The sequence below is a fragment of the Hyla sarda genome, chromosome 8 (assembly GCF_029499605.1).
Source record: "Hyla sarda isolate aHylSar1 chromosome 8, aHylSar1.hap1, whole genome shotgun sequence".
NCBI lineage: Eukaryota > Metazoa > Chordata > Amphibia > Anura > Hylidae > Hyla > Hyla sarda.
In genome coordinates, this window is record NC_079196.1 from 170,421,566 (window position 1) to 170,493,654 (window position 72,089).

The 72,089-nt window shown below is 47.8% G+C and overlaps 1 protein-coding gene across 1 annotated transcript; it reads right to left on the reverse strand.

The window, feature by feature from the left end:
• Nucleotides 1-8,891: 8,891 nt before the first annotated feature.
• LOC130284283 (pejvakin-like) lies at nt 8,892-57,483 on the reverse strand. Its single transcript, XM_056534500.1, has 5 exons — nt 57,294-57,483; nt 16,548-16,689; nt 14,734-14,851; nt 11,662-11,772; nt 8,892-10,536 (listed from the first exon to the last, which is right to left on the reverse strand). Coding segments are annotated over exons 1-5 (675 nt in total). The 5' UTR covers nt 57,296-57,483; the 3' UTR covers nt 8,892-10,234.
• Between the last annotated feature and the right edge of the window lie 14,606 nt (nt 57,484-72,089).

Genomic DNA, 72,089 nt, shown 5'->3' on the forward strand with positions numbered 1-72,089 from the left:
TATGGGGTGAGGAGGAGACTGAGGATGGAGTGAATGGGGTGATGAGGAGACTGAGGATGGAGTGCATGGGGTGATGAGGAGACTGAGGATGGAGTGCATGGGGTGAGGAGGAGACTGAGGATGGAGTGCATGGGGTGATGAGGAGACTGAGGATGGAGTGCATGGGGTGATGAGGAGACTGAGGATGGAGTGCATGGGGTGATGAGGAGACTGAGGATGGAGTGCATGGGGTGATGAGGAGACTGAGGATGGAGTGCATGGGGTGATGAGGAGACTGAGGATGGGGTGCATGGGGTGATGAGGAGACTGAGGATGGAGTGCATGGAATGATGAGGAGACTGAGGATGGAGTGCATGGGGTGATGAGGAGACTGAGGATGGAGTGCATGGGGTGATGAGAAGACTGAGGATGAGGTGCATGGGGTGATGAGGAGACTGAGGATGGGGTGCGTGAGGTGTATGGGGTGATGAGGAGACTGAGGATGGGGTGTATGGGGTGATGAGGAGACCGAGGATGGGTTGTGCGGGGTGTATGGGGTGATGAGACTGAAGATGGGGTGAGTGGGGTGTATGGGGGTGATGAGACTGAGGATGGGGTGCGTGGGGTGTATGGGGTGATGAGGAGACTGAGGATGGGGTATATGGGGGTGATGAGGAGACCGAGGATGGAGTGTGTGGGGTGTATGGGGTGATGAGAAGACCGAGGATGGGGTGTATGAGGTGATGAGGAGACTGAGGATGGAGTGCATGGGGTGTATGGGGTGATGAGGATGGAGTGCATAGGGTGATGAGACTGAGGATGGAGTGCATAGGGTGATGAGACTGAGGATGGAGTGCATAGGGTGATGAGGAGACTGAAGATGGAGTGCATGGGGTGATGAGACTGAGGATGGAGTGCATAGGGTGATGAGGAGACTGAAGATGGAGTGCATGGGGTGATGAGGAGACTGAGGATGGAGTGCATGGGTTGTATGGGGTGATGAGGAGACTGAGGATGGAGTGCATGGGGTGTATGCAGTGATGAGGAGACTGAGGATGGAGTGCATGGGGTGTATGGGGGTGATGAGGAGACTGAAGATGGAATGCATGCGGTGATGAGGAGACTGAGGATGGAGTGCACGGGGTGTATGTGGTGATGAGGAGACTGAGGATGGAGTGCATGGGGTGTATGGGTTGATGAGGAGACTGAGGATGGAGTGCATGGGGTGATGAGGAGACTGAGGATGGAGTGCATGGGGTGTATGCGGTGATGAGGAGACTGAGGATGGAGTGCATGGGGTGTATAGGGGTGATGAGGAGACTGAGGATGGAGTGCATGGGGTGATGAGGAGACTGAGGATGGAGTGCATGGGGTGATGAGGAGACTGAGGATGGAGTGCATGGGGTGATGAGGAGACTGAGGATGGAGTGCATGGGGTGATGAGGAGACTGAGGATGGAGTGCATGGGGTGATGAGGAGACTGAGGATGGAGTGCATGGGGTGATGAGGAGACTGAGGATGGAGTGCATGGGGTGATGAGGAGACTGAGGATGAAGTGCATGGGGTGATGAGGAAACTGAGGATGGAGTGCATGGGGTGATGAGGAGACTGAGGATGAAGTGCATGGGGTGATGAGGAAACTGAGGATGGAGTGCATGGGGTGATGAGGAGACTGAGGATGGAGTGCATGGGGTGATGAGAAGACTGAGGATGAGGTGCATGGGGTGATGAGGAGACTGAGGATGGGGTGCGTGAGGTGTATGGGGTGATGATGAGACTGAGGATGGAGTGCATAGGGTGATGAGACTGAGGATGGAGTGCATAGGGTGATGAGACTGAGGATGGAGTGCATGGGGTGATGAGACTGAGGATGGAGTGCATGGGGTGTATGCGGTGATGAGGAGACTGAGGATGGAGTGCATGGGGTGATGAGGAGACTGAGGATGGAGTGCATGGGGTGTATGCGGTGATGAGGAGACTGAGGATGGAGTGCATGGGGTGTATAGGGGTGATGAGGAGACTGAGGATGGAGTGCATGGGGTGATGAGGAGACTGAGGATGGAGTGCGTGGGGTGTATGGGGTGATGAGGAGACTGAGGATGGGGTGCGTGGGGTGTATGGGGTGAGGAGGAGACTGAGGATGGAGTGAATGGGGTGATGAGGAGACTGAGGATGGAGTGTATGGGGTGATGAGGAGACTGAGGATGGAGTGCATGGGGTGAGGAGGAGACTGAGGATGGAGTGCATGGGGTGATGAGGAGACTGAGGATGGAGTGCATGGGGTGATGAGGAGACTGAGGATAGAGTGCATGGGGTGATGAGGAGACTGAGGATGGAGTGCATGGGGTGATGAGGAGACTGAGGATGGAGTGCATGGGGTGATGAGGAGACTGAGGATGGAGTGCATGGGGTGATGAGGAGACTGAGGATGGAGTGCATGGGGTGATGAGGAGACTGAGGATGGAGTGCATAGGGTGATGAGGAGACTGAGGATGGAGTGCATGGGGTGATGAGAAGACTGAGGATGAGGTGCATGGGGTGATGAGGAGACTGAGGATGGGGTGCGTGAGGTGTATGGGGTGATGAGGAGACTGAGGATGGGGTGTATGGGGTGATGAGGAGACGGAGGATGGGTTGTGCGGGGTGTATGGGGTGATGAGACTGAAGATGGGGTGAGTGGGGTGTATGGGGGTGATGAGACTGAGGATGGGGTGCGTGGGGTGTATGGGGTGATGAGGAGACTGAGGATGGGGTATATGGGGGTGATGAGGAGACCGAGGATGGAGTGTGTGGGGTGTATGGGGTGATGAGAAGACCGAGGATGGGGTGTATGGGGTGATGAGACTGAGGATGGGGTACGTGGGGTGTATGGGGGTGATGATTAGACTGAGGATGGGTTGTGTGGGGTGTATGGGGGGATGAGACAGGATGGGGTGCGTGGGGTGTATGGGGGAGATAAGGAGACTGAGGATGGGTTGTGCGGGGTGTATGGGGTGATGAGGAGACTGAAGATGGAGTGCGTGGGGTGATGAGGAGACTGAGGATGGAGTGCATGGGGTGATGAGGAGACTGAGGATGGAGTGCATGGGGTGATGAGGAGACTGAGGATGGATTGCATGGGGTGATGAGGAGACTGAGGATGGAGTGCATGGGGTGATGAGGAGACTGAGGATGGGTTGTGCGGGGTGTATGGGGTGATGAGACTGAAGATGGGGTGAGTGGGGTGTATGGGGGTGATGAGGAGACTGAGGATGGGGTATATGGGGGTGATGAGGAGACCGAGGATGGAGTGTGTGGGGTGTATGGGGTGATGAGAAGACCGAGGATGGGTTGTGTGGGGTGTATGGGGTGATGAGACTGAGGATGGGGTGCGTGGGGTGTATGGGGGTGATGATTAGACTGAGGATGGGTTGTGTGGGGTGTATGGGGGGATGAGACAGGATGGGGTGCGTGGGATGTATGGGGGAGATAAGGAGACTGAGGATGGGTTGCATGAGTACAGTGGTTGGCAGTATTATATTCAGGGTACAGTGGTTGGCAGTATTATATTCATGGAGTACAGTGGTTGGCAGTATTATATTCAGGGTACAGTGGTTGGCAGTATTATATTCAGGGGTACAGTATTTGGCAGTATTATATTCATGGAGTACAGTGGTTGGCAGTATTATATTCAGGGGTACAGTATTTGGCAGTATTATATTCAGGGGTACAGTGGTTGGCAGTATTCAGGGGGTACAGTGGTTGGCAGTATTATATTCAGGGGTACAGTGGTTGGCAGTATTATATTCAGGGGTACAGTGGTTGGCAGTATTCAGGGGGTACAGTGGTTGGCAGTATTATATTCAGGGGGTACAGTATTTGGCAAGGTTATAATGATTATTGTCATCATACAGAGGATGAGGATCTACTGACAAATTAAGGAACCAATGATGTCCAGGTGTCAGACTCTGCAGAGAAGATGGAAGAAATCCTGGTGTCTGGACCAGATGAAGAAGAAAAGTAAAGACAACAGAGAAGAAGTCACTCAGGTCAGTGATATCATTGTGTATTTTCCTAACTGTCCCATCAGAGCTGTAGTCACTGATATCATTGTGTAGTCTCCTGACTATTCCATCAGCTGTAGTCACTTCAGACATGATGGGAGTTGCAGCTTTCCAACATCTCAGGAGCCACTTGAACCAAGGTGATTGGTGGGGGTCCCATGAGTCAGACCCCCACCATAAAAATGGGCTGTTTATTTTAAAATGTCTGGGCCTATTTTTGGTACCAGTCTGGCCCTGCCTGTAAGTCACTTCTATCACTAAGGATAAGAAGCCAAGGAACCAGGGGGTGCCAAGGGGTGTCGTGCTATGTCCAGGGGTGCGAATGTAAAGGGGAGCACTGCCCTCTGCCTCCCAGCTAGATACGGGTCAGGCTGACCCGAGGGAGTACTCACTGGGCCGCACACTGAGAGGGACAGGGGCCAGCCGGAGCCCACCTCAGGAGCCGTTCCATCCACCTGTGGTGGACAAGGCAAGTGGCGACACTACACGCGCGGGGTAAGTGGAGGCCCTCCGGTGGGGTCTAGGTACATGAGGGGGCACAATGCTGGGGGGGGGGAAGCACGGCATTAAATACACAATTTTGCAGAGAGGTCTCAGGAATGGGGTGGGCAATTATTTATCCCATGGGGCCACATGAGAAACTAAAAATATTGTGGAGGGCCGGGTAGTTTTTCCCCAGATTAGGCAGCATAGTTGTCCCCCAGATTAGGAGCACAGTTGTCCCCCAGATTAGGAGCACAGTTGTCCCCCAGATTAGGCAGCATAGATGTTCCCCAGATTAGGCAGCATAGTTGTCCCCCAGATTAGGCAGCATAGATGTCCCCCAGATTAGGCAGCATAGATGTCCCCCAGATTAGGCAGCATAGTTGTCTCCCAGATCAGTATAGTTGTCCCCCAGATCAGTATAGTTGTCCCCCAGATCAGCATAGTTGTCCCCCAGATTACGAGCATAGTTGTCCCCCAGATCAGTATAGTTGTCCCCCAGATCAGTATAGTTGTCCCCCAGATCAGTATAGTTGTCCCCCAGATCAGTATAGTTGTCCCCCAGATCAGTATAGTTGTCCCCCTGATCAGCATAGTTGTCCCCCAGATCAGCATAGTTGTCCCCCAGATCAGTATAGTTGTCCCCCAGATCTGTATAGTTGTCCCCCAGATCGGTATAGTTGTCTCCCAGATCAGTATAGTTGTCCCCCAGATCAGTATAGTTGTCCCCCAGATCAGTATAGTTGTCCCCCAGATCAGTATAGTTGTCCCCCAGATCAGCATAGTTGTCCCCCAGATCGGCATAGTTGTCCCCCAGATCGGCATAGTTGTCCCCCAGATCGGTATAGTTGTCCCCCAGATCGGTATAGTTGTCCCCCAGATCGGTATAGTTGTCCCCCAGATCGGTATAGTTGTCCCCCAGATCAGTATAGTTGTCCCCCAGATCGGTATAGTTGTCCCCGGCCCCAGATCCAGTGGCGTTGCGCCCGGGGTGCGGGGGGTGCGGACCGCACCGGGTGACACCAACACCAGGCTGATGGGGCGACACTACTCTGCCAGCACCCCTCCCCGGTCCTCAGCCGCTGACAGCAATCCCCCCTCCCCCGGTCCTCAGCCGCTGACAGCAATCCCCCCCCCCCCGGTCCTCAGCCGTTGACAGCACCCCCCCCCCCCCCGGTCCTCAGCCGCTGACAGCACCCCCGCATGACAGGACCAAACTCCACCCCCACCCTAGCTCCGGCACACGTCGGAGCTAGAGCTAGATGGACGGCGCTAACATGACGCGCCGCCGCCCACACTAGTGAGCCCGGGGACAGCTGGAGCAGCCGAGCCAGCAACCAGTCTGCCCCAGTCAGCCAGGTAGAGAGAAAAAGGGGTGCTGTGGGAGTTCTGGGGGGTTGTTGCTAGTGGATTATGAGGCTGCACCCCATCATACACCAGCACCCCCTCCAGCAGTAGCACCACCATCAACCAGAAAGGGGGGGGGGGTGCTGGTGGATGATGGGCGTGCTATTTCTGGGGGGGGGGGAGTGTTGCTGGTGGATGATGAGGCTGCACCCCATCATACACCAGCACCCCCCCCCCCCCAGCAGTAGCACCACCATCAACCAGAAGGGGGGGGTGCTGGTGGATGATGGGGGTGCTATTTCTGGGGGGGGGAGGTGTTGCTGGTGGATGATGAGGCTGCACCCCATCATCCACCAGCACCCCCCAGCAGTAGCACCACCATCATCCAGCAGGGGGGGTGCTGGTGGATGATGGGGGTGCTATTTCTGGGGGGAGGTGTTGCTGGTCACGGTGGATGATGGGGGTGCTATTTCTGGGGGAGGAGGTGTTGCTGGTGGATAATGAGGCTGCACCCCATCATCCACCAGCACCCCCCCCATCAGTAGCACCACCATCATGCACCAGCACCCGCCCCCCCAGCAGTAACACCCCCATCATCCACCAGCACCCTCCCCCAGCAGTAGCACCCCCATAATCCAGCAGCTGATTCTATTACCATAGGGGGAATGGGGGGGGTGGATGATGGGGTGCTACTGCTGGGGGGTGTTGCCAGGGCACCCCCCGCCCCCCATTCCCCCTACCCCCCTGTTCTGTGGTAATAGCATCAGCTGGTGGATGATGGGGGTGCTACTGCTGGGGGCACGGTGTGTGAGGTTTATATTCATAGAGTGTAGTGTATACCAGGGCTGCACGATATGGGAAAAATGTGCGATTGCGATTTTGGGCCTAAATATTGTGATTTCGATATGTGATGCAATGTAATAAATAAATAGTGAAATCCACTTATGTCATGTCCAATCTCCTCAATTTTACAACTATTCACCCATTTTATGCCCACCGCCCATTTCACATCTCCCCCCCCTTGTCACATTCTGCTCCCCCTTGTTACATATTCCCCCTCCCCCCTTGTCACATATTCCCCCTCCCCCCCTATCGCATATTCTCCCCCCTTATCGCATATTCCCCCTCCCCCCCCTTGTCACATATTCCCCCCCTTGTCACATTCTGCCCCCCATTGTTACATATTCCCCCCCCTTGTCACATTCTGCCCCCCCCCATCACAATCTGCCCCCCTGACACATTCCCCCTTTCCCCTCCTTTAACATTCTGCCCCCTCCACCCCTTGTCACATATTCCCGTCACATTCCTCCTCCCCGGCAGCACACACGCTAGGTTTGTGTGTGTTTGCAGACCTTTGAGGACTTTTACCTTTCAGCCAATCACTGGCTTGACATGTGACACCACTGCGGCCAGTGATTGGCTGAAGGTAAAGGTCCTACAGCTTGTATAGAGACACCGGGACCGCACGGAGGTGTACAGATGCAGGGACCGGGAAGAGGTGAGCATAATGTTTTTAATGTTTTTAATATTTTTTATCCCTGCGCCCTTTACTTAGATCAGTGTTTCTCTACCAGGGTGCCTCCAGCTGTTGTGAAACTACAACTCCCAGCATGCCCGGACAGCTTTTGGCTGTCCGGGCATGCTGGGAGTTGTAGTTTCATAACAGCTGGAGGCACCCTGGTTGGGAAACACAGACTTTTAATATTTAAATTTGTTTTTATCTGCCCTGGCCGGCCCGCGCTGCAGCCGCACATGGGATCCGCCCGGGCAGATAATCGCAAATTTTCCCGGGGGCCATAACGATATATGGCAAAAAAGCAAAAATCGTGATTCGATTGTTTTTGCGATATATCGTGCAGCCCTAGTGTATACTAGATTATTATATTTAGAGGATACAGTGTCTAGCAGGTTTATAATAATAATTATTATTTTCATATAGAGGATGAGAATGCACTGACATAGTGAGGAGCCGTCTGGGCGTCACGTTCTGCAGAGAGAACATTTAGCTGGACCTGGTGGTATGTTACATCTGAATTAGATAAGGAAAGACTATAGAGAAGACGTCACCTGTAATCACTGATATCATTGTGTATTCTCCTCACTATAGAGAAGACGTCACCTGTAGTCACTGATATCATTGTGTATTCTCCTCACTATAGAGAAGACGTCACCTGTAATCACTGATATCATTGTGTATTCTCCTCACTATAGAGAAGACGTCACCTGTAGTCACTGATATCATTGTGTATTCTCCTCACTATAGAGAAGACATCACCTGTAGTCACTGATATCATTGTGTATTCTCCTCACTATAGAGAAGACGTCCCCTGTAGTCACTGATATCATTGTGTATTCTCCTCACTATAGAGAAGACGTCCCCTGTAGTCATTGATATCATTGTGTATTCTCCTCACTATAGAGAAGACGTCACCTGTAGTCACTGATATCATTGTGTATTCTCCTCACTATAGAGAAGACGTCACCTGTAGTCACTGATATCATTGTGTATTCTCCTCACTATAGAGAGGATTCAGATTTTAACTTCCTGGCACCAGTTGATTCAAAAGAAAATAATTTCCAGTGGAGTACCCATTTAAGTAATTCTGGGAGTTGTAGTTTTAAATGGTGAAAACCTCTTTAGCGCTTTTCCATTCTGTGGCAATTGGTATATTTAATTATTATACTGGAATTTTTCACAATGCGCTACACCAGTGGTATCCGTCACAACAGGCTAAAAACTTTATTATGTGGAGGGGGGGGGGGTAGGTATGGGGTGACACCATTTTCTACCGCACCGGGTGACACCAACCCTAGCAACGCCACTGCCCAGATCAGTATAGTTGTCCCCCAGATCAGTATAGTTGTCCCCCAGATTACGAGCATAGTTGTCCCCCAGATCAGTATAGTTGTCCCCCAGATCAGTATAGTTGTCCCCCAGATCAGTATAGTTGTCCCCCAGATCACGAGCATAGTTGTCCCCCAGATTAGGCAGCTCCCCCCCCCCCCACACACACATATATACACACACACACACCTATATATACACACACACATATATACACAGACACACATACACATATACATAGACACATGTAAACACAGACACATATATACACAGACACTCACCCGCCCTGCGCTGCAGAGGGAGACAGGATACACGGCCTCTCCTCCTCTCCCCTCCCTGCTCTGCCTATGGAGGGTTGTAAGACTGCACGGCAGAGGGAAGGAGGGGGAGGGGGAGAGAGGAGACAGGAGGTGCACGCCCCCTCCCCAGCACTGTACAATCTCTTCCTGTCATCGCACAGAGCTCTCCCTGTCACAGGCTGGTGGTGTCAGACCTGGGCATTGTTCGGCCCGACAGTCAGTGGGCTTTGTGTCGGGGGCTGAAACTGTAGTGCGGCAGCCTGCAGGTCACAGGCAAAATGTAGTTGCCGGTCATGAAAGAAGTGCTCTTCTGGGGATGCTGCTCAGTCCGCCCCTGTCAGTGAATGAAAAATACCGGCCATTGCATGGCCGGTATTTTTCATCCAAACTTACCGGCACAGCCCAGAATGTAGATGAAAATACCGGCTGTGCCAGTAAAATACCGGCAGGGTGGCAACCCTACCCCCAAGCAAGTTACTTACTTTAAAAGGGCAGCATCAGCAGTGGGCACTGGTGTCCGGGCCTGTATACACACAGCGGGCCTGCTCCACAAGGTCCAGCATACAGGGCAGTGAGAGAGGGAGGAGCTTCCTGTCTGCTCTTCCCAGTCTGCATAGCGCGGCCTCTGCGTGGTGACTGCTGGCTGAAGATTTATTTTAAAAAAAGGATGCCGGAGTAGATGGCTCCGGGGGGTGAGGGGTGCAGCGGGGGCTCGGACCCCTTACTGGTGAACTAGCTGTACCCCCCTGATGGCCATGAAAGCTGCTAGTGACCTACTGCTGCTAGGGGGGGCACAAGGGGGGGCCAATCATGATGTAGGGGGGGCCATGGTCCCCTCTGGCCCCCCCCTAGAGACGCCACTGTATATTACTGGTCTCTAATGGGACAGATGTGCTTTGGGGCCCCCTGAGGAACCAGGGCCCCGGTGCGACCGCTACCTCTGCTACCTCCATAACTATGCCCTCGATAGGAGGTTCCTTTTACCATTTAGGATTTTGTTCTGCATCGAAACGCTGGCATTGTCTACTTCTTATTTTTTGTGATTAGTAGTTTATAAGTCCATTTGACACTGTGTGCTTATTGGCCGTCTGAATCATTGACAATTAAACAGTATAGTCACAGAGCACCTTGCATGGTTCAGTAGTCGAAGGAGTACTTTTTGCATATATGTGACGGGAGCTGTGGCACAGGTTCACCTGAGAATCGACATAGGGGCACAAACGTGTCACGTACAATGATCACTTCAGTCTTTTGTGCCACAGGTCAAAGCAAGGTACAGCATGCAGCCTGACGTACTTCTGGCCATTGAACGAGCACTCGAAGCAGCCATATACAGTCTCTCTTTTGGAGTTTCCCATCCCACACAGAGCGCAGGGTCCCTTGGAAATGTTATTGGTCAGGAGGTTAACACGAGTGTGAGCGCCTTCTCGCATGTATGTAGTAGAAATGCCAGTCATGATAGCAGCCTTGTCATAGTAATCGGAAAAGATGTCATCCATGTAAGAATCTGCGTTAGCAATGATATCCATTGTTCTTTTTCCTGTACAAGAAAACAATAATTCATTTTAGGGTTACACACAGTACAAAGCAGCCATACCAGTAAATATTTGTGTAACCTTACAGGAAATTATGTAGTGGGGGCTAGCCCATCCTAAATCTCAAACCCTATTACTCCCTTCTTGATCAGTGGGCAGACCCCATACAGGAACCTGTCCTTGTATCTCCTATAATGCCCTATACTCCCTACATGTTTCCTTTAGCAGTTAAGCTGAATTCATCAGGGGAGAATATATAGGTATCAAAGGTCTGTCCACCAGAATGTTACAGTCAATATATAATAAAACACTTCAGATGTTATAGGCAGAATGGGAGAACTACAAATACAAAAATGCACAACTATAGGTGTACAACATTAACAGATGTAATAACACTTGAAATACGACAACACTTTGTAAGGTGCAATCTCGGGAAGCACAAATATATAGATAAACAGATATATGTATGCAGGTGTATTACCACTTTAAATGACTACAGTGCGCTGTACACTGGATATACAACCTCAAACTGCAAGAGTTTAAATGTGTAATATATGCAAAAAGTTAGATATGGAAATAATTTGCAATATATATGCTGTAGGATAAATGTGCAATAGATGTGCAATTACGACATTCCATTAAAGGGGTACTCCCCCCCCCCTAGACATCTTATCCCCTATGCAAAGGATAGGGGATAAGATGTTTGATTGTGGGGGTCCTGCTGCTGGGAACCCCCGTGTTCTCTTTTTCAGCACCCCCTGTCATCTGCTGCAAGGAGCGAAGGAACAGGGGCCGGAGAATTGTGATGTCATGGCCGCACCCCCTCATCATGTCACGGCCAGCCCCCTCAATACCTTTGGATAGGGGATAAGATGTCTAGGGGTGGAGTACCCCTTTAAACGTCCTTCCAGCAATCCCCAATAAATGCATAAGAGGATACATCCAGAGTATGTACAATGTTCAATGCATACAACTGTCCGGGCATGCTAAGAGTTGCAGTTTTGCAACAGCTGGAGGCACACTGGTTGGGAAACAATGATCTACATCCATCTGACTACAGGCTCTCAAGATGGAGTAAAAAACATAGTCACTGACAGTGTCACGGCAAACTCCTGTGATTCTCATCTTACCGGTGAATAAGATGCCTGTTCGGTACAGGGTGTTCCGTATAGCGTTTAATGAAAACGATCTACTGGGCTCCTTCTCAAATCCTCCTTTTGAAGCAGATGAGACACAAAGCTCTAAAAAAAATTAGAAAACATGAGAATGATAAGTTTATTTTCCCTATCTGGACACCATACAATCACCGACATTCAAATTTACATCAGAAAGAAGAAAAGATAGCTGCTTTTTTAGTGCTCCCCTGGCAGACAAAGTATTTTAAACAGTAACTAATGTCCGGACAAAGATTTTAAATAAATAAATAAATAAATTGTTTATTAAAGTCATGGACTTTATTCTCCAGTGACTTTAAATGGGCACTGTCAGATACAAAAACTTTTCATATGTTGTAAATCATGCAAAAACAATAGGTTTTGCAATTGCTTTCATTAGAAAATTTTCAGTATTTCATAATGAAAAAGGCAGTCAAACAACTGCCCCTCCGCCTGCTTGGACACATACTAGTGCTGCTGTGTCCATGCATCATCACCTATGTCATGGACACACTTCCTTGATTGACAGCTGTGAGTGCAGGGCTCAGAGCTGGAAGAACAATCCTCCCACTGTCAGCTTGTGTCCCGCTACTGTCAGTGAGGACAAGCTGGGAGTTGTAGTTTTGCTAATGCTAGGGGAGGTGTGAGCAGAGAGCATACTGAAGGAGGGGGCGGAGACCTGCACAGTGAGACCACGCCCCCTCCCTTTGAGAGGAATTCAGACTAGTGATCTAAATTAAAAGTGTGATAAAATAAATAAATAAAGGTGCTAGACACATAAAAATTAGATGTACATGGTCAGGATTAGGTACTGAGTGATATATTTAAAAAAAAAATTTTTTTTGTTGGATCTGACGGGTACGCTTTAACCCAATAGGCCTGCCGCAATTTTACATTTTTATGTTTTTGTTTTTTTCCTTCTCACCTTCTCATAGCCACAAATCAATTTGTAGGTCAATAAGATTACAATGATACCCAATACAGTTTTTATTTTATTTTACTACCGTATATACTCGAGTATAAGCCGACCCAAATATAAGCCGAGGCCCCTAATTTCACCCCAAAAACCCAGGAAAAGTTATTGACTCGACTATGAGCCTAGGGGGGGGGGGAATACATCATCTCCCCCATGTCCTCATCCAGACCCCCGTCATCATCCAGACCCCCGTTATCATCCCCCCCCCCCCATCATCATCACCGCCTGTCAATCCCGTCAGCCGTCGGCTGTCTGGGCATGCTGGGAGTTGTAGTTTTGAAATCTCGGGAGGTTCGCAGGTTGAAGACCACTGCAGCCTTTGTCATCATCCAGACCCCCCCCCCCCCCCCCTTTAGTTTTCTACTCACCTACCCTCGGTGGGAAGGAAGGGTGAGCTGGTCCGGGCCATCTATGCTGCAGGAACCATCCGGTGGGGAGGGTTAGTCGTTCCGGGCTGTCCATTTTCACCGGGGGGGCCCTCTTCTCCGTGCTGCGGGCCTGCCCTGGACTAGTGACATTGCCTTGACGACGCACAGGGACGTTCATGCGCAGGGAGGCTGCGCATGAATGTCCCTGTGCGCCATCGTCAAGGCAACGTCACTAGTCCGGGGCATGCAACGTCATTCCAGAGGTTTCAAAACTACAACTCCCAGCATGCAATGTCACTAGTCCGGGGCAGGCCCGGAGCACGGAGAAGAGGGCCCCCCGGGTAAAAATGGACAGCCCAGAACAACTAACCCTCCCAACCGGACGGTCCCTGCAGCATAGATGGCCCGGACCAGCTCACCCTTCCTTCCCACCGAGGGGAGGTGAGTAGAAAACTAAAGGGGGGGTCTGGATGATGACGAAGGCCGCAGTGGTCTTCAACCTGCGGACCTCCAGAGGTTTCAAAACTACAGTTCCCAGCATGCGCGGACAGCCGATGGTTCACTCGAGTATAAGCCGAGGGGGGGGGGGGGGGGGGGGGCGTTTTCAGCATGAAAAACCGTGCTGAAAAACTCTGCTTATACTCGAGTATATACAATACTTTAAAAAATGTATACCTTAATTTTTGGTTAGAAAATGAGTATGCTTAAACTTGTCCTCTTCTGACCTCTATAACACTTTTAGTTTTCCGTATACGGGGCGATATGAGGGCTCATTTTTAGCTTAGGGATCTGTAGTATTTATTGGTAGTATTTTTATAGTATATTGGTAGTATTTGATCACTAATTATAAAAAAAATTCTGGTATATGAAGTGACCAAAACTCAGCAATTCTAGACTTTGTTTACATTTTTTTGGCAGACTAGATGGGCCAAATGGTTCTTATCTGCCGACACATTCTATGTTTCTATATTATGTGATGTCAACTTTTATTAGGGAATAGCAGCCATTTCTTACCGTCTTTTAGTAAGCCCTTTGAGGCGCTGGGCTTGCATGTACACCCTGTGTCCTCTAGGGGTTAATATGGCATTTATTTATTTATTATAAATCTTTGTCCTGAAATTTGGTTACTGTTTAAAATACTTTGTCTGCAGGTGAGTGCCAAAAGAATCATCTATCTTTTTCTCATTGGACTTGCTCCACATCTGACTGCTACTTCCGTTCCTTGACCAGACATATGGTTTGATGCAGTGGTATAGATGGTTTGTCGGCACTTCATCGTAGAGGTGGTGCTCGTGGATAAGATAGTCAATAGGATAAGAAATGGATCCCGGCACTCACCAGATGATGCAATAAGTTCAGTTTTATTTGTAGGAATACATCTTTAAGTACAGGACGCGTTTCAGCAATGTATGTCTTCCTCTGCTGTCTGAGACAGCAGAGGAAGGCATACATTGCCGAAACACGTCCTGTACTTAAAGATGTATTCCTACAAATAAAACTGAACTTATTGCATCATCTGGTGAGTGCCGGGATCCATTTCTTATCATATGGTTTGATGCAGGCGGTTGCCGGCTATACTGTATACAAGACGGATACTGATGTTGACAGCACAACACCCTGAGGTGAGTGTACTACATCCTTTGTACCCTCTTTGTAGTCTTCTTTTTCACATACACATAAGACATCAGAAAAGATGACACTTACCAAAGTGACCATCCAGATGAATGTACAGATCAAAGCTACTAAACGCTATGGTTGTGTGCGCGGGAAATACAATAGCTTTGTCGCGCCCTTTGTGGTTTTTCTCATCAATTATGTAAAACTGCAATTCATTAGGAAACAAGAAATGTCATTAGTGAAGATAGGGAATATTTGATTACCCATCGAAAGATACAAATATTCCTTATTGGTCAGAACACGGGAAGTACTAACTCTATAGTGGACCTGTCAGCAGGAATTGGTGTAATTAAGCAAATTACCTCATACTTTTTTTTTCATCTCCATAGTCCTTTCCAGTGCTAAGATACAAGACTTTTTGTTATTATGTAAATAAGACTCAAGTGCCTGGGGGGCATTCTTAATTACAGCAAGATTCCAATGAAATCCAGTCCATGTCCTTGTTATTACCAACCACAGCCTGCTTGCATCCGCCTACCCCATTTGACTGACTAGACAGAGGAAAGGCTATGGTCTGGACTTACATGGGCTCTTGTCGTGTTGAGGAACGCCCCCTGGGCACTTGAGCCCCATTTGCTTAATAACGAAAAATCAAGACTATGGATTATGTTTGCTATTTTTTTTTTTGCCCAGTCAAACACCTGCCCTGTCTTTTTTATTCCTTCTTGATGTGGTTATTGTGGTATTATGTGGTGGTGTGCATTATATAGACATTTTTTATTTGTCCTTGTTTTCTTCCTTTGTTTTTCTGTTAGTTTCATCACAAAACATGTGATTCTTTCATCATGACTCGAAGATTTCTACTTAAAAATTGTGGGTGGTGCTTTGGGTAAATTTAGATAAACACTATAAAAAATGGCCACATACATGTACACGTTTTCCCCCCCAACCTATAGAACTACAAAATCCAGATAAAAAAGCTATGGCCAGAGCATGCAGTAAATTTTGAAAAACTGCCCTAAAATGTAAAAATGGCACTAAAATGTAAAAAACACATAAACAAAAGCACCAGGAAGGAATGGAATATATATTTCCCTATTGACTCCCAGCTAATGCCTGGGCATTTTCCGTCCAAATACTGATTCCAAAAAATGAAGTATAATATTGGAGTAAATTATTGGAGTTTTATCTTTGGCCACTAGATGTCAGCACAACAAGCTATTGATCAGTAAGTTGAAGTATAACCATAGTCTTATGGCAGTGTTTTTCAGTGTGGGGGGGTATTTATGGAGCATTTTACTGGGTATATTTGTCACAATTAGAGATGAGCGAACTTACAGTAAATTCGATTCGTCACGAACTTCTCGGCTCGGCAGTTGCTGACTTATCCTGCATACATTAGTTCAGCTTTCAGGTGCTCTGGTGGGCTGGAGACTCTCTCCTAGGACTATATCCACCTTTTCCCACCGGAGCACCTGAAAGCTGAACTAATGTATGCAGGATAAGTCAGCAACTGCCGAGCCGAGAAGTTCGTGACGAATCGAATTTACTGTAAGTTCGCTTATCTCTAGTCACAATCTTTTGGCACGGTGCATTTTTTGCAACTTTTTGTGTGACTTTTCATTTACATGTGTTTTTTACGTGGTAGACGTGTTTTGAGTTGTGTTTTTACAGTGGCCAGGGATTTATTATGTTCAACTTTTAAGTTTGTTGCATCTTTTGGCGCAAATCTACAATCAAAACTACAACTTCTAGCATGCCCGGACAGGCTTTTGCTGTTCTCCAGACATGCTGGGAGTTGTAGTGCCTTATGGTGTAAAGAAATCCACGTAGGGTTTCTAAATTCAGAGAAGACTATTTAGAAAGTTGTTGACAGTAAAGTGTGATATCTGCATACTTACCCTCATGGCTTCTCCCCACATACCAGCATGGACAGACAGAGAACACTGGCGAGTTGTCCGAATGCTCTCCATGACCACACATAGGATTTCCTTCCCATTTTCTCTTGATTGACGAACTAAACAGTGATCCAAGTCAATTGTCCTAAGAATAGAAAAATTCTAATGAGATTAAAAAGAAATGAATTGGTCAGCCAATACCTATTTGCTGCTAGACAGTGGAACAGCAGACAGGATGCTATTGTTAAATTAATAGACATGAATACAACTTAACTAAAGCCGTAGTCGTGACCCTGTACAACTGTTCCAGTTACCATTTGCCAGAAAGTTGCCGGGTAGACGATAGTCTAAAATTTAGCTTAATGCATAAAATGTGTATCAGGTCCTGGAAAGTTTGCAAAATGTATTATTCTGCATTTCACTTAATCTAATCTTAATCTAATGCATACACTGAAGTAACCAAAGTGTCAAGGGTTAATATTTCCTTCATTTATTTTACACAGTTGAATAGTGGTTCTGTCATATGCATCTCCCAACCTATCATTGCAGGAGATAGTCCTTAGTCCAACTTTTCTCTGCTGGGGCAATGGAGGGATATTATCCAGGGGCGGACTGGCCTATTGGGATACCAGGAAAATTCCCGATAGGCCGCCGCCCTGAGTCCTGACAAGTCACTGTGTTAGGCTGGGTTCACATCACGTTCGGTTCGGTCGGCTCATTTTTGCGCCGTATGCACTTTAACAACCAGACCTAAAACCGTGGTTGAGCACAGTTTTAGGTCCGGGGAAAAAGCGCATAGAGCACAAAAATGAGCCGACCGAACCGAACGTTTCACTCCGTCCGGCTCATTGAAATGAATTACATACGGGAGCGCATACGAAAGCATATGGGAGTGCGAGGTTTTAGCTCCCCCTGCCGTATGCGCTCCCATATGTGAACCCCGCCTTTAGTCTGTCAGCAGTGTCTGGACCTGTGTGCACCACAGCTGCAACATCACACACAGGTCTAAGGCTCTGACAGGCTGATACAGTGAGCGGAAGTCCGGAGGTCTGGGGTACAGAGTCTGTAATGGGAGCTGTACAGACAGTACACTCCCCTCTACTCTCTGCCTCCTCACTGCTCCTGGCCCCTCCTCCTGTCCGCACACAGTGACTGCAGCTGCTCGGGGGAGGATCTACTATACTGGGTGAGAGGAAAAGGGAACCTAATGTTATTACTATGTAAGGGAAAGGGTGGGAGTCCTGTTATGTGGTGTGTGTGTGGGGGCCTGGTAAGGGGGAGACCTGTGATGGGGGGCTGCAAAGGGGGGGGACCAGTGATGCTGGGGTCTGTAAATGGGGAACTGTGATGTTGGGGGGCTGCAAAGGGGGGACATGTGATGTGAGGGGCTGCAAAGGGGGGACCTGTGATATGATGGCTGCAAAGGGGGGATCTGTGATGTGAGGGGCTGCAAAGGGGGGATCTGTGATGTGTGGGGCTGCAAAGGGGGGAACCTGTGATGTGAGGGCTGCAAAGGGGGGAACTGTGATGTGTGGGGCTGCAAAGGGGGGAACCTGTGATGTGAGGGGCTGCAAAGGGGGGAACATGTGATGTGTGGGGCTGCAAAGGGGGGAACCTGTGATGTGTGGGGCTGCAAAGGGGGGACCTGTGATGTGTGGGGCTGCAAAGGGGGGACCTATGATGTGTGGGGCTGAAAAGGTGGGGGGGACCTGTGATGTGGGGGGCTGCAAAGGTGGGGGGACCTGTGATGTGAGGGGCTGCAAAGGGGGGACATGTGATGTGAGGGGCTGCAAAGGGGGACCTGTGATGTGAGGGGCTGCAAAGGGGGGGGGGGGGCTGTGATGTGAGGGCTGCAAAGGGGGGGCCTGTGATGTGAGAGGCTGCAAAGGGGGGACCTGTGATGTGTGGGGCTGCAAATGGGGGGGGGGGGACGACCTGTGATGATGGGGTCTGTAAAGGGGGGACCTGTGATGATGGGGTCTGTAAAGGGGGGACCTGTGATGATGGGGTCTGCAAAGGGGGGACCTGTGATGTGAGGGGCTGCAAAGGGGGACCTGTGATGTGTGGGGCTGCAAAGGGTGGACCTGTGATGTGAGAGGCTGCAAAGGGGGGACCTGTGATGTGTGGGGCTGCAAATGGGGGGGGGGACGACCTGTGATGATGGGGTCTGTAAAGGGGGGACCTGTGATGATGGGGTCTGTAAAGGGGGGACCTGTGATGATGGGGTCTGCAAAGGGGGGACCTGTGATGTGAGGGGCTGCAAAGGGGGGACCTGTGAAGTGAGCGGCTGCAAATGGGGACCTGTGAAGTGGGGGGCTGCAAAGGGGGTACCTGTGATGTGGGGGGCTGCAAAGGAGGGGACCTGTGATGTGCGGGGCTGCAAAGGGGGGACTTGTGATGTGGAGGGCTGCAAGGAGGGGGGCTGTAATGTTGGTGGGTGCTGTGGGAGAGGGGAGACCAGTTATGTGGAGGCTGGGTACGGGGGACCTGTGATATGAGGGGCTGAAGAGGGGATGCCTTTGATGTAGGGGGCTGGAGAAGGGGGGTACCTGTGATGTGGGGGGCTGGAGAGGGGGGACCTGTGATGAAGGGGGACCTGTAATGTCGGGTAGGGGGTAGGTTCTGGGAAGAGGAGACCTACTGTTACTACTTTGTAAGGGAGGGGCACTTTGGTTCACTTTGTCAAGGCATCACGATCCCATGACACTCGATCATTCAAAGGAATTTTAGATTGTAAATGCCACCGAAATCGGTGATTTGTCCTCAGGGCGGGTCTCAGCATGGCAGGTGACGCATCTCTCCCTGTATCAGTGGTCTCCAAACTGTGAATCTCCAGCTGTTGCTAAACTAAAACTCCCAGCAAAATGACAACTTCCAGCATGCACAGACTGTTGTTGGAATACCTAACAGTCCACAGTTTTGAGACCTAAGGGAGATTTATCAAAGCCTGTGCAAAGGAAATGTTGCCCAGTTGATTGGTGAGTGCTTCCAATAATGTTCTACTGTGAGACTGTTATGCTTACTGCTATAAACTATTGGGATTGAGCACCCCATCTGTATGCAGGAACCTGCAAAGTCAGGAAAAGGTGTAGTGTTAGACTTTGTAGTGTTGACCACTGTCTTCCAGGGTCTCCCTATTCACTGCTAGAGACTAGAGAGACGTGTCAATCAAGCCGGCTGGGCAGGGAGCAGCCGCCAGGACCTGCCCCTGTGACTATTTACCTGTATTCTGGTAGCATTTTCAAACTATGTCTCAATGCCTGCACCAGTGTTATGCTTCCCACGGTATTTTAACCCTATGTAATATCTATTACGGGAGGGGGAACAGTAAAAAAAAAGAACCTCTCTAAAATTCCTCGCTTTTACACTGCCACTGAAATGACAGAATTCTGTTCCTGGTATCTGGCACTTTTGGTTAGGTGACGTGACGTCACATGGCCAGCCATCCAATCAGCGCCTGAGTCTGGACATTGCTTCGGCCTGTAATTGAATGAGCAGCTGTGAGATCAGGTAACCTAACCCAGAAGCGCTGGACACTGGGAACTGAGTTCCGTGATTCTGGCGGTAGCGCAAGTGACTGCTACAATAACGCAATGCTGTGGGGCTGGTGTGACTATTTTTCCAGGGCTGGTTTTTAGGGGTGTAGAGGAATGTGCATGGGTGACAGAGGGGTGTAGAGTAGTGTACATGGGTGACAGAAGGGTGTAGAGGAGTTTACATGGGTGAAAGAGGGGTGTAGAGGAGTGTACATGGGTGACAGAGGGGTGTAGAGGAGTGTACATGGGTGACAGAGGGGTGTAGAGGAGTGTACATGGGTGACAGAGGGGTATAGAGGAGTGTACATGGGTGACAGAGGGGTGTAGAAGAGTGTACATGGGTGACAGAGGGGTGTAGAGGAATGTGCATGGGTGACAGAGGGGTGTAGAGTAGTGTACATGGGTGACAGAAGGGTGTAGAGGAGTTTACATGGGTGACAGAGGGGTGTACATGGGTGACAGAAGGGTGTAGAGGAGTGTACATGGGTGACAGAGGGGTGTAGAGGAGTGTACATGGGTGACAGAGGGGTGTAGAGGAGTGTACATGGGTGACAGAGGGGTGTAGAGGAGTGTACATGGGTGACAGAGGGGTGTAGAGGGATGTACTTGAGTGACAGAGGGGTGTAGAGGGGTGTATAGGGGGATGGCCAAGGTGGACATGGATGACAGGGGGGTGGACAGGAGGGACAGAGGGGTGAATAGGGTGGAGGGACATGGGTGACAGATGTAGACTGGGGAGTGGTCAGAGGGGTGGATAAGGGGTGAACATGTGTTACAGACATGGATGACAGGATGGTGGACATGGGAGATAGAGGAGTGTACATGGATGACAGGGGTGTAGAGGAATGTACATGGGTGACAGAGGGGTGTAGAGGAGTGTACATGGGTGACAGAAAGGTGTAGAGGAGTGTACATGGGGGATAGAAGGGTGTAGAGGAGTGTACATGGGTGACAGAGGGTTGTACATAGGTGACAGAGGGGTGTAGAGGAGTGTACATGGGTGACAGAGGGGTGTAGAGGAGTGTACATAGGGGGCAGAGGGGTGTAGAGGAGGGTACATGGATGGCAGAGGGGTGTAGAGGAGTGTACATGGATGACAGAGGGGTGTAGAAGAGTGTACATGGGTGACAGAGGGGTGAAGAGGAGTGTACATGGGTGACAGAGGGGTGTAGAGGAGTGTACATGGGTGACTGGTGTGTAGAGGGGAGACAGAGGGGTGTACATGGGTGACAGGGGTGTAGAGGAGTGTACATGGGAGGCAGAGGGGTGTAGAGGAGTGTACATGGGTGACAGAGGGGTGAAGAGGAGTGTACATGGGTGACAGAGGGGTGTAGAGGAGTGTACATGGGTGACTGTTGTGTAGAGGGGAGACAGAGGGGTGTACATGGGTGACAGAGGGGTGTAGAGGAGTGTACATGGGTGACAGGGGTGTAGAGGAGTGTACATGGAAGACAGAGGGGTGTAGAGGAGTGTACATGGGTGACAGAGGGGTGTAGAGGAGTGTACGTGGGTGGCAGAGGGGTGAAGAGGAGTGTACATGGGTGACTGGTGTGTAGAGGGGAGACAGAGGGGTGTACATGGGTGACAGAGGGGTGTAGAGGAGTGTACATGGGTGACAGGGGTGTAGAGGAGTGTACATGGAAGACAGAGGGGTGTAGAGGAGTGTACATGGGAGGCAGAGGGGTGTAGAGGAGTGTACATGGGTGACAGAGGGGTGAAGAGGAGTGTACATGGGTGACAGAGGGGTGTAGAGGAGTGTACATGGGTGACTGGTGTGTAGAGGGGAGACAGAGGGGTGTACATGGGTGACAGAGGGGTGTAGAGGAATGTACATGGGTGACAGGGGTGTAGAGGAGTGTACATGGGAGGCAGAGGGGTGTAGAGGAGTGTACATGGAAGGCAGAGGGGTGTAGAGGAGTGTACATGGGTGACAGAGGGGTGTAGAGGAGTGTACATGGGTGGCAGAGGGGTGTAGAGGAGTGTACATGGGTGGCAGAGGGGTGTAGAGGAGTGTACATGGGTGACAGAGGGGTGAAGAGGAGTGTACATAGGTGGCAGAGGGGTGTAGAGGGTTGTACATGGGTGACAGAGTGGTGTAGAGGGATGTAGATGGGTGACAGGGGTGTAGAGGGATGTACTTGAGTGACAGAGGGGTGTAGAGGGGTGTATAGGGGGATGGCCAAGGTGGACATGGATGACAGGGGGGTGGACAGGAGGGACAGAGGGGTGAATAGGGTGGAGGGACATGGGTGACAGATGTAGACTGGGGAGTGGTCAGAGGGGTGGATGGGGGGTGAACATGTGTTACAGACATGGATGACAGGATGGTGGACACGGGAGATATGGGGGTGAACAGGGATGACAGGGGGTGGACAAGGATGACAAGGGGAATAAAAGAGGGGTGACAAAGGGACAGAGGGGTGAATAGGGGGTGGACATGGGTGACGGGGTAGGGGTGGACAAAGTGGACATGGATGACAGGGGTGAGGGGGGGTGGACAGGGTTAAGAAGGGGTAACTGAGGGTAGGAAAGCGTACAGTCCCTTAAGCCATTTTTCTTCACTACACTGGCACTACACTAATCAGGCACAGCTTCCACCTTCCTCCCCTCTCCGGCAGGGCACCGACTCAGGGCTTCGACAGGGCACTCACTCACTGGGCCGCTGGAGGGGAGGGGGACGCTGGGGCACGGGTCACTACACCGGCACGGTAAGCAGGTAGAGCACCGTCAGTGCACTCACTCACTGGGCAGCAGGGTGAGAGGGATGCAGGGGGATGCGGTGTGTGCACGCACAGCATAGCGCACACATACTTCCCTTCCCCCCTGCCGCGCCATAAAATACAGACGCAAAAGCCGGGACGGTGAATTAAAAAAATATATATTTGCCGGCAAAATCCTGCGGCCCCCCAGTTGGGAATCACTGCTCTAGATAGAGTCTGTATATGATATCCTAACCAAAGTAGCTTTTGTTGTATTGTAACAAGTTACTTCCTACTCACATGTATTGTTCTACTATAGTCAATTAACTAATAAGCTTGTAATGCTTTCTTACTAATGATATCTAATTGATATTCATTTATATATATATCATTGTGTTTGTTAGGCTTCTTTCACACTACAAAAGTCTCCGTTTTTAAACATCCGTACGAAGTTCCGTCTGAAAATCAGCTGAAAACGTCAGTTCCAAAATCCTATACTGCCGTTAGAAAATCCCATCATAGTCTATGGGATTTTTCTAATAGCCGTTTTAACCCGTTATAGCCCCTTATTAATAACGGCTGTTATTTTGTGACGGAAGATAGAAACGGGAGAAATAGTTCATGAACCTGCATATCTTTATAATACCTGTCAGGGCCGCAGGCTGGGCCGTCCTCCTGCCCTGTACAGTAACACGGGCCGGACTGGCCTCTTTGGCAACCAGGAAATATCTCATTTCAGCCGCTTACCCTGTGGGCCAGGCTGGAAAAGAGCAAGCACAGCTATGCGTGTAATGACGCTCGGTCACGTCACGCTCCCAGAACTTAAGGGCCTACGTTTTGACGCCGGCCCTAGGTATTCTGAGAGTGTGACGTGACCGAGCGTCATTACGCGCGTAGCTGTGCTTGCTCTTATCTGGGGAAGGTGCTGCCCTGAATCCCCGGCAACTAAAAAGGTACCTGCCGGGGGTGGGGGTTGTCTAATCTGGGGGTACTAGCTGTCTACTGGGGGGGTCTAATCTGGGTGTACAATCTACCTACTGGGGGGGTCTAATCTGGGGGTACTACCTGTGTACTGGGGGGTCTAATCTGGGTGCACTACCTGTCTACTGGGGGGTCTAATCTGGGGGTAATACCTGTCTACTGGGGGGTCTAATCTGGGGGTACTACCTGTGTAATGGGGGGGTCTAATCTGAGTGTACTACCTGTCTACTGGGGGGTCTAATCTGGGGGTAGTACCTGTCTTCTGGGGGGGGGGTCTAATCTGGGGGTACTACCTGCCTACTGGGGGGGGCTAATCTGGGGGTACTACCAGATTGTGACGTCACACTCCGCCCCTCAATGCAAGCCTATGGGAGGGGGCGTGATAGCTGTCACGCCCCCTCCCGTAGGCTTGCATTGAGGCGCGGAGTGTGACGTCACACGGGGGCGGAGGCGTGACGTCACATGCCGCCGGCCCGGTGGTCATCCGTAATCAGACCCGGAGCGAACACGCTCCGGGGACTGATTACAAACAGGGTGCCGCGTGCAAGATCCCGGGGGTCCCCAGCGGCGGGACTCCCGCGATCAGGAATCTTATCCCCTATCCTTTGGATAGGGGATAAGATGTGTAAGCACCGGAGAACCCCTTTAAGGATCTGACCACTGTCACTTTAAGCATTAATAACTCTGAGATGCTTGGACTTATGAATTTGATTCCGAGATAGTTTTTTCGTGACAAATTCTACTTTATCCTGGTGGTAAATTTTTGTTGATACTTGCATCATTTCTTGGTGAAAAATTCCCAAATTTTATGAAAAATGTGAAAAGTTTGCATTTTTCTAACTTTGAAGCTCTCTGCTTGTAAGGAAAATAGACATCCCAAATAAATGATATATTCATTCACATATACAATATATCTACTTTATGTTGGCATCATACGGGAGATATCTTTATATTATTATATTATATACAATATATTATGTTGGCATCATAAAGTTGACATGGTTTTTACTTTTGGAAGACATCAGAGGGCTTCAGAGTTCAGCATCAATTTTCCAATTTTTCACAAAATTTTCAAAATCGGAATTTTTCAGAGACCATGTCAGTTTTGAAGTGGATTTGAATGTCCTTCATATTAGAAATACCCCACAAAGGACCCCATTATAAAAACTGCACCCCTCAAAGTATTCAAAATGACATTCAAAATGTTTGTTTACCCTTTAGGTGTTTCACAGGAATAGCAGCAAAGTGAAGGAAAAAATTCAAAATCTCAATTTTTTACACTAACATGTTCTTGTAGACCCAGTTTTTGAATTTCAACAAGGGGTAAAAGGAGAGAAATCCCCCCAAATGTGAAACTCAATTTCTCTTGAGTAATGAAATACCTCATATGTGTGTGTAAAGTGTTCGGAGGGCGCAGTAGAGGGCTCAGAAGGGAAGGAGCAACAATGGAATTTTGGAGAGTGAAATGTTTTGGGGTGGCATGTCACATTTAGGAAGCCCCTATTATGCCAGAACAGCAGAAAAGCCCCCACATGGCATACTATTTTGAAATCTACACCCCTCAAGGCACATAACAAGGGCGGGGGTTTACAACAAGGAAATTTGCTGTAAACCCCCGCCCATGTGAATATACCCTGTACATTCACATGGGGGGTGGGCAAGACTACAACTCCCAGCATGCCCTTTGTCTGTCCGTGCATGCTGGGGGTTGTAGTTATGCAACAGCTGGAGGCACACTGGTTGCAAAACACTGAGTTTGTTACTTAACTCAGTGTTTCGCAACCCGTGGGCCTCCAGCTGTTGCTCAACTACAACTCCCAGCATGCATGATCTGTCAGTGCTTTCTGGGAGTTATAGTTTTGCAACAGCTGGAGGCACACGTGTTGGGAAACACTGAGTTAGGAAACAGACAATGCTTCCCAACCAGTGTGCCTCCCAATACTACTCCAAGCATGCCCAGACAGTCCAGGCATGCTGGGAGTTGTAGTTCTGTAACATCTGGCCCTTCAGATGTTGCCAAACTACAACTCCCAGCATGCCTGGGCAGTCCGGGCATGCTGGGAGTTGTAGTTTTGGAACATCTGGAAGAGCACAGATTGGAGACCTCTACACAGTGGTCTCCAAACTGTGGCCCTCCAGATGTTGCAAAACTACAACTCCCAGAATGCCTTCTAGAAGCAGCAGGGAAGATCACATTACAGCGATCTTCACTGCTGTGTCTGATGCCACAGCTGCCTCCTCCACTTGTGCCTGCCGCCGGTCCTGGTCCCAGGTATGTGCCGCTGTGGGCAGACCAAGGGAAATGAACTTTAACCCCCCCAGTCAGCTGAGACACTGTGATTGTTCCACAGGGACCAATCACAGTGATTGTTGACTAGGACCATCCACAGATGGTCCTGGGGGGGCTTGCAGAAGTTGTCTCCTGCTGGTAACAGTGGGATTTCTGCCAGTTAACCCATGCGATGCCGCGCATCGCACGGCGGAATGCGCGAAGGACCTGCCCAATCTGCCGTTTATATAAGGCATTCTGCGGGAAGGGGTTAGTTGAGTTATTACCGTACGACAAAGTGCTCCACCAATCAGAGGCTGAGCAGTGCTATTGGCTGTCTGGGCATGCTGGGAGTTGTAGTTATGTGAAACCATATTCAACTGCGGCTCTTCATACATTTGGGGCACCTTACTCCTAGATATTTTTGTTTCTCACTGACATATAAAACACTGATTTATAATAAATTCCCTAATTTGTCTATTATAACAGTAATTACAACTATTGGAATTTTTGTCAAATAAAAATGTTTATTCATCTTTTCCAGTGTTCATACATACAGGTTGGTGGTGAATGCCCATAGTATACTGGCGATGATGGTAATGACACCTTTAATCTCGGGGATATTGACAATTAGGATGGCAACGGTGACCCGTCCCAGGAACTGTCTGACCGAGTTAATATAGTCCATCGGTCCGGTGATGCTGGTCACTATCCCCCTTGGCATAACCCACGTCAGAAGCTGGAGTGTGATGGCGATCCAGGTGAGCCTGTCACTGATGAAGCCGATCCAGCTGATGGCGGTGGGGTTACAGATCACGTAAAGAAGCTCTATAGTGCTGCCGGTGCTAATCCAGGTCACAAACTCATTGACTGGGTTCATCCAGGCAAGCAGGGAGCTGCTGGTGATGGTGGGGATCCAGAAGATCAAGTCAGTGGTGGTGTCTATCCAGGACAGCAGGTCACTGATGATAGTAACAAACGAGATCAGGTCGTCAACAGCATCTATAAACCGGTCCAGCAGGTTGTTATTGATGGGAATATAGCATAGCAGGGAGATGATCAGGTCACCATAAGTGCTGATCCAGCCAAGATAGTTTTTGATGATGGCCGCCCCGCTCTGCAGGGTGTTGGTAATGGAATCCCAGTTGATCGCGTCGTTGCTGGCAGTGGTGTCATTACTCCCCAGGACAGGGGTGATCTTTCTGATCCTGGTCCTGGTCCAGATGGGACACTTCATGTCGCTGCTGGCAGAGGTTTGATTACTCACCAGGACAGGGATGATCTTTCTGATCCTGGTCCTCGTCCAGATGGGACACTTCATGTCGCTGCTGGTAGTATTCAAGCTGGGCAGATCTCTGATGGTATCGTTCTGCCCTTGCAGGTGGCTGGAGGTGATATTCCGGCTCGGTTGGTTGCTGGTGATTTCAAACCAGAAACTCGGGCCGGTGGTGAAGAGGGAACCCAGGAGGATGGTAACTGTCCAGCACATGCTACAGGCCAAATTGACCTCATCCCTGCTGATGTGGTCCCCTCGAATCATGATAAAATAAAATAAAAAGCGCAAGGAAACAATATAGAAACACTAGTGCTCGCTAGATTGCAGTCCTCAGAATAAGGCCTCTGGGGCTCTGCACCTCTTTTCCAGCTATCACCATTTGTGAAGTCACATGTGTGATGTCATACGGAATGTCACTGCTCTGAGGACAGGTGTAGACATGGACATTTACATCCATTTGTTTTATAGGATGAAATAAGCTTTTTATTATTAAATAAAGGTATAGAAAACTCTGGGTGTAGGGTGTTTTTTTTGGGGGGGGGGCGCGGTGACTTTATACGGAGGACTGGGTATTTGGGTGGGAAGGAACGTCACTTTATAACATAGAAGACAAACAAATATAATATATAATAATATAAAAATATAAATATTAATAAAATTCTGACAAAAAGTCCAACGTTATCTACAGATTTGGGTAGTCTGGCAGGAGGATTCCTCATTTTTGAGAATAGGAGGAGGAGGAAAGTGATGGTGGGGGAAGAATACACAGCTCCCGGATTGATCAGAACACTACAGCTCTGCTTCATTGGGAGTAGTCACCTGCACCCCAACCCCCATGTTTCTTTTTTCCCCCTATATATTGCAACTTATCCCTTCTAAATATATAACTACAAACGCCAAAAGCGTAACACATTGTAACCCCGACACCAAATAAAGTACAAATCGATGTATGAAAATATATGTTTTTTTATTAATAAAAGAACATGATTCTAGAAATGTACATAATAGACGGAATAAAATAAATATATATCAATATATGTAAAAAATATTGGCTGCAAATAATGGCTACAGGTACGGTATATATATAATAGTGACCCAATAGAAAAGGAATAACACACCTGCCGCTGGGTCGGAAGCGACGTTGGACACCGCGGCACTCGTGTGATGGAGCACGCAACGTGCATTCACATTATAAAGCGTGTGCGGCCACGAAAACATGGCCACAGTCACTCATACTGCGCATGTGTGCACGAAAAAATTCTAGGAGGAAAGACAAGCTTCCCCAAAATGACCGCAGATCGCTGCTAATAGAGGGATTTACAAAATAAGCTGAACATCGGACCCAGGGCTAAATAATACAAAGAACGAAAATATAAAGTAGGAGAACTGACTGTGGACTGTGAAGGCAATAACATGGCTATAAATAATACAAATACATTAGAGATAATAGTAATAATGATTATAATAATAATCCGGAGGAAAATGAAAGCATAAAAAAAAAATGACCAGGATGTGATCACATGCATAATGGTAAAACAAATAAATAGTGCATGCAACATATACAACAAGGAGAAAAATATTTGTGTACAAAAATACATTTATAGAAGTGTATAAATGAATATTGATTAGTGTGCAGGAATGATGTATACTAAAACCAAATGGATAGGAGCAGTGCCTGCAGAGTGCAAGAATATATAGAGCATGCAATACAATACATACATATACAAAAGATATAAAAAGTGCAGAGATATAGTGCGTATGGTACAATGCATATATATATATATATATATATATATATATATATATATATATATATATATATATATACAAAACATGCATAATATAAAAGGATCCTGCATGTCAGAGGCCATGTGCCCAGCAGAGGTGAGTGGATTAGGCATGTTAGGGTCTCATCCGACAAGAGGCCACCTCTGTGTGGTGGATGGGGACACGTTTTGATCAAAAAGTGCGCTAAGAGCCTCTATTTTTTGACCAAGAGAGCTGCTGCTGCAGCCTTCTTTTTTGTATACTTTATATACATACAACGGAAATTATATTGTTTATAAAATGGTGTAAATCTCTTTTATTGAGTAACGAAAACTGAGATTGGGAACCTTTTCCAAAATTTCTTTTATTTCTTTCCTATTAAAAATTATATTTAAAAAAGAACTCTACACAAAAAATGTAAAAAATTTATATAAACTGTATACTCATTATCGACCGCCAGTTTATAGAATCATTGGGGGAGATTTCTCATTAGGGTCTATTGTAGACACAGATCTGCCCCTTTACACCTCTTGTCTAACACTCTTGCTCAAAAATGTACAAAAGTTGTGCACGTCCTTTGATAAATTTTGCGCAAATATGGAAACACCCCCCTGGCTCTACCGTGCACTCCTTCTCTACCTCCACGGCACTGCTCACATAGCTAGAAGTGCTGGAGCAGCAGTTTGCGCCGAACAAAACTCTGCACAATAGTAAAATCATAAATATTTATAAAGTACACAGAGGGGAGATTCTCAAAGAATTTAGCAGCACAAAAAAATCCATTTTGTGCCAAGATTTTGGCGCAAAAGGTATCGAACACATTTTCAAAGAGCTTTGTGACGCGGTTTACACTGTTCACGTCAGTTTTGTAAAAGTGGGCGTGTCCATGTATATTTTCTGCTTTACATGATATTTTCAAAGGGGTGAGAGTCCAGTTTACATCAAAAATTTCACACTAAAAATCACAGAAATTGTGTTGTAGTTTTACTGTTTTGGGGTTTTTTTTCTTAGTTTTTTGGGGAAAAGGTGTTATTTAAGTAATTCTAAAAAAAAAAAGAAACAATTATTATTGAAAAATGGTATTAAAATATATATATATATATATATATATATATATATATATATATATATATGTATATATATATATATTTTTTTTTTTTCTTGGTCACTGCACCTGCACTCACAGGCTGATGTCGCTCCATGTGGCTCTAGGGTGGCTGATGTCGCTCTATGTGGCTCTAGGGTGGCTGATGTCGCTCTATGTGGCTCTATGGTGGCTGATGTCGCTCTATGTGGCTCTATGGTGGCTGATGTCGCTCTATGTGGCTCTATGGTGGCTGATGTCGCTCTATGTGGCTCTATGGTGGCTGATGTCGCTCTATGTGGCTCTATGGTGGCTGATGTCGCTCTATGTGGCTCTATGGTGGCTGATGTCGCTCTATGTGGCTCTATGGTGGCTGATGTCGCTCTATGTGGCTCTATGGTGGCTGATGTCGCTCTATGTGGCTCTATGGTGGCTGATGTCGCTCTATGTTGCTCTATGGTGGCTGATGTCGCTCTATGTGGCTCTATGGTGGCTGATGTCGCTCTATGTGGCTCTATGGTGGTTGATGTCGCTCTATGTGGCTCTATGGTGGCTGATGTCGCTCTATGTGGCTCTATGGTGGCTGATGTCGCTCTATGGTGGCTGATGTCGCTCTATGTGGCTCTATGGTGGCTGATGTCGCTCAATGTGGCTCTATGGTGGCTGATGTCGCTCCATGTGGCTCTATGGTGGCTGATGCCACTCTATGTTGCTCTATGGTGGCTGATGACACTATGTGGCTCTATGGTGGTTGATGTTGCTCTCACATCTCTCCACCAGTGGTGTGTCCTACACAAGCCACGAATGCTGATGTCTCTCTCAACAAATCACAGCTCACACGGGCAGTACACAGTCATCACTTTCCGCCTATTTTAAAATAAGCATATAGAGAGCCCCTGTATAGGACAGTATGGGAAAGGAAGGGGCACATGACAGGGGGGGTATGAGGAGCAAATAGGGGTTAACTATAGGTCAGTAGGGAGAGCGGGAAGATGGGGGGGAGGAGATTGCAGGACGATAAGAGAGGACAGGAACCGGAAAGAGGGTAAGTCACTGGTCAGCAGGGAAAGTTGTCGGACTCACCAGCGATGGCTTCGCCGCTCGAGGAGATCATGCGACGGGTGCAGGCCGAGGTGCTGCAGCGGGGTCCCGAGTGGTTGGAGCGGCAGCTGTGGGGTTCCGCCTCAGTGGCTGCGGCTCTGCCTGCTCCGGTGGCCACGCGAGCGAGCGCCCGGCGTTCCCGGGCGCCTGAGCGACTCACCCCGGAGCCGGTCCCGCGTGCGCGGCGTCGCCGGGAGTCCCCGGCAGGAGCCCCTCCAGCTTCCCCTGCCCGTGCAGTGGCCTCCTCGGCCGGTTGGGGTGCTGGGAGGACTTCCCGGCGGGGCCGCGGTACCGTGCGACGGAGAGGGAGCCCGCCCACTTCCTTCCCCCGGCAGTCTCGGCGCAGGTCTCAAGTGAGTGACAGCCGGGGGCGGGGCCTTCCTCAGCGGCGCAGAGTAGGGGCCTCGAGGCCGGTGAGGTGTCCAGCGCGGCTGCCTGCAGGAGTGCTGCCGGCGTGCCTGCGTCTCGGGGAAGCGCTGCAGCCCGGGGAGAGGCCTCGTCGGCGGGTGCTCCGGCAAGAATGGTGGCCAGAGGTGCGCCCACCTCTGGAGAGGAAGGGGTCTGCTGCAGTCTGGAGGGGAGGATCTCCGGTGTCGTGACCGCCGAGGCCCCGGTCGGGGATGGAGGTCTACGGCTGGCGGGTCGTTCGCATGCTGATCTGGTACGTGGGGGTCTGGTGACAAGGCCAGCCCACTGCTCGTCCGAGGAAGAAGGGGAGATCTTGGAGCCGCAGGAGTCGCCTGCTGGAGGTGCTGCACGGGTGGAGCTGAGAGTCAGCGCCAGGGGGGGGCTGGCCCCTTCCCCTGTGGCCATTGACGGAGACCGACGTGGAGCCACGACCGTGGCCAATCGGGCTGCAGGTGTCTTGCTGTCTGGAGAGGAGTCGGGTTCGAGGAGGGATCGTCCGGGATCGTCTGGAGCCACAGCCGCTGGGCGGTCCGCCCCAGAGAGGTTGGGTGAGTGCACCACCAGCTTTGGGGGTGATGGGGTGGGGGTGGGCGAGGGACTGTATGATTTGTTGCGGGAGGTGAGGTCTTTGTTGCAAGGGCGCGGGGGGTCTGTAGCGGGGTCTCCGGCAGCGGTGTGGGGGGTGTCTGGCTCGGGAGGGGGGTTTGGTGCCTGTGTTAGTGGGGTGGCGGCGGTTGAACAGGTGGGGGCTGCGGTGGCACCTGGTATAGTGTCGGGGTCCGTTGGGGTGGCCCCGAGTGTAGGGTCGGCGTCTGTGGGGGAGGCACCTGGGGCGGTAGTTTCCGCCCCTGTGGTTGGGTCGGGGGTGCCGGCGCCGGTGGTGGTGCCTGATAAAGCTGTGGATAGCGTGCGCTTAGCGGACTCGGCTAAGTGTGAGGTTTATGTCTGTTTTGAGGGTCCGTTAGGGGCGCATTTGAAGGCGGAGATGCGGGAGCGGATTTGGAAGGGGGAGTATGTGGAAATTTTTTCCCTGCTCCCTTTGGAGAAGTTTAACTTAGATAGGGTGAAGCCTGATCAGTCTAAGAAGGAGGAGGAAGAGAGGCGGCGGTATCGGCTGATACCTCGTACGTTCGCTAATTGGCTTCAGGCGTTTGCCATCTTGGCGAGCGTGGTGGGGGAGAAGGCACCTGAGCATTGCTCGGCGTTGTTTTGCTACCTTGATTCGATAGGTGAAGCGTATGGGGTCTACGGTGGTAACGCTTGGCTCCGGTATGATGAGCAATTCCGCCAGAGGAAGGCTGTGCGTCCGGCGTTACGCTGGGACCATAAGGATATCAGCCTTTGGATGCGTCTCATGTCGGGCCCGAAGACTGGGACTGGGCAGCAGTCCTTTCGGGAAGGGGCCGGCGGCTCGGGCTCCGGGGCTGGGCGGTCGGCTGGGTGGGGTAAGGGATGTTGTTGGCAATACAATGAGGGGCAGTGTCGCTTTGGGGCGGACTGCCGCTTCAAGCACGAATGCTCGGGTTGTGGCGGCGCGCACGGTTTGTCGCGGTGCTTCAAGCGAGGCAAGGGTAGAGAAGGTGGAGAGGTTGACTCGAAGAGGGGCGACGCCGGTGAGGGTGGCAGAGATGCTGCCGTTCCTCGCCCGGTACCCAGATAGGCGCGTAGCTGCGTTGCTGAAGGAGGGGTTTGAGTGTGGCTTTCGGATTCCTTGTGAGTCTGGGGGCCGAACTGAAGGGGTGCGAAATTTGTCCACGCCTTTGTCTCATCCGGACGTGGTGGCGAAGAAGCTTGGTAAAGAGGTGGCGCTGGACCGTATGGCGGGTCCGTTTGAGTCTTTGCCGTTGCCAACTTTGTGCTTGTCTCCTCTGGGACTGGTGCCCAAGAAGGAGAAGAACAAGTTCCGTCTCATTCATCACCTCTCTCATCTGGAGGGGTCGTCGGTGAATGACGGCATCGACCCTGCCCTTTGTGCGGTGTCTTACACCTCTTTTGACGAGGCATTGACGTGGGTGCGGCGGTTTGGGCAGGGGGCTCTGTTGGCCAAAACTGATATTGAAGCTGCGTTCCGGTTGCTCCCCGTGCACCCGGACAGCTTCCACTTGTTGGGTTGTTGTTGGGAGGGACGGATTTTTGTTGATATGTGCCTCCCGATGGGGTGCTCTATTTCTTGTGCGTATTTTGAGTATTTTAGCACGTTTTTAGAGTGGGTGGTGCGGTCGGAGGCGCAGGTGGGTTCAGTTCTTAACTATTTGGACGACTTTTTGTTTCTGGGGCCGGGGGGGGTCAGCTTTGTGTGGGGTTTTGCTACAGACTATGGAACGTGTGTCCCGGAGGTTTGGGGTCCCGTTAGCCCCTGACAAGACTGAGGGCCCGGCTACTGAGATTAAGTTTTTGGGGATAGTGATAGATACTGTGGCGATGGAGTGCAGGCTGCCGGGGGATAAATTGAGGGAGTTGCAGGAGGCTGTGTCGGGAGCAGTCAGGGAACGGAAGTTGCAGTTGCGAGATTTGCAGTCGCTGTTGGGACGTTTGAACTTTGCCTGCAGGATCATGCCCATGGGGTGTGTGTTTTGTAGGAGGTTGGCGGCTGCCACGGCGGGGGTGAGGCGGCCGCAACATTATGTTCGGTTGTCGGTGGATGTGCGGGCGGATTTATTGATTTGGCAGGAATTTCTAGGGTCTTACAATGGGAGGTCGTTGGTTATGGAGGAGTTGGTGTCCAGTGAAGCACTGGAGTTGTTTACAGATGCTTCTGGTAGTTGTGGGTTTGGGGCTTTTTTCCAGGGGCAGTGGTGTGCCGGGATGTGGCCTCTGGAATGGAGGGAGGCTGGTCTGGTGCGCAACCTAGCGCTGCCTGAGTTGTTCCCGATCCTTGTGGCTGTGGAGATTTGGGGTGCTCGGCTTAGGAACCGTAAGATCTGTTTTTGGTGTGATAATTTGGGGGTGGTTCAGGCGGTGAACTCGCAAACTGCGTCTTCTCCGCCTGTGGTGCGCCTGCTGCGCCGGCTGGTACTGCGGGGGCTTGAGTTGAAATCGGGTTTTATTGCTCGCCATGTACCGGGTGTGAAGAATACTATAGCGGATTCTCTTTCTCGCTTTCAGTGGCAGCGGTTCCGGGAGTTGGCTCCGGCAGTGGAAGAGCACGGTTGTTCATGCCCGGATTGGCTATGGAAGCTGGTCTGAGGGATGCCTTTGCTTTGGTCCGGCGGTCTGTGAGTGAGTCCACCTGGTCAGGGTATGGTAGGTGGTGGCGTGAGTGGGAGGCGTTGCTTTCTGAGGTTGGTGGGGTGGATGGTTCTGGTGGATGGGAGGCGTTAGTGCTGTTTTATGTGGGGTGGTGTTTTGGTGAGCGGGTGTCTCCTTCTGGTTTGAGTCAGCGTCTGACGGCGTTGGCATTTTGGTTTAAAGTTCGGGGGTTGGCGGACGGGACGAAGTCGTTTTTGGTTCGGCAGGCGGCGAAGGGTTTCCGGAAGGGGGCTGCGGCGCGGGACACGCGTAGGCCGGTCTCTTTTGCATTGTTGGAACGGTTGGGGTCGTTGTTGGATGAGGTGTGTGTGTCTGCTTACGAGGTGGTGCTGTTTCATTTGGCATTTTCGCTGGCGTTTTTTGGTGCTTTTAGGGTTTCGAAATTGGTGTCGCCTAGTCGGAAGGTGTCGGGGGGTTTGCAGTGGACGGAGGTGAGTGTAGTGGATTCGGTCTTGGAATGTTTTGTGCGCAGGTCAAAGACGGACCAGTTGGGTAGAGGGTTTTTGGTCCGTTTGGCGGAGCATGGGGAGTCAGCTATGTGTCCGGTGAGGTGTTTCGGGGCTTTTGCGGCTTTGCGGCCGGGGGTTGGTGGTCCATTGCTGCTGCATGTGACTGGTGAGTTCTTGTCTCGGTATCAGTTCATTCAGGTTTTTCGTCGTTGTGTGGTTTTGGCCGGTCGGGAGGCGGGGGAATTTAGCTCGCATTCGTTTCGGATAGGGGCAGCCACTGAGGCTGCCCGGTGGGGGCTGGGGGCTAAGGTGATCAAGCGTATCGGCCGGTGGGAGTCTGGGCGGTTCCAGGTGTATGTCCGGCCTCATTTACTGTAGGTGTTGCGGGGGTGATTGTTTTGTTTGTGGTCTGTTTATTTGTTCCTTTTGTGTCTTACAGATGCTGGTCCTTGCTTAATTTGGATTGTGGGTCACTCTTACGTACGGAGGGGTGGCGTGAGGGCTGCGGTGAGGCCGGATGGTCGGCAGCTGGGTTTCCCAAGGGCTGTGGCTCAGGTGCGCTGGTTGGGGCGGGCTTTTGTGGTCGGAGCTCCTCCCGTTCGTGCACTCTTTTGTGGAGATGGATCGTCCCCCGGACGTGCTTGTTGTGCACGCGGGGGGGAATGACTTGGCTGTGCGTACTTCTCGGTATCTAATTAGGGATGTGAAGATGGACTTGTTGCGGCTGTGGTCGCTTTTCCCTGGACTGGTTGTGGTTTGGTCCGACATCGTGGCCAGGCTGAGGTGGCGACAGGCGAGGTCTGTGCGCTGTGTCAATAGGGCTAGGGCTCGTGTTAACAAAGCGGTGGGTAAATTTGTTGCAGCTAACGGGGGTTTGGTGGTCAGGCATATCGACCTGGAAGTTCCTTCGGTTGACTTGATGGATGGTGATGGGGTTCACCTTAATGGGATAGGTTCCGACATGTGGGCTTTAGACATTAGAGTGGTGGTGGAGGGAGCCGTGGCTTTGTGGAGGGACGGCCGGGTGTAAGGTTTCACACCCGGCCGCCGTGACTGGAATGAAAGGGGGGACTTGGAGGCATGGCTGGGAAAACGGTGGCAGTGGCCCGGTTATACCGGCCCTGGTGGAGCTGGGATGGAACTCAGCTAGTCGTGGCAGTAGATATCCTTCGAAGGTAAGGCCCTTGGGTCAGGGGGTGAGGCGACTAAGGGCTAAGTAGGAGAGGAATAGGAGTTGGTTACCTTCAGGTCTCCCCTTCTGCTGAGGGTTGGTGTATCTCAGGGGTTAAAAGGTTTTTGCACTTTACATGATTATTAGGGGTTATGTGTTTTGTATGATATTTATATTTATATATGAAAAGTTATATATTTTGTTGGTTAAAAGGTTAATAAAATGGTCCGCTGTGGCCTTTACTTCCACAATATTGGAGTCGTGTCTTGTTTAAGGGGGAAGGTGGGGTAGTAGGCCTGCGGATCTATACGATCTCCTAGTCAAGACCCAACAATGTAATGGTCATAGAATAAGTCCCTCATGCTATTGCCTGTTTACTACCAAATAGCCTCATGGTCAGACTTCCCGGCCACCGTGTTTTGTTAAACAGCACGCATACCCCAGCAATAAACCACATATATACGTTGTGCACTGTACTTTAAAGGTGTGTTCTAGTGGAAAACCTTTTATTTTTTTTAAGTCAATTGGTGCCAGAAAGTTTAACAGATTTGTAAATTGCTTCTATTAAAAAAATCTTAATCCTTTCAGTACATATTACCGGCTGTATTCGCCAGTGGTTCTTTTCTTTTTGGATTTCTTTTCTGTCACAACCACAGTGCTCTCTGCTGACACTCCTGTCCATGTCAGGAACTGTCCAGAGGAGGAGAAAATCCCCATAGCAAACATATGCTGCTCTGGACAGTTCCTAAAATGGACAGAAGTGTCAGCAGAGAGCACTGTGGTCATGAAAGAAAATAAATCCTAAAAGAAAATAATTTTCTCTGTAGCATATACGAATTTACAAATCTGCTTAACTTTCTGGCACCAGTTGATAAAAAAAAAAAAAAAATTTCGCCGGAGTACCCCTTTAAACGTTTCACATATAACAGTCTGAAATCTTTCCTGCAATGACCCGAATGGTTAACACAAATGTAAGATTTCTTGGCATTGCAACAAATAAGCTTTTTGTATGGAGGGCACCTGTAAATACAAGAGGTTCTTGCACATTTTGTTGACCCCCCCCCCCCTCCTCACATTTCTTCCTCTCTAATGTTCACTGTCCGCAGTGGTCTGTTGGTGATAGCTGGCCCTTGATTGTCCCTCACCCTGTCCTCTCTGGTTACCAGTGCTCTCTCTGACGTGCCCACTGGCAGAAACCTTAACACTGACAAACAAACAGGCCTCCAGGTTCCACCACGTTGACTGCCCCATTGCTCAGTGCATTTTCCACCAACACAAACTGTACTCTTTTGGTTGGTAGCATGGTAGACATAAAGATAAGGCATAACCTCCCATGGACACACATAAGTAACTGTGCTTCTCCCATAAAGAACTTCACACCCTAAAAGCGTATTCCACTGGAAATTTTTTATTTTTATTTTTTTAAATCAACTGGTGCCAGAAAGTTAAACAGATTTGTAAATTACTTCTATAAAAAAAATCTTAATCCTTTCAGTACTTATCAGTTGTTGTATACCACAGAGGAAGTTCTTTTCTTTTTGAATTTCCTTTCTGTCTGACCACAGTGCTCTCTGCTGACACCTCTGTCCATCTCAGGAACTTTCTGGAGCAGAAGCAAATTTCCATAGCAAACCTATCCTGTTCTGGACAGTTCCTGACATGGACAGAGGTGTCAGCAGAGAGCACTTTGGTCAGACAGAAGGGAAATTCTAAAAGAAAAGAAATACCTCTAGAGCATACAGCAGTTTATAAGTACTGGAAGGATTAAGATTTTAAAATGGAAGTCATTTACAAATCTGTTAAACTTTTTGGCACCAGTTCATTTAAAAAAACAAAACAAAAAAAAACATATATCTAGTTTTCCACCGGAGTACCACTTTAACCCTTTAAGGACCCAGCCAATTTTCACTGTATGACCCGGCCATTTTTTGCACATCTGACCACTGTCACTTTAAGCATTATTAACTCTGGAATGCTTTTACCTTTCATTCTGATTCCGAGATTGTTTTTTTGTGACATATTCTACTTTACGTTAGTGGTAAAATTTTGTCAATCCTTGGATCGTTTCTTGGTGAAAAATTCCAAAATTTGATGAAGAAATTGAAAATTTAGCTTTTTTTTTATCTTTGAAGCTCTCTGCTTATAAGGAAAATTAATATTCCAAATAGATTATATATTGATTCACATATACAATATGTCTGCTTTATGTTTGCATCATAAAGCTGACATGTTTTTACTTTTGGAAGACACCAGAGGGCTTCAAAGTTCAGCAGCAATTTTCAAATTTTTCACAAAATTTTCAAAATCAAAATTTTTCAGGGACCAGTTCCGTTTTGAAGTGGATTTGAAGGGCCTTATTATTAGAAATACCCCAAAAATGACCCCATTATAAAAACTGCACCCCGCAAAGTATTCAAAATGACATTCAAAAGGTTTGTTAACCCTTTAGGTGTTTCACAGGAATAGCAGCAAATTGAAGGAGAAAATTCAAAATCTTCATTTTTTACACTGGCATGTTCTTGTAGACCCAGTTTTTGAATTTTTACAAGGGATAAAAGGAGAGAAATCTTCCTAAAATGTGTAGCCCAATTTCTCTCGAGTAAGGAAATACCTCATATGTGTATGTCAAGTGTACGGCGGGCGCAGTAGAGGGCTCAGAAGGGAAGGAGCAACAATGGGATTTTGGAGAGTGAGTTTTTCTGAAATGGTTTTTGTGGGGCATGTCGCATTTAGGAAGCCCCTATGGTGCCAGAACAGCAAAAAAAAAAACACATGGCATACCATTTTAGAAACTACACCCCTCAAGGAACACATCAAGGGGTACAGTGAGCCTTAAAACCTCACAGGTGTTTGACGACTTTTTGCTAAAGTCGGATGTGTAAATGAAAAAAAAAAAAGTTTTCACTAAATTGTTGCTTTTCCCCCACATTTTATATTTTTACATGGGGTAATAGGACAAAATGACCCCCAAAATTTGTAACCCCATTTCTTCTGAGTATGGAAATACCCCATGTGTGGACATCCAGTGATCTGCTGGCGCACTACAATGCTCAGAAGAGAAGGAGCGCCATTGAGCTTTTGAAGACAGAATTTGGTTGGAATACAAGTTGGGGGCCATGTGCGTTCACAAAGCCCCCCCGTGGTGCCAGAACAGTGGACCCCCCACCCACGTGACCCCATTTTGGAAACTACACGACCCACAGAATTCAATAAGGGGTGCAGTGAGTATTTACACCCCACTGGCGTTTGACAGATCTTTGGAACAGTGGGCTGTGCAAATGAAAAATTACATTTTTCATTTTCACGGACCACTGTTCCAAAAATCTGTCAGACACCTGTGGGGCGTAAATGCTCACTGTACCCCTTATTACATTACATGAGGGGTGTAGTTTCCAAGATTGGGTCATATGTGGGGGGTTCCATTGTTCTGGCTCTATGGGGGCTTTGTAAACCCACATAGCCTTCAATTCCAGACAAATTTTATCTTCAAAATCCCAATGGTGCTCCTTCTCTTCTGAGCATTGTAGTTCGCCCGCCAAGCACTTTACATCCACATATGGAATATGCTCTTACTCAGAAAATGGGGTTACAAATTTTGAGGGGCTTTTTTCCTATGTTTCCTTGTGAAAATGAAAAATTTTGGGTAACACCAGCATTTTTGTGATTTTTTTTTTTTTCATTTTTCCATCCAAATTCGTCAAACACCTGTGGGGTGTTAAGGCTCACTATACCCTTTGTTACTTTCCGTGAGGGGTGTAGTTTCCAAAATGGGATCACATGTGGGTATTTATTTTTTTGCGTTTATGTCAGAACCGCTGTAAAATCAGCCACCTCTGTGCACATCACCAATGTAGGCCTCAAATGTACATGGTGCGCTCTCAATCCTGAGCCTTGTTATGCGCCCGCAGAGCATTTTACGCCCACATATGGGGTATTTCTGTACTCAGGAGAAATTGCGTTACAAATTTTGGGGGGCTTTTTTTCCTTTTAACACTTGTGAAAATAAAAAGTATAGGACAACACCAGCATGTTAGTGTAAAATTTTAATTTTTTTTACACTGAAAGGCTGGTGTAGCCCCCAACTTTTCCTTGTCATAAGGGGTTAAAGGAGAAAAAGCCCCCAAAATTTGTAACGCAATTTCTCCCGATTACGGAGATACCCCATATGTGGCCCTAAACTGTTTCCTTGAAATACGACAGGGCTCTGAAGTGAGAGCGCCATGCGCATTTGAGGACTAATTTAGGGATTGCATAGGGGTGGACATAGGGGTATTCTACGCCAGTGATTCCCAAACAGGGTGTCTCCAGCTGTTGCTAAACTCCCAGCATGCCTGGACAGTCAGTGGCTGTCCGGAAATGCTGGGAGTTGTTGTTTTGCAACAGCTGGAGGCTCCGTTTTGGAAACACTGCCGTACAATAAATTTTTCATTTTTATTGGGGGGACAGTGTAAGGGGGTGTATGTGTAGTGTTTTACCCTTTATTTTGTGTTAGTGTAGTGTAGTGTTTTTAGGGTACAGTCACACTGGCGGGTTACAGTGAGCTTCCCGCTAGAAATTTGCGCTGCGGCGAAAAGTTTGCCGCAGCTCATACTTGAAGCAGGAAACTTACTGTAAACCCGCCCCTGTGAATGTACCCTGTACGTTCACATGGGAGGGCAAACCTCCAGCTGTTTCAAAACTACAACTCCCAGCATGTACTGACAGACCGTGCATGCTGGGAGTTGTAGTTTTGCAACAGCTGGAGGCACACTGGTTGGAAAACCTTCAGTTAGGTTCTGTTACCTAACTCAGTATTTTCCAACCAGTGTGCCTATAGCTGTTGCAAAACTACAACTCCCAGCATGTACTGATCGCCGAAGGGCATGCTGGGAGATCTAGTTATGCAACAGCTGGAGGGATCACAACTACAACTCCCAGCATACCGAGACAGCTGTTTCCGCATGCTGGGATTTGCAGTTTTGCAACATCTGGAGGGCTACAGATAGAGACCACTGCACTGTGATCTCCAAACTGTGGACCTCCAGATGTTGCAAAACTACAAATTCCAGCATGCACAGACAGCAAAGAGCTATGTGGGCATGCTGGGAGTTGTAGTTTTGCAAGATCTAGAGTGCTACAGTATAGAGATCACTGTGCAGTGGTCTCTAAACTGTAGACCTCCAGCTGTTGCAAAACTGCATCTCCCACCATGCCCAGCAGCTGTCTGGGCATGCTGGGAGTTGTAGTTTTGCAACATCTGGATGGCTACAGTCTCAGACTGTAGCCCTGTAGATATTGCTAGGCAACTTACCGGCTTCCGTCGGATCCAGGGAGCCGTCCTCTTCTGCCGCACGACATCGCCGCCCGCGCCAATCACCGCCGCAGCAGCTTCCACCGACGGGTAAGTGGATCTTCGGCGTTCGGTCCCCGTCATTTCCCCGTCCTGCCCCGCCTATTGTGGGTGGGCAGAACGGGGAAAATGAAAGTAAACCCCGCCCCTAATCTGCTATTGGTGGTCGCGTCACTCCTACAGGGAGATACAGGGGGATCGTGGGTGTCTTAGACACCCGCGATCCCCCTTCTATTCCGGGTCACCATAGACCCGAATGACTCGAAATCGGCGCAAATCGCAAGTGTGAATTCACTTGCGATTTGCGCCGATCGCCGACATGGGGGGGTCTGATGACCCCCTGGGCATTTGCACGGGGTGCCTGCTGATCGATATCAGCAGTCACCCCGGCCCGATCCCCTCCCGGCGCGCGGCGGGGACCGAAATTCCCACGGGCGTACAGGTACGCCCTGGGTCCTTAAGACCCAGGTACAGAAGGCGTATCCATACGCCCTAGGTCCTGTACGGGTTAATGAGTAACCTCGTCTTTACAGAGAATTGCAGTGACCATACAGTGTGAGAAGAAATGGTAAAATATTGTCAGAAAGTTCCTCAGTAAGATTGTAAGAAAGCTTGGCTAACATATTAAAGGGGTACTCAAGCCCTGAGACATCTTATCCCCTATCCAAAGGATAGATGTCTCCCTGTGGGGGTCCCGCCGCTGGGGATCCCCGCAAACTTTTATTCGCCACGGGGCCGGAGTATCATGACGTCACGACTCCGCCTCCGTGTGATGTCACCCCCCGGCCCCGCTATGCAAGTCTATGGAAGGGGGATAGAGGAGTGTACATATGTGACAGAGGGGTGTAGAGGAGTGTACATGAGTGAAAGAGGGGTGTAGAGGAGTGTAAATGGGTGGCAGAGGAGTGTACATGGGTGACAGAGGGATGTAGAGGAGTGTACATGGGTGACAGAGGAGTGAAGAGGAGTGTACATGGGTGACAGAGGGGTGTAGAGGAGTGTACATGGGTGACAGAGGAGTGAAGAGGAGTGTACATGGGTGACAGAGGGGTGTAGAGGAGTGTACATGGGTGACAGAGGAGTGTAGAGGAGTGTACATGGGTGACAGAGGGGTGTAGAGGAGTGTACATGGGTGACAGAGGAGTGTAGAGGAGTGTACATGGGTGACAGAGTGGTGTAGAGGAGTGTACATGGATGGCAGAGGGGTGTAGAGGAGTGTACATGGGTGACAGGGGTGTAGAGGGTTGTACATGGGTGACAGATGGATATAGAGGAGTGTACATGGGTGACAGAGGGGTGTAGAGGAGTGTACATGGGTGACAGAGGGGTGTAGAGGAGTGTACATGGGTGACAGAGGGGTGTAGAGGAGTGTACATGGGTGACAGAGGGGTGTAGAGGGGTGTACATGGGTGACAGAGGGGTGTAGAGGAGTGTACATGGGTGACAGAGGGGTGTAGAGGAGTGTATATGGGTGACAGATGGGTGTAGAGGAGTGTACATGTATGACAGAGGGGTGTAGAGGAGTGTACATGGGTGACAGAGGGGTGTAGAGGAGTGTACAAGGGTGACAGAAAGGTGTAGAGGAGTGTACATGGGGGACAGAAGGGTGTAGAGGAGTGTAAATGGGTGACAGAGGGTTGTACATAGGTGACAGAGGGGTGTAGAGGAGTGTACATGGATGACAGAAGGGTGTAGAGGAGTGTACATGGATGACAGAGGGGTGTAGAGGAGTGTACATGGGTGACAGAGGGGTGTAGAGGAGTGTACATGGGTGACAGGGGTGTAGAGGAGTGTACATGGGTGACTGGTGTGTACATGGGAGGCAGAGGGGTGTAGAGGAGTGTACATGGGTGACAGAGGGGTGTAGAGGAGTGTACATGGGTGGCAGAGGGGTGAAGAGAAGTGTGCATAGGTGGCAGAGGGTGTAGAGGGTTGTACATGGGTGGCAGAGGGGTGTAGAGAAGTGTACATGGGTGACAGAGGGGTGTAGAGGGATGTAGATGGGTGACAGAGGGGTGTAGAGGGATGTACTTGAGTGACAGAGGGGTGTAGAGGGGTGTATAGAGGGATGGCCAAGGTGGACATGGATGACAGGGGGGTGGACAGGAGGGACAGAGGGGTGAATAAGGTGGAGGGACATGGGTGACAGATGTAGACTGGGGAGTGGTCAGAGGGGTGGATGGGGGGTGAACATGTGTTACAGACATGGATGACAGGATGGTGGACACGGGAGATATGGGGTGAACAGGGATGACGGGGTGGACAAGGATGACAAGGGGGATAAAAGAGGGGTGACAAAGGGACAGAGGGGTGAATAGGGGGTGGACATGGGTGACGGGGTAGGGGTGGACAAAGTGGACATGGATGACAGGGGTGAGGGGGGGTGGACAGGGTTAAGAAGGGGTAACTGAGGGTAGGAAAGCGTACAGTCCCTTAAGCCATTTTTCTTCACTACACTGGCACTACACTAATCAGGCGCAGCTTCCACCTTCCTCCCCTCTCCGGCAGGGCACCGACTCAGGGCTTCGACAGGGCACTCACTCACTGGGCCGCTGGAGGGGAGGGGGACGCTGGGGCACGGGTCACTACACCGGCACGGTAAGCAGGTAGAGCACCGTCAGTGCACTCACTCACTGGGCAGCAGGGTGAGAGGGATGCAGGGGGATGCGGTGTGTGCACGCACAGCATAGCGCACTCATACTTCCCTTCCCCCCTGCGGCGCCATAAAATACAGACGCACAAGCCGGGCCGGTGAATTAAAAAAATATATATTTGCCGGCAAAATCCCGCGGCCCCCCAGTTGGGAATCACTGCTCTAGATAGAGTCTGTATATGATATCCTAACCAAAGTAGCTTTAGTTGTATTGTAACAAGTTACTTCCTACTCACATGTATTGTTCTACTATAGTCAATTAACTAATAAGCTTGTAATGCTTTCTTACTAATGATATCTAATTGATATTCATTTATATATATCATTGTGTTAGTTAGGCTTCTTTCACACTACAAAATTCTCCGTTTTTAAACATCCGTACGAAGTTCCGTCTGAAAATCAGCTGAAAACGTCAGTTCCAAAATCCTATACTGCCGTTAGAAAATCCCATCATAGTCTATGGGATTTTTCTAATAGCCGTTTTAACCCGTTATAGCCCCTTATTAATAACGGCTGTTATTTTGTGACGGAAGATAGAAACGGGAGAAATAGTTCATGAACCTGCATATCTTTATAATACCTGTCATGGCCGCAGGCTGGGCCGTCCTCCTGCCCTGTACAGTAACACGGGCTGGACTGGCCTATTTGGGAACCAGGAAATATCTCATTTCAGCCGCTTACCCTGTGGGCCAGGCTGGAAAAGAGCAAGCACAGCTATGCGCGTAATGACGCTCGGTCACGTCACGCTCCCAGAACTTAAGGGCCTACGTTCTGACGCCGGCCCTAGGTATTAGCCGTAGCTGTGCTTGCTCTTATCTGGGGAAGGTGCTGCCCTGAATCCCCGGCAACTAAAAAGGTACGTGCCGGGGGTGGGGGTTGTCTAATCTGGGGATACTAGCTGTCTACTGGGGGGGTCTAATCTGGGTGTACAATCTACCTACTGGGGGGTCTAATTTGGGGGTACTACCTGTGTACTGGGGGGTCTAATCTGGGTGTACTACCTGTCTACTGGGGGGGGTCTAATCTGGGGGTAATACCTGTCTACTGGGGGGTCTAATCTGGGGGTAATACCTGTCTACTGGGGGGTCTAATCTGGGGGTACTACCTGTGTACTGGGGGGTCTAATCTGAGTGTACTACCTGTCTACTGGGGGGTCTAATCTGGGGTACTACCTGTCTACTGGGGGGTCTAATCTGGGGGTACTACTTGTCTACTGGAGGGGGTCTAATCTGGGGGTACTACCTACCTACTGGGGGGGGGTCTAATCTGGGGGTACAAACTGCCCACTGGGAGTTAATCTGGGGGGGACTACCTGCCTATGTGGGGGTTAATCTGGGGGTACTACCTGCCTACTGCGGGGGGGGGGGGGGAGTTAATCTGTCCCTACCTGTCCACACGGGGGCGGAGGCGTGACGTCACATGCCGCCGGCCCGGTGGTCGTCCGTAATCAGACCCGGAGCGAACACGCTCCGGGGACTGATTACAAACAGGGTGCCGCGTGCAAGATCCCGGGGGTCCCCAGCGGCGGGACTCCCGCGATCAGGCATCTTATCCCCTATCCTTTGGATAGGGGATAAGATGTGTAAGCACCGGAGAACCCCTTTAAGGATCTGACCACTGTCACTTTAAGCATTAATAACTCTGAGATGCTTGGACTTATGAATTTGATTCCGAGATAGTTTTTTCGTGACAAATTCTACTTTATCCTGGTGGTAAATTTTTGTCAATACTTGCATCTTTTCTTGGTGAAAAATTCCCAAATTTTATGAAAAATGTGAAAAGTTTGCATTTTTCTAACTTTGAAGCTCTCTGCTTGTAAGGAAAATAGACATCCCAAATAAATGATATATTCATTCACATATACAATATGTCTACTTTATGTTGGCATCATACGGGAGATATCTTTATATTATTATATTATATACAATATATTATGTTGGCATCATAAAGTTGACATGGTTTTCACTTTTGGAAGACATCAGAGGGCTTCAGAGTTCAGCATCAATTTTCCAATTTTTCACAAAATTTTCAAAATCGGAATTTTTCAGAGACCATGTCAGTTTTGAAGTGGATTTGAATGTCCTTCATATTAGAAATACCCCACAAAGGACCCCATTATAAAAACTGCACCCCTCAAAGTATTCAAAATGACATTCAAAATGTTTGTTTACCCTTTAGGTGTTTCACAGGAATAGCAGCAAAGTGAAGGAAAAAATTCAAAATCTCAATTTTTTACACTAACATGTTCTTGTAGACCCAGTTTTTGAATTTCAACAAGGGGTAAAAGGAGAGAAATACCCCCAAATGTGAAACTCAATTTCTCTCGAGTAAGGAAATACCTCATATGTGTGTGTAAAGTGTTCGGAGGGCGCAGTAGAGGGCTCAGAAGGGAAGGAGCAACAATGGAATTTTGGAGAGTGAAATGTTTTTGGGGGGCATGTCACATTTAGGAAGCCCCTATTATGCCAGAACAGCAGAAAAGCCCCCACATGGCATACTATTTTGAAATCTACACCCCTCAAGGCACATAACAAGGGCGGGGGTTTACAACAAGGAAACTTGCTGTAAACCCCCGCCCATGTGAATGTACCCTGTACCCTGTACATTCACATGGGGGAGTGGGCAAGACTACAACTCCCAGCATGCCCTTTGGCTGTCCGTGCATGCTGGGGGTTGTAGTTATGCAACAGCTGGAGGCACACTGGTTGCAAAACACTGAGTTTGTTACTTAACTCAGTGTTTTGCAACCCGTGGGCCTCCAGCTGTTGCTCAACTACAACTCCCAGCATGCATGATCTGTCAGTGCTTTCTGGGAGTTATAGTTTTGCAACAGCTGGAGGCACACGGGTTGGGAAACACTGAGTTAGGAAACAGACAATGCTTCCCAACCAGTGTGCCTCCAGTTGTTGCAATACTACTCCAAGCATGCCCAGACAGTCCAGGCATGCTGGGAGTTGTAGTTCTGTAACATCTGGCCCTTCAGATGTTGCCAAGCTACAACTCCCAGCATGCCTGGGCAGTCCGGGCATGCTGGGAGTTTTAGTTTTAGAACATCTGGAATATCACAGATTGGAGACCTCTACACAGTGGTCTCCAAAGTGTGGCCCTCCAGATGTTGCAAAACTACAACTCCCAGAATGCCTCCTAGAAGCAGCAGGGAAGATCACATTACAGCGATCTTCACTGCTGTGTCTGATGCCACAGCTGCCTCCTCCACTTGTGCCTGCCGCCGGTCCTGGTCCCAGGTATGTGCCGCTGTGGGCAGACCAAGGGAAATGAACTTTAACCCCCCCAGTCAGCTGAGACACTGTGATTGTTCCACAGGGACCAATCACAGTGATTGCTGACTAGGACCATCCACAGATGGTCCTGGGGGGGCTTGCAGAAGTTGTCTCCTGCTGGTAACAGTGGGACTTCTGCCAGTTAACCCATGCGATGCCGCGCATCGCACGGCGGAATGCGCGAAGGACCTGCCCAATCCGCCGTTTATATAAGGCATTCTGCGGGAAGGAGTTAGTTGAGTTATTACCGTACGACAAAGTGCTCCACGAATCAGAGGCTGAGCAGTGCTATTGGCTGTCTGGGCATGCTGGGAGTTGTAGTTATGTGAAACCATATTCAACTGCGGCTCTTCATACATTTGGGGCACCTTACTCCTAGATATTTTTGTTTCTCACTGACATATAAAACACTGATTTATAATAAATTCCCTAATTTGTCTATTATAACAATAATTACAACTATTGGAATTTTTGTCAAATAAAAATGTTTATTCATCTTTTCCAGTGTTCATACATACAGGTTGGTGGTGATTGCCCATAGTATACTGGCGATGATGGTAATGACACCTTTAATCTCGGGGATATTGACAATTAGGATGGCAACGGTGACCCGTCCCAGAAACTGTCTGACCGAGTTAATATAGTCCATCGGTCCGGTGATGCTGGTCACTATCCCCCTTGGCATAACCCACGTCAGAAGCTGGAGTGTGATGGCGATCCAGGTGAGCCTGTCACTGATGAAGCTGATCCAGCTGATGGCGGTGGGGTTACAGATCACGTAAAGAAGCTCTATAGTGCTGTTGGTGGTTATCCAGGTCACAAACTCATTGACTGGGTTCATCCAGGCAAGCAGGGAGCTGCTGGTGATGGTGGGGATCCAGAAGATCAAGTCAGTGGTGGTGTCTATCCAGGACAGCAGGTCACTGATGATAGTAGCAAACGAGATCAGGTCGTCAACAGCATCTATGAACCGGTCCAGCAGGTTGTTATTGATGGGAATATAGCATAGCAGGCAGATGATCATGTCACCATAAGTGCTGATCCAGCCAAGATAGTTTTTGATGATGGCCGCCCCGCTCTGCAGGGTGTTGGTAATGGAATCCCAGTTGATCGCGTCGTTGCTGGCAGTGGTGTCATTACTCCCCAGGACAGGGGTGATCTTTCTGATCCTGGTCCTGGTCCAGATGGGACACTTCATGTCGCTGCTGGCAGAGGTTTGATTACTCACCAGGACAGGGGTGATCTTTCTGATCCTGGTCCTCGTCCAGATGGGACACTTCATGTCGCTGCTGGTAGTATTCAAGCTGGGCAGATCTCTGATGGTATCGTTCTGCCCTTGCAGGTGGCTGGAGGTGATATTCCGGCTCGGTTGGTTGCTGGTGATTTCAAACCAGAAACTCGGGCCGGTGGTGAAGAGGGAACCCAGGAGGATGGTAACTGTCCAGCACATGCTACAGGCCAAATTGACCTCATCCCTGCTGATGTGGTCCCCTCGAATCATGATAAAATAAAATAAAAAGCGCAAGGAAACAATATAGAAACACTAGTGCTCGCTAGATTGCAGTCCTCAGAATAAGGCCTCTGGGGCTCTGCACTTCTTTTTCCAGCTATCACCATTTGTGAAGTCACATGTGTGATGTCATACGGAATGTCACTGCTCTGAGGACAGGTGTAGACATGGACATTTACATCCATTTGTTTTATAGGATGAAATAAGCTTTTTATTATTAAATAAAGGTATAGAAAACTCTGGGTGTAGGGTGTTTTTTTTTGGGGGGGGCGCGGTGACTTTATACGGAGGACTGGGTATTTGGGTGGGAAGGAACGTCACTTTATAACATAGAAGACAAACAAATATAATATATAATAATATACAAATATAAATATTAATAAAATTCTGACAAAAAGTCCAACGTTATCTACAGATTTGGGTAGTCTGGCAGGTGGATTCCTCATTTTTGAGAATAGGAGGAGGAGGAAAGTGATAGTGGGGGAAGAATACATAGCTCCCGGATTGATCAGAACACTACAGCTCTGCTTCATTGGGAGTAGTCACCTGCACCCCAACCCCCATGTTTCTTTTTTCCCCCTATATATTGCAACTTATCCCTTCTAAATATATAACTACAAATGCCAAAAGCGTAACACATTGTAACCCCGACACCAAATAAAGTACAAATCGATGTATGAAAATATATGTTTTTTATTAATAAAAGAACATGATTCTAGAAATATACATACCGTATATACTCGAGTATAAGCCGACCCGAGTATAAGCCGAGACCCCTAATTTCAACCCAAAATCCCAGGAAAAGTTATTGACTCGAGTATAAGCCTAGGGTGGGAAATACCTCATCCCCCCCTGTCATCATCCAGACCCGTCATTAACATCCTCATCATCCCACACATCCCCCCTTCATCATCCCCTTGTCATCATCCCACACATCCCCTTATCATCCCACACATCCCCCCTTCATCATCCTCTTGTCATCATCCCACACATCCCCTTATCATCCCACACATCCCCCCTTCATCATCCCCTTGTCATCATCCCACACATCCCCCCTTCATCATCCCCTTGTCATCATCCCACACATCCCCTTATCCCACACATCCCCCCTTCATCATCCCCTTGTCATCATCCCACACATCCCCCCTTCATCATCCCCTTGTCATCATCCCACACATCCCCTTATCATCCCACACATCCCCCCTTCATCATCCCCTTGTCATCATCCCACACATCCCCTTATCATCCCACACATCCCCCCTTCATCATCCCCTTGTAATCATCCCACACCCCCCCCCCTTCATCATCCCCACCCCCCTTCATCATCCCCACACACCCCCCCCCCTTCATCATCCTCTTCTCATCATTCGCCCTCAGTGGTCTTCAACCTGCGGACCTCCAGAGGTTTCAAAACTACAACTCCCAGCAAGCCCGGCAGCCATCGGCTGTCCGGGCTTGCTGGGAGTTGTAGTTTTGAAACCTCCGGAGGTCCGCAGGTTGAAGACCACTGCGGCCTTCAACATCATCCAGCCCCCTCTCACCCCCTTTAGTTCTGAGTACTCACCTCCGCTCGGCGCTGGTCCGGTCCTGCAGGGCTGTCCGGTAAGGAGGTGGTCCGGTGAGGAGGTGGTCCGGGCTGCTATCTTCACCGGGGGCGCCTCTTCTCCGCGCTTCCGGCCCGGAATAGAGCCGTTGCCTTGACAACGACGCATCTGCGTCGTTGTCAAGGCAACGTGACTATTCTGAGGCCGGGCCCGAAGCGCTTAGAAGAGGCCTCCCCGGTGAAGATAGCAGCCCGGACCACCTCCTCACCGGACAGCCCTGCAGGACCGGACCAGCGCCGAGCGGAGGTGAGTACTCAGAACTAAAGGGGGTGAGAGGGGGCTGGATGATGTTGAAGGCCGCAGTGGTCTTCAACCTGCGGACCTCCGGAGGTTTCAAAACTACAACTCCCAGCAAGCCCGGACAGCCGATGGCTGCCCTGGCTTGCTGGGAGTTGTAGTTTTGAAACCTCTGGAAGTCCGCAGGTTGAAGACCACTGCGGGTGGGGGAGTTCACTCGAGTATAAGCCGAGGGGGGTGTTTTCAGCACGAAAAATCGTGCTGAAAAACTCGGCTTATACTCGAGTATATACGGTAATAGACGGAATAAAATAAATATATATCAATATATGTAAAAAATATTGGCTGCAAATAATGGCTACAGGTACGGTATTTATATAATAGTGACCCAATAGAAAAGGAATAACACACCTGCCGCTGGGTCGGAAGTGACGTTGGACACCGCGGCACTCGTGTGATGGAGCACGCAACGTGCATTCACATTATAAAGCGTGTGCGGCCACGAAAACATGGCCACAGTCACTCATACTGCGCATGTGTGCACGAAAAAATTCTAGGAGGAAAGACAAGCTTCCCCAAAATGACCGCAGATCGCTGCTAATAGAGGGATTTACAAAATAAGCTGAACATCGGACCCAGGGCTAAATAATACAAAGAACGAAAATATATAGTAGGAGAACTGACTGTGGACTGTGAAGGCAATAACATGGCTATAAATAATACAAATACATTAGAGATAATAGTAATAATGATTATAATAATAATCCGGAGGAAAATGAAAGCATAAAAAAAAATGACCAGGATGTGATCACATGCATAATGATAAAACAAATAAATAGTGCATGCAACATATACAACAAGGAGAAAAATATTTGTGTACAAAAATACATTTATAGAAGTGTATAAATGAATATTGATTAGTGTGCAGGAATGATGTATACTAAAACCAAATGGATAGGAGCAGTGCCTGCAGAGTGCAAGAATATATAGAGCATGCAATACAATATATACATATACAAAAGATATAAAAAGTGCAGAGATATAGTGCGTATGCATATATATATATATATATATATATATATATATATATATATATATATACAAAACATGCATAATATAAAAGGATCCTGCATGTCAGAGGCCATGTGCCCAGCAGAGGTGAGTGGATTAGGCATGTTAGGGTCTCATCCGACAAGAGGCCACCTCCGTGTGGTGAATGGGGACACGTTTTGATCAAAAAGTGCGCTAAGAGCCTCTATTTTTTGACCAAGAGAGCTGCTGCTGCAACCTTCTTTTTTGTATACTTTATATACATACAACGGAAATTATATTGTTTATAAAATGGTGTAAATCTCTTTTATTGAGTAACGAAAACTGAGATTGGGAACCTTTTCAAAAATTTATTTTATTTCTTTCCTATTAAAAATTATATTTAAAAAAGAACTCTACACAAAAAATGTAAAAAATGTATATAAACTGTATACTCATTATCGACCGCCAGTTTATAGAATCATTGGGGGAGATTTCTCATTAGGGTCTATTGTAGACACAGATCTGCCCCTTTACACCTCTTGTCTAACACTCTTGCTCAAAAATGTACAAAAGTTGTGCACGTCCTTTGATAAATTTTGCGCAAATATGGAAACACCCCCCTGGCTCTACCGTGCACTCCTTCTCTACCTCCACGGCACTGCTCACATAGCTAGAAGTGCTGGAGCAGCAGTTTGCGCCGAACAAAACTCTGCACAATAGTAAAATCATAAATCTTTATAAAGTACACAGAGGGGAGATTCTCAAAGAATTTAGCAGCACAAAAAAATCTATTTTGTGGCAAGATTTTGGCGCAAAAGGTATCGAACACATTTTCAAAGAGCTTTGTGCCGCGGTTTACACTGTTCACGTCAGTTTTGTAAAAGTGGGCATGTCCATGTATATTTTCTGCTTTACATGATATTTTCAAAGGGGTGAGAGTCCAGTTTACATCAAAAATTTCACAATAAAAATCACAGAAATTGTGTTGTAGTTTTACTGTTTTGGGTTTTTTTTTCTTAGTTTTTTGGGGAAAAGGTGTTATTTAAGTAATTATAAAAATAAAAGAAACAATTATTATTGAAAAATGGTATTAAAATATATATATATATATATACATATATATATATATATATATATATATATATATATATATATATATATATATATTTTTTTTTTTTTTTTCTTGGTCACTGCACCTGCCCTCACGTTTAAGCTCAGAAATCTTTTATTTATACAGTTATCACTGGGCACTAGTAAACATGGAATATTTTGTGAGATGTTTCCCCCAGAATTTTCTGGGATGTAAAATTTGGCGCCAAAAAATTATCCAATATGGCTGCCAAAAAAAAATTGGGGTGCAAAAATAAATTTTCACATATTTTCATAGCAGCACAAGAGACCTTTGCAAATGTGAGGAGAAAAAAAAAAGGTGTGAATAATATCGCTGGAACAGAAATTACATTAGTTTTTGAGAATCTCCCCCAGAATGTCTGGGTTTAAAAAATATGTAATTTTGCTGAACAATCTGTCCCCTTACCTCTATATCAGTGTTTACCAACCAGAATGTCTCTAAGTGTTGCAAAACTTGACATGCTGGGAGTTGCAGTTTTGCAAAAGCTGGGGGTACCCTGGTTGGTTAACACTGTGTACATGTACCAGAGCTTAGTTTGTGATCATGTACATGTAGCAGAAATTAGTGTGCGACATGTGTATGGAGCAGAGCTGAATGTGTGATTATATATAAGCATGACCACGCACACACTCAACTCTACTACATACACCTGATCACTCAGTCAGCTCTGCTGCATTTACAAAATCCCTCACTCTACTGCATTTACATAACCACACACTCAGCTCTGCTACATATTCCTGATCACACACTCAGCTCTGCTGCATATACACAATCACACACTCAGTTCCTGCTCCATATACACACACTCACTCAGCTCTACTGCATATACACACACTCACACTCAGCTCTACTACATATACACAATCACACATATACATTGGGGGAAATTTATCATTGTTGTAGGTACATGTTTTTTGTAGATCGTCTAAATTTGGTGCAATTGCAAGGCACATGATAAATTTTGTGCAAAGTTCTAAATCTCTTTTGTTCTATTGCTTTGACGCTCGGATTCCATACAGCTTTTTCCTGCGTTTTTTTTTAGTTTTTCTTGCGTTCTTTTCTTGCGTTTTTGCTGGTGTGTGGAAACAATCATTTTTGTATCCTGTGGCAATTTTTTAACTGCCTTCTGGTACCACTCCATGGGTCGGATGCAGAGCGCCCAGTCCACAGAGTGTGAGGAGGTGATATATAGCATATACAGGGTGCAGAGCATCACTACTTACCTAAGTCAGCTGTATAGAATACTGGGGTGCATAGTGTACCCATGTATAATATTCAAGAGCCCAGCAAGGAAAGAGTTAACTCACGCTGCTGCTGAGCAGCAGAACTACAGTTCTAGGTCTGGTCAGGAAACCGCATACGGGTCAAAAATGAGCCGACCGGAGTCACCGTTTGACTCCGGTCGGTTCATTAAAGTAAATTGAGTTCAGTGCTGGTCCGGCTGGGGTACGGAAGAGCCCGGTTTGCCCCTCCCCCAGCTGTTTCTGGCACCCGTAATGTAAAAACGAAGTGTGAATGCAGCCTAAGACAGATCAAACGTGCTCATAGCCGAGGGCTCAATATCTTAATACTAGTTCTAGGCCCACGTAGCAGGGGAAGACTATTATAATACAACCTCTTAATCTCTCTCAGATGATCCTACTTCAGGGTTAACACTCTGTAGTCCCTGTGCTGCTTCAGCAATTCTTATTCAGGTGCTATTCATGTCACGGATGGTACTTGTCTGTCCCCTGGCTCCAGCTGTCTCTTCTGCTGCCCTCTCTAAACCAGTGTTTCCCAACCAGAGCGCCTCCAACTGTTGCAAAACTGCAACTCCCAGCCGTTGGCTGTCCGGGCAAGCTGGGAGTTGCAGTTTTGCAACAGCTGGAGGCGCTCTGGTTGGAAAACACTGGTATAGTATATGGTGCAACATTCCGGGAATCTGATTGGTCGGATCGATTCCAGGAGTCTGATTGGTTGGATAAATACCGACCATTGCATTGCCAGTATTTTTAATATAAAAAAATGGCAGGGTCGGCAAAATAAAGGCTGTGCTGGTATAAATACTGGCCTGGTGGCTGATGTCACTCTATGTGGCTCTATGGTGGCTGATGTCGCTCTATGTGGCTCTATGGTGGCTGATGTCGCTCCATGTGGCTCTATGGTGGCTGATGTCGCTCCATGTGGCTCTATGGTGGCTGATGTCGCTCTATGTGGCTCTATGGTGGCTGATGTCGCTCTATGTGGCTCTATGGTGGCTGATGTCGCTCTATGTGGCTCTATGGTGGCTGATGTCGCTCTATGTGGCTCTATGGTGGCTGATGTCGCTCTATGTGGCTCTATGGTGGCTGATGTCGCTCTATGTGGCTCTATGGTGGCTGATGTCGCTCTATGTGGCTCTATGGTGGCTGATGTCGCTCTATGTGGCTCTATGGTGGCTGATGTCGCTCAATGTGGCTCTATGGTGGCTGATGTCGCTCCATGTGGCTCTATGGTGGTTGATGTTGCTCTCACATCTCTCCACCAGTGGTGTGTCCTACACAAGCCACGAATGCTGATGTCTCTCTCAACAAGTCACAGCTCACACGGGCAGTACACAGTCATCACTTTCTGCCTATTTTAAAATAAGCATATAGACCCAACAATGTAATGGTCATAGAATAAGTCCCTCATGCTATTGCCTGTTTACTACCAAATAGCCTCATGGTCAGACTTCCCGGCCAACGTGTTTTGTTAAACAGCACGCATACCCCAGCAGACCTCTATGGGGACATAAAAAAAAAGTAAAATAACTTTTTTTTTTTTTATAAAAGTAAATAAGTCCCTCCCTGCAATAAAAATAAAAATTCCATTATTTTCCTATTTTTATAAAAAAGTGTAAATTAAAGGAGACAGCCCCATTCACCCTTACCCAGCAGGAGTGAGGTGGCACAGGTGCCACCTCATGATCACGTGATTGATCGGTCAGAGTTGATCGGGACGGCGATCATGGTGACAATTGGGCTGGTGGGGGTCTCCTACCTTGCCCTGGTAGGCAGGGGTCCCCTCTGGTGCGGTGGCGGCGACAGGAGCAGGAGGATCGGTGGCAGCTGTGGTGGTGGTCCTGGCAGCAGGATACAGCAGAAGGTGAGGCCTGTTCACCTCCTACTGTTGCTTAGAAACAACTCTCGGCATGCAAAGCCAAAGGGAATGCTGGGAGTTGTAGTTTTGCAACAGCTGGAGTTCCAACTACATCTCCCAGCAAGCCCTTTGGTAGTCTGTGCATTCTGGGGTCTGTAGTTATGCAACAGCTGGAGGCACATTTTTTCTATGAAAAAGTGTGCATCCAGCTGTTGCATAACTACAACTCCCAGCATGTATGGTCTGTCAGTGCATTGCACACTGGTTGGGAAACAAGTTAAGTAACAAACTCTCAGTGTTTCGCAACCAATGTGCCTCCAACTGTTGCATAACTAAAACTTGTGCCTCCAACTGTTGCATAACTAAAACTCCCAGCATGTATGGTCTGTCAGTGCATGCTGGGAGTTGTAGTTTTGCGACAGTTGGAGTTTTGCCCCCCCCATGTGAAGGTACAGGGTACATTCACACGGCGGGTTTCCAAAATACAATATGCCCCCCAAAATTTGCTTTCCAAAAGCCAAATGTGACTTCTTCTCTTCTGAGCATTGTAGTGCGCCCGCAGTGCACTTGACTTCCACACAAGGGGTATTTCCATACTCAGAAGAGATGGGGTTACAAATTTTGGGGGGCATTTTCTCCTATAACCCCTTGTAAAAATGTAAAATTTGGGAGAAGACACGCATTTTAGTGACAAAAAGATTTATTTACACATCCTACTTTAACGAAAAGTCGTCAAACACCTGTGGGGTTTTAACTTGTTCAGGACGTGGGGCGTATGCATACACCCTGCATCCCGAGTCCTTAAAGGAGATGTCCCACGGAGAAAAATTGTACAGGTTTAGGTGCATAAATTAAAGTTATATAAGTTTGTAAATCACTTACATCACCCATCCTGCATGGAAATTATGTTTTCAGCGATTCTTTTGTCAGTCAGGAAGCTCAGCAGTTACGGTTTCTGGTGACTTTCGACCCCCCATTCACCTCCGTTATACTGGGGGCCGTGACGCAACACATTCCCACAATACCCCACGCAGCCTTCAGTTTGGCTGCCCGCCCCGTGCACGGCCTCTGCCCGCCCCATCTCATAAATAATCATTTTCCCCCCTCCCCTCCTACGTGGTTGGCTGAGCAGCTATGAATATGTAATAGCTGCTTCAGCCAATTAGAGCAGCCCCTGCGCACACTTTCACTTTCATTCTTATCCCACGGCAGGTTAGAGCATGAACTGGCAGTGTTCTGCCCTGCCTCAGTCAAAAAAACCTGTAATCACCCTCATTTGTGCCCTGTATTTGTCCCCCTGCACTCTCCCCTGTCCAGTTTAGTGCTGTGTCCTCCCGGCAGCACTATATTACCGAGGACTCAGCGCTGATCGGAACAAGAATACAGACTTCTATAGCCCAGGAGCGCACTCCCCTGCATCTGGGCTATAGAAGTATATGTCCCTGCTTTGATCAGCGCTGAAGCAGCAGTCATATAGTGCTACAGGTCAGGAGAGGGCATGAGATATATATCTTTTCTAAAGAGTTGAAAATAAATCGTGTGTGCAGAGGCAGGCCCCCCCCCCCTGCTTGTAATACCATTTTTTTGCAAACCAGTGTGCCTTCAGCTGTCCGGGCATGCTGGGAGTTGTAGTTTTGCAACAGCTGGGGGCACCCTGGTTGGGAAACACTGTTCTAGGCTATATAAAGTATTTTCCCCTAGGCCAGTGTTTCCCAACCAGTGTGCCTTCAGCTGTCCGGGCATGCTGGGAGTTGTAGTTTTGCAACAGCTGGAGGCTATATAAAGCATTGTTCTCTGCTTCTATTCCAGTGTTTTCAAATCAGGGTGCCTCCTGCTGTTGCAAAACTACAACTCCCAGCTTGCCCGTATAGCCTTCAGCTGTCCGGGCATGCTGGGAGTTGTAGTTTTGCAACAGCTGGGGGCACCCTGGTCGGGAAACACTGTTCTAGGCTATATAAAGTATTTCCCCCTAGGCCAGTGTTTCCCAACCAGTGTGCCTTCAGCTGTCCGGGCATGCTGGGAGTTGTAGTTTTGCAACAGCTGGGGGCACCCTGGTTGGGAAACACTGTTCTAGGCTATATAAAGTATTTTCCCCTAGGCCAGTGTTTCCCAACCAGTGTGCCTTCAGCTGTCCGGGCATGCTGGGAGTTGTAGTTTTGCAACAGCTGGAGGCACCCTGGTTAGGAAAAACACTGTTCTAGGCTATATAAAGCATTGTTCTCTGCTTCTATTCCAGTGTTTTCAAATCAGGGTGCCTCCTGCTGTTGCAAAACTACAACTCCCAGCTTGCCCGTATAGCCTTCAGCTGTCCGGGCATGCTGGGAGTTGTAGTTTTGCAACAGCTGGGGGCACCCTGGTCGGGAAACACTGTTCTAGGCTATATAAAGTATTTTCCCCTAGGCCAGTGTTTCCCAACCAGTGTGCCTTCAGCTGTCCGGGCATGCTGGGAGTTGTAGTTTTGCAACAGCTGGGGGCACCCTGGTTGGGAAACACTGTTCTAGGCTATATAAAGTATTTCCCCCTAGGCCAGTGTTTCCCAACCAGTGTGCCTTCAGCTGTCCGGGCATGCTGGGAGTTGTAGTTTTGCAACAGCTGGAGGCACCCTGGTTAGGAAAAACACTGTTCTAGGCTATATAAAGTATTTTCCCCTAGGCCAGTGTTTCCCAACCAGTGTGCCTTCAGCTGTCCGGGCATGCTGGGAGTTGTAGTTTTGCAACAGCTGGAGGCACCCTGGTTAGGAAAAACACTGTTCTAGGCTATATAAAGCATTGTTCTCTGCTTCTATTCCAGTGTTTTCAAATCAGGGTGCCTCCTGCTGTTGCAAAACTACAACTCCCAGCTTGCCCGTATAGCCTTCAGCTGTCCGGGCATGCTGGGAGTTGTAGTTTTGCAACAGCTGGGGGCACCCTGGTCGGGAAACACTGTTCTAGGCTATATAAAGTATTTTCCCCTAGGCCAGTGTTTCCCAACCAGTGTGCCTTCAGCTGTCCGGGCATGCTGGGAGTTGTAGTTTTGCAACAGCTGGGGGCACCCTGGTTGGGAAACACTGTTCTAGGCTATATAAAGTATTTTCCCCTAGGCCAGTGTTTCCCAACCAGTGTGCCTTCAGCTGTCCGGGCATGCTGGGAGTTGTAGTTTTGCAACAGCTGGAGGCACCCTGGTTAGGAAAAACACTGTTCTAGGCTATATAAAGCATTGTTCTCTGCTTCTATTCCAGTGTTTTCAAATCAGGGTGCCTCCTGCTGTTGCAAAACTACAACTCCCAGCTTGCCCGTATAGCCTTCAGCTGTCCGGGCATGCTGGGAGTTGTAGTTTTGCAACAGCTGGGGGCACCCTGGTCGGGAAACACTGTTCTAGGCTATATAAAGTATTTTCCCCTAGGCCAGTGTTTCCCAACCAGTGTGCCTTCAGCTGTCCGGGCATGCTGGGAGTTGTAGTTTTGCAACAGCTGGGGGCACCCTGGTTGGGAAACACTGTTCTAGGCTATATAAAGTATTTCCCCCTAGGCCAGTGTTTCCCAACCAGTGTGCCTTCAGCTGTCCGGGCATGCTGGGAGTTGTAGTTTTGCAACAGCTGGAGGCACCCTGGTTAGGAAAAACACTGTTCTAGGCTATATAAAGTATTTTCCCCTAGGCCAGTGTTTCCCAACCAGTGTGCCTTCAGCTGTCCGGGCATGCTGGGAGTTGTAGTTTTGCAACAGCTGGAGGCACCCTGGTTAGGAAAAACACTGTTCTAGGCTATATAAAGCATTGTTCTCTGCTTCTATTCCAGTGTTTTCAAATCAGGGTGCCTCCTGCTGTTGCAAAACTACAACTCCCAGCTTGCCCGTATAGCCTTCAGCTGTCCGGGCATGCTGGGAGTTGTAGTTTTGCAACAGCTGGGGGCACCCTGGTCGGGAAACACTGTTCTAGGCTATATAAAGTATTTTCCCCTAGGCCAGTGTTTCCCAACCAGTGTGCCTTCAGCTGTCCGGGCATGCTGGGAGTTGTAGTTTTGCAACAGCTGGGGGCACCCTGGTTGGGAAACACTGTTCTAGGCTATATAAAGTATTTTCCCCTAGGCCAGTGTTTCCCAACCAGTGTGCCTCCTGCTGTTGCAAAACTACAACTCCCAGCATGCACAGACAGCCTTCAGCTGTCCGGGCATGCTGGGAGTTGTAGTTTTGCAACAGCTGGAGGCACTCTGGTTAGGAAAAACACTGTTCTAGGCTATATAAAGCATTGTTCTCTGCTTCTATTCCAGTGTTTTCAAATCAGGGTGCCTCCTGCTGTTGCAAAACTACAACTCCCAGCTTGCTCGTATAGCCTTCAGCTGTCCGGGCATGCTGGGAGTTGTAGTTTTGCAACAGCTGGGGGCACCCTGGTTGGGAAACACTGTTCTAGGCTATATAAAGTATTTTCCCCTAGGCCAGTGTTTCCCAACCAGTGTGCCTTCAGCTGTCCGGGCATGCTGGGAGTTGTAGTTATGCAACAGCTGGGGGCACCCTGGTTGGGAAACACTGTTCTAGGCTATATAAAGTATTTTCCCCTAGGCCAGTGTTTCCCAACCAGTGTGCCTTCAGCTGTCCGGGCATGCTGGGAGTTGTAGTTTTGCAACAGCTGGGGGCACCCTGGTTGGGAAACACTGTTCTAGGCTATATAAAGTATTTCCCCCTAGGCCAGTGTTTCCCAACCAGTGTGCCTCCTGCTGTTGCAAAACTACAACTCCCAGCATGCACAGACAGCCTTCAGCTGTCCGGGCATGCTGGGAGTTGTAGTTTTGCAACAGCTGGAGGCATCCTGGTTAGGAAACACTGTTCTAGGCTATATAAAGCATTTTCCGATGCTTCTAGGCCAGTGTTCCCCAACCAGTGTGCCTCCTGCTGTTGCAAAACTACAACTCCCTGCATGCACAGACAGCCTTTGGCTGTCCGGGCATGCTGGGAGTTGTAGTTTTGCAACAGCTGGAGGCACACTGGTTGGGAAACCCTGGCACATTTGGAGGGTGCAAAAGAGAAATGTTGTATCATTCTTACTGTAATTAAAAAATAAGACATCCCCTAAAAATAAGCCATAGTGGTAGATGTGTTTTATTGAAAGTAATGAATAGGGACCCCCCTACTCATCTGCCCCAGGTACCTCAGGGATGTCACCATGTCATGAAGCGGTGGCGTCCTTATATGCCCGTGTTTTTTCCAAACCAGTGTGCCTCCAGCTGTTGCAATACTACAACTCCCAGCATGCCCGGACAGCTGAAGGCTGTCCGGGCATGCTGGGAGTTGTAGTTTTGAAACAGCTGGAGGCACACTGGTTGGGAAACACTGGCATATAAGGAGGGTGCAAAAGAGAAATGTATATATATATAAACACACACATGCACATACAGACACACATGTGTAAGTGTGTGTGTGTGTGTGTGTATATGCACATGCAGACATACACATGTGCAAATGTATGTATGTGTATAATATATATATATATATATATATATATATATATATATATATAGATATACACAAACATACATGGGTTAATATATATTTGTTTTCTTTGTATTGCATGTTTCACTTGTGCACATTGATTTACCATGATGAGGCTTTCTTCCTCCGACACTAGTGATGAAAGCTAGATAAGCAAACTGCCTACATAGCTGGATCACTAGCCGGGGAACACGTGCATGAGTGGGGATTGGATGACACAGGCTGCCACCTGTGCTGGGGAAGCTAGGGGGATAGCAGAACGGGGGAGGGTGGGGGAGAAGAGAAATGTGTGGGCGTTATTACATTAATGAGGGGGTGGAGAAGTAAGGCAGTGTAGGCTGGGCTGGAGCCCTGCTAGAAACGAAAGGAACTGTGGGAACCCATGTGCAGACCGGAAGACAGAGAGGTACATGAAGCAGGAAGTAACAGAGTTTCAGCTGGGATTGCTGGCGAACGGAATGGGCAATTTGGACGGGGACCAGGTCATTATGAAGGTTAGAACATGTACTTTAATATGAGCTTTTTTTGTTTTTTAAATTGGGGCATGGGATTTCTTCTTTAAGGATGTAGGGCGTATGCATACGCCAGTGGGAATTCCGGTCCTCGCCGCTAGCCGGTTGGGGACCGGACCGGGATGCCTGCTGGAATCATTCAGCAGGCATCTCGACACATCGCCAAGGGGGGGTCCTGAGACCCCCCATGTCGGCGATTGCAGAAAATCGCATGTCAATTCAGACATGCGATTTTCTGCTATTCTGGGCTGATCGGGTCTCTGGTGACCCGATCACCTGGAAAATAGGGATGATCGGAGTTGTCAGTGACACTCCCGATCATCCTGCAGGATAGGAGCGAGGTCGCAGTGCTCAGATCTCCTCCTATCCCTTGCCATTAGTCAGAACTGAGTTCTGACCAATGGCAGCGCAGGACAGGGGATTGCCATGGAAAAACCCCACTCTGCCTACCCCTGGATGTTGGGCAGTAGGGGGGGAAGAAGATGGAGACTGGTGCCTTGCCTGAAGATGGCGTGGGGACCGAAGATCATCGTGGAGACTGCAGAGATCCCGGCTCAGGTAGGGAAATGACGGTGGGGGGGGGGGCGAACTGCAACTCCCAGCATGCCCAGACAGCCGAAGGCTGTCTGGGCATGCTGGGAGTTGTAGTTTTGCAACATCATGAGGGTCGCAGTTTGGAGACCACTGTTACAGTGGTGCCCAAACGGTAGCCCTCCAGATGTTGCCAAACCACAACTTTCAGCATGCCTAGACTTCCCAGGCATGCTGGGAGTTGTAGTTCTGTAACATCTGTCCCTTCAGATTTTGCAATTTTCATGAAACTTTTGAAAATTGCTGATCTACTTTGAAGCCCTCTAATTTTTTCTAAAAGTAAAAATATGTCCATTTTATGATGCCAACATAAAGTGGACATATTGTATTTGTGAAGAAAATGTTAATTTATTTGGAATATCCATTTTCCTTACAAGTAGAGAGCTTCAAAGTTAGAAAAATGCTAAATTTTTAAAATTTTCATGAAATTTGGGTACTTTTCACCAAAAAAGGATGCAAGTAACGCCGAAAATTTACCACCAAAATAAAGTAGAATATGTCACGAAAAAACTCTCAGAATCAGAATATTCGGTAAAAGCGTTTGAGTTATTAATGCAACACCAACAACAAAAGCGTCAGCAACAAGGATGTATGAAACATTACAAAAGTTTATTTATTGAAAATCATATAAAAAATGCATCATAGCAATTAAAAAGCACAGTGTACACAGCTGGAAGAAAAGGCAGAAACATGCAGGCTCAAGGTGAGGGGTATTTAAATAAAGAGAACACTGACAAATGTTGTATAAACAAGGGACTCATATGAAGAGATGCAAACTTATGCAATGAAGTTCAATGGATTGAGTACAAATACAACAGCAGTCAGAAACAATGACAGATGTATATTACCACAACCGAGCCATGTAGTTACCTGCACCTACCCCAACGCACGTTTCACGCCAATGCGCTTCATCAGGGGGCGTGGCTATTCCTGGATAGAGGTATTCTATTTATATGGTGGACTGACCTATCCCTAACTAATGACCATGAAAGACAGACAAATGCACCAATCATTATCTGCCGCCTAGAGGAAGTAGTAATATGTTAAACCGTACCTAGTTCAGAAAGCTGATGGACTAGCGCCATAATGGTGCCGCGCGATCCCGGAAGTGGCTGCAGCCATGTGCAAAAAAGTGCAAATGCAAAAATTAAATGCCACCTAGGCGCAAATAATACATGGCTCGGTTGCTCATTATCAGCAAGAAGATATAAGGTGCATTGAACAATAGATAGTCCAGTGGGAAATGGTGCCCATCCAGCAAGGAACTCTAGAAACAAAGGGAAATGAGAGACAAAAGGGAAAGAAAGAAAAATTTAAATAAGATAAGATAGTTAAATTCCCAATAAAACCAGAAATAAACAACTGGATGCTGACAAAAAATATAGAATACACGTGTGATGGTTATATGAAGGGGGCATAGCTAATATAATCATTGAGTCCGGCAGGTTGCATGGTTTTAAGTTTAACAATTCATCTGATTTCCCGTTGTGCCAACAATTTTCTCCACTCCCCTCCTCTGGGACTGATGAAGATCCTATCTATTCCTCTGAATCTGAATCCTGTGGGATCACTGTTGTGGTGTGTCTTGAAATGTCTGGGGATGACGGTAAGACTGGATAAATCCTCTTGATTACTGGCGGCTGCAATACCAAGAACATGTTCCCTAATACGTCTTCGGAACTCTCTCGTGGTCATGCCAACGTATATAAATCCGCAGGGACATGTTGCATGGTAGATAACTCCGACAGTATTGCATGTAATATTGTGTGTAATCCTGAAGTTCTGTTCACCACTAGAATCAAGGAAATGGGTGTCATCAGCCATATTCTTACATGCCACACATTTGCCACATGATTTACAACCCCAACGTGGGCCCTTGTTATCAGGTAACACTGTGATAGAGGGTCCTGTATAGTGGCTATGTACCAGATTGTCTCGAAGATTCGTAGATCTTCTGTATGTGACAGATGGATGCCTCTGGATATATAATTTGAGGACAGGGTCTACCGTCAATAGATCCCAGTATTTACCCAATGCATTTCTCACTTCGTTGGATTGTGTATGGAATGTGGTGATGAACCTCACCTGATCATCTTTGTTGTTCTTGGGTCGAGTTTGGAGTAGCGTGTTCCGGTTGGCAGCCTTAGCTCTGAAGTAGGCTTTCCGGATGGCATGTTCTTCATAGCCACGGTCACGGAATCTTTGACTTAGTTCTCTTGCTCTTGTTTCAAACGACTCATCAGTCGAACAAATGCGACGTATGCGTAAGAATTGGCCAATAGGGATACTCTGAATGAGTTTCCTAGGATGGGAAGAATTGGCATGGAGAAGTGAGTTAGTAGCCGTGCTTTTCCTGTATAAATCAGACTTTATGGTCCCACTGTCATCTACCTTGAATGTGACATCCAAGAAATCCATATTTGTCCGTCCGTACTTGAAGGTGAGTTTGATGTTCTGATCATTTCTATTAAGATTTTCCATGAATAGATTCAGTTCTTCCACCGTACCTTTCCATATGAAGATGATGTCATCTATAAATCTTGCCCAATATTGGACCCTGTCAACAGAAAGGTGAGTGTCAGTCTGGAAGATGGAACGTTCCCAAGCGCCTAGAAACAGATTAGCATAAGAGGGCGCACAAGCCGCCCCCATTGCTGTACCTTGCGTTTGCAAGTAAAAGGAGTTTTTAAACAGGAAGAAATTGTGGGTCAAGGCAAACTGTAATAATTCAACAATGAACTCACCAACTCCAACTTCTGTATCAGACATCCGAAAGAAGAGTTTTACTGCATTGATACCATCCGTATGTCGAATGGATGTATAAAGCGACTCAACGTCGCATGTGACAATTAACATGTCATCATCGAGATGTATATCCTGCATCCTGCGGAGGACATCAGTGGTGTCCTTAAGATATGATGGTAGTGTTTCGACCATATCTCGTAGGACAGAGTCTATGAGTTTACAAATAGGCTCACAAAAATTATTCCTACCTGATACGATTGGTCGGCCAGGTGGAGACGTCGGGTGCTTGTGCACCTTGGGCAGGAGGTATAATGTTGCCACTGTGGGGTATTCAATCGTCAGTTGTCCCATCTGTTGATGTGTGATGGTTCCTCTAGAGACAGCACGTAGAAGAATCTCTTTTAGTTCAGCCTGAAATTTAATAGTTGGATTAAATGGTAATTTTTTTATAACAGGCAGTATCTCGCAGTTGTCTCTGAGCTTATTTTTCATAAAGGTGGGTGGGCCAAATTACCACGTTCCCACCTTTATCTGATGGTTTGATGACCACATCCTTCATTTTTTGTAACTCATTGATCGCTTTACGTTGGTTTGTGGTACAGTTCTGACGAGTGTGCTCTGTGTTGATACCTTCAATTTCTTTTGATATCAACTGTACAAACAGATCAATATTGGAAACGAGTGAAAGAGGAGGACACTTACGTGATTTTGGTGTCAGAGTTTTGGGAAACCATTCAGGGGGTGTATCTTGTTGTTCATCAGCCAATTCTTCTAGGGCTTGCAGTGCAATATATTCATCTCTTGTTGAACACATTGTGGCAGAGGATTGATTATGAAAGATCTTCTTAAATACTAACTTTCGTGCAAAGAGATGTAGATCTTCCCTTTTGTCTCTCATTTCCCTTTGTTTCTAGAGTTCCTTGCTGGATGGGCACCATTTCCCACTGGACTATCTATTGTTCAATGCACCTTATATCTTCTTGCTGATAATGAGCAACCGAGCCATGTATTATTTGCGCCTAGGTGGCATTTAATTTTTGCATTTGCACTTTTTTATATGTGTATAGATGCATTTATTCGTTATGCATACCTACATAGATTCTAATAATATCACTAAAATATATATGTGTGTGTGTGTATACATAAATTCCCCTTCAATGTTCCCTTATAGAATAATATAATTTTTTACATACTATTTATTATATATATATATTTTTAAATATATATTTTTTTATATATTCCAATAATGAATTGTTCATTAATTATTTATTACTGGTGTGGCTTAATATTATAGCTCAGTATTTGTTCACTATGCTGTCTTTCACAGTAACACATAGCACTTATCTCACTATCACATAGTCACACATAGGTTTAATAACACTCACATTATCCTCACACCATGTTCACTTTCTTCTTTTTTTGCCTACATGCTCACATTTGACTGATATACACGTATTTTCCAACATCCAATCACATTCATTCAATGGTCACACATACTGTAACTAATTTGCTTTACACAGTTATCGCCTCAGGTAGGTATTAACTTTTTATTAATATCTTGTCGCACTTGTTTGTTCACAGTTTTTTCCCTTGCACTGCATGTTTCACTTTAGCACTATCGCACTGTTCACTTTGTCTAAGTTCGGCATTCACTCATGTGCACATGCGCCTTCCTCAATACCCCGCCTCTATGCCCCTGGCGTTTCCCATTGGCACATTGGACTTTGTTTACTGCCGCGTCATCACACGAGCGTGTCTCCGGTCATGTGACCGATACGATCACATGGCTGCAGCCACTTCCGGGATCGCGCGGCACCATTATGGCGCTAGTCCATCAGCTTTCTGAACTAGGTACGGTTTAACATATTACTACTTCCTCTAGGCGGCAGATAATGATTGGTGCATTTGTCTGTCTTTCATGGTCATTAGTTAGGGATAGGTCAGTCCACCATATAAATAGAATACCTCTATCCAGGAATAGCCACGCCCCCTGACGAAGCGCATTGGCGTGAAACGTGCGTTGGGGTAGGTGCAGGTAACTACATGGCTCGGTTGTGGTAATATACATCTGTCATTGTTTCTGACTGCTGTTGTATTTGTACTCAATCCATTGAACTTCATTGCATAAGTTTGCATCTCTTCATATGAGTCCCTTGTTTATACAACATTTGTCACTGTTCTCTTTATTTAAATACCCCTCACCTTGAGCCTGTATGTTTCTGCCTTTTCTTCCAGCTGTGTACACTGTGCTTTTTAATTGCTATGATGCATTTTTTATATGATTTTCAATAAATAAACTTTTGTAATGTTTCATACATCCTTGTTGCTGACGCTTTTGTTGTTGGTGTTGAATTTTCCCAGTGGGTGGCCTCGGCAACATATTCTTTGTTGTACTGCCTTATAGGTGACACAGAGTTATTAATGCGTAAAGTGACGGTGGTCAGAATTGCGAAAAAGGGCTCAGTCCTTAAGGTGAAAAAGGGCTGCGTCCTTAAGGGGTTAAGTCTCAGCAGACCCCTTGTTACGTTCCTCGAGGGGTGTAGTTTCCAAAATAGTATGCCATGTTGTTTTTTTTTTTTTTTTTTTTTGCGGTTCTGGCGCCATAGGGGCTTCCGAAATGTGACATGCCCCCTAAAAGCCATTTCAGAAAAACTCACTCTCCAAAATCCCATTGTTGGGGGCTTTTTCTCCTTTTACCCCTTGTAAAATTTCAAAAACTGGGTCTACAAGAACATGCAAGTGTAAAAAAATTAAGATTTTAAATATTCTCCTTCACTTTGCTGTTATTCCTGTGAAACATCTAAAGGGTAAATACACTTTTTAAATGTCATTTTGAATACTTTGGGGAGTGCAGTTTTTATAATGGGGTCATTTATGGAGTATTTTTTTTTATGAAGACCTCTCAAATCTACTTCAAAACTGAACTGGTCCCTGAAAAATTAAGATTTTGAAAATGTTGTGAAAAATTGGAAAATTGCTGCTGAACTTTGAAGCTCTCTGATGTCTTCCAAAAGTAAAAACATGTAAACTTTATGATGCAAATATAAAGTAGACATATTGACAGACATTTATCAAGCGATTTAGTCAATGTCGCACAAATGTCGCACCTGCGACTACACGATTTTTCGTGCGACATTTTGACTGGAAAGCGAGAAAAGCAAGTTTTCCAAAACTTAACTACGTAGTAATAATTTTAAAATGGACTACGGGTAGTCTGGTATTTATTAACTGCGACAGTCGCAACTGCGCAAAAAAAGTTGCAACAAGGTAAAAAATTGACTAAATTTACTCCAGCTCAAACATGGAGCAGAAAAAGCTACTACCCGCCTGCGCCGCACATCTCCCATCTGTCTGCTACCTGTTGCAAGACTACAACTCCCAGCATGTCCATACAGTGAGGGCATGCTGGGAGTTGTAGTATTGTAGCGGGTGGACAATGTGCGGCGCGGGCGGGTGGAAGACAAGGGGGGGTGAGGGTATGTACAGCAGTGTCCCCATCCCCATCATTATCTTAGGATAACGGGGATAGAATCAGAGGAGTGCGGGCGGCTGCAGACTGATGCCATCCCCGGCTCCTTTTAACATACCTCGGAGCCGCGGATACCACGGCTCCGCCAGATGTTAATAGGAGCCTGGGCTAGCCCCACTTCAGATGCCCGGGCTCCGTCAACTATTATCTCAGCAGCGCCTGGTAAGGAGCCCCCCCGGGACTCCCACAGCCGGGCAGGGAGATGTGTAGGTGCCGTCCCTGCCATCCCTCAGCACTGGGGTACACACCGAGAGATGGCAGGGATGGCTTCTGCACATCTCCCTTCCCGGTTGCAGTGTTATGTCAGCCCGGGCTCCTTACCACAGCGCAGCAGAGTTTGGTGTAATTTCATATTTCCCGCTGGGTCCCGTGTGTCACGTGACCCGGCAGGAAATATGAAATTACAGTGATTCTCTGATCACTGCAGACAGGGAGCGGAGCGCATTACCACCCGCTTCCCTGGCTGGCACAAATACAACTCCCAGCAGGGCATGCTGGGAGAGTTGTAGGGGGGTGGGGGCGGGTGTACAGTAAGGATATACTGGGAGTTGTTGTCATGTGGAGAGGGAGATTGTCACCCCCCCCCCCCCCACAACTTCCAGCATGTCCTTACTGTAAGGGCATGCTGGGAGTTGTAATTGTCACCCGCCCGCCTACAACTCCCAGCATATCCTTACTGTAAGGGCATGCTGGGAGTTGTAGTAATGGGCGGGTGACAATAAATGTATTAACCTATTTTTATTTTTTTTTTATTTCTCATTTCAGATCCGTGTATCCTGTGGACTACTTCGGATTCAGTGGACTGCTTCGATGACCAGCGTTTCTTTAAATCTGTTTAATGTTAATAAAATGGTTAATGAGGGCTTGTGGGGGAGTTATTTTTGGAATAAAATGTTTTGCAAGGTGTTGTGTTTTTTTTATTTACTTGACAGGCTTAGTAGTGGAAGCTGTCTTATAGATGGAGTCCATTAGTAAGCTAAGGCTTAGCGTTAGCCACAAAAACAACTAGCGCTAACCCCCAATTATTACCCCGGTACCCACCGCCACAGAGCCGGTACCAACAGGCCCGGAGTGTGAAATATGGCACTCCTGGCCCTAATCGGTAAGAGGCTGGCGTTATTTAGGTTGGGGAGGGCCAGTAACAATGGTCCTCGCCCACCCTGGTAACGTCAGGCTGTTGCTGCTTGGTTGGTATTTGGCTGAAAATAAAAATAGGGGGGACCCTATGCGTTTTTTTAAAATAATTAATTATTTATGCAAAAAAAAGAAAAGATTCCCCCTATTTTTAGCCAAATACCAACCAAGCAGCAACAGCCTGATGTTACCAGGGTGGGCGAGGACCATTGTTACTTGCCCTCCCCAGCCTAAATAACGCCAGTCTGTTACCGCCTAGGCCCAGGAGCGCTATATTTGACGCTCCGGGCCTGTTGGTACCGGCTCCTCCCGGCCCCCCTGTGGTGGTGGGTACCGTAGTAATATTTGGGGGTTAGCGCTAGCTGTCTTGGGGCTAACGCTAAGCCCCAGCTAAGTAATGGACTCTGTCTATAATACAGCTTCCAATACTAAGCCTGTCAAGTAAATAAAATAAAAAAACAACACGTTTAAAAAAATGTTATTCCAAAAAAACACTCCCCCAAAAGTCCTCATTAACCATTTTATTAACATTCAACCAAAAAAATGCTGATCACTGTAATCCCCTTAATCTAAAGTAATCCGCAAGATACACAGATCTGAGAAATGAGAAGGAAAAAAATGAGTTAGTACATTTAGGGGAAAAAAAGCGGTAAGAAATGTAAAAAAAATAACATATTTATTTATTCATTTATTGGTTTTTGCTTATGTATGCTAAATGTATCAACCCACCATGATAGTATAATAAATGTGTCACACATACGTAAAACCAAAAGCAAGAAAAAAATGCCTACAGAACTTGCTTACCAAAGCAACGATGATAAATGTCCCCCATTGTATTTGTGAATCAATATATCATTTATTTGGAATGTCCATTTTCCTTACAAGCAGAGAGTTTCAAAGTTTGAAAATTTCATAAAATTTTCGGATTTTTCACCAAGAAAAGATGCAAGTAACGACGAAAATTTACCACTGTGTTAAAGTAGAATATGTCATGAAAAAACAGTCTCGGAATCAGAATAATCGGTAAAAGCATCCCAGAGTTATTAATGCATAAAGTGACAGTGGTCAGAATTGCAAAAAAGAGTCCTTAAGGTGAAAAAGGGCTGCGTCCATAAGGGGTTAAATGGGAAAAGGAGGGTGATTCAAACTTTTATTCAGGAAGGGGTTAAATCCCATTTATTCACTTTTTAAACCTTTTTTTACACTTTTTTTTAGCTCTCATTGGGGACCTATTACATGCAATCCTTTGATTACCTACACTGAACAATGCTATGTCATAGCGTAGCATTGATCAGTGTTATCTGCGCTCGATTTCTCAAGCCTGGATCTCAGGCTTGGAGCAATAAAACAGCAATTGGACAGCGTGGAGCAAGGTAAGGTGTTTTCACAGGGGAGGTCCCGAACAGCTCCGCTGAGCTAACCGACAGTGATTTCTCCCGATTTAGACGCCGCAATTAACTTAGATTTTTGCATCTAAAGGGTTAATACCAGACATGAGCCAATTCGTCGATGTCCAGTATTAGCAGCGGGTTCTATTTGCTGATAGCAACCAGGACCCAGCAGATGCGAAGCGCGCTCAGTTCCTGAACGCGCTTCACATAATGGGAGGAATATACGTCAGTGGTCATTAAGTGGTTAAAGGGGTACTCCATCCCTAGACACCTTATCCGCCATATCCCTGCTGCAGCCGGCGTTCATTTAGAGCATCT

Bases quoted from the DNA above. Each gene is read 5' to 3' on its own strand.
- LOC130284283 (XM_056534500.1), bottom strand. The intron at 14,852-16,547 runs GTAAGTATGCAG...AATGAATTGCAG, and splicing joins TGTGGGGAGAAGCCATGAGG to TTTTACATAATTGATGAGAA. The intron at 11,773-14,733 runs GTAAGTGTCATC...AATTTTTTTTAG, and splicing joins TCATCTGGATGGTCACTTTG to AGCTTTGTGTCTCATCTGCT.